Source organism: Balearica regulorum, chromosome 1, assembly GCF_011004875.1.
Source record: "Balearica regulorum gibbericeps isolate bBalReg1 chromosome 1, bBalReg1.pri, whole genome shotgun sequence".
NCBI classification, from domain to species: Eukaryota; Metazoa; Chordata; class Aves; order Gruiformes; family Gruidae; genus Balearica; species Balearica regulorum.
Genome location: NC_046184.1, coordinates 22,323,443 through 22,386,539, shown reverse-complemented (window position 1 = coordinate 22,386,539; position 63,097 = coordinate 22,323,443). Strand labels below are relative to the sequence as shown.

Sequence of the window (63,097 nt, the reverse complement as noted above, 5' to 3'; positions counted from 1 at the left end):
CCCGTGTTTTATGTACTACCCTGGGGGTCAGAGCACTCACCTGGGAGGATGAGCACTTCGAGCCAGTGTTGTTCTCGGCTTGCAGGGGTTTTAAACTTCTCTCTCCTCTATGAACTGTCAGTTTATAGATGAATAGGCTGAAATAAATAGATGAATCATGTAAAAGTGGAAACCACCATGGATTGTATATGTATCCAGTCTCTGCTTTGATATCATTTGTGCATGATTTGGTTTTAATCCAGTCACCATTAATGCAAAATGCCCCATTTTGTTTTTCTTTCCAATGTTTAAGTGCCTTAAGAGAAGATATAATTGCCTTTGAGAGAAGAACTGTGGCATTTGAAAAGTGAACAAAGGTGTATCTTTGCAGTCATGAACTCTTGAGGGAGCCAAGGCTTTAAGCACAGCCTCTTGTTAGCATTTCCCAATAGTCTAGCACTAGGCAGTTCTCTCAGGACGCTTGCGATATTCAACCTCTGCACACTCTCCATGCACTATACAGACAGCCCCAGTATCTAAGTTAGCTTCAAACTCTTTCTGAGGAAAAAGTGCCTAATTTACAGCTTAAGCAGCTACAGCTATTGAAAGTCTAAGAGCACTTGCTTATACTTAGATGATGGCCTATGTATACTGTGCATCCCTATAACAATTATTTTCAAGCTGAATTTCAAGTAGAATCCAACTGAAATGAGGTTTCATGACTTCTTTTTTTCTCTCTGAAGATATATGGAATAATAAGCAGAATAAGTGTATCTGGAAACATTTTCAAGTGGGACAAAATAAGTAAATGCTGCAGCTCATTTTGCTCAGTTATGTTGCAAATACATAGATAAATATAAAAAATATGTATCTATGAATGCCTGCCCCAATTCAGAAAAGATGGACAATGAGGTGACTGGCACAGAGGGTGATAGAGTCAGTAATCTGTGGCACATTTTCTATGTATGGAAAGCTCAGAATACAGGCAGTTGCATTTTTTTGCAAGCTGAAAGAGTTCGGTCATCTCACTGAAGTGTCAGACTAGTGCTGCTGGGAGCTTGCAGGGGAAGAGCAGCACTGCCCCTTCAGCTGCAAGAGTTTCTCAGCTTGTCTTACCCAGCTTATGCGTGAGGCTGTTTCTACAAACAGATCTGGATGGGAAAGAATGGTAATAGCTCATGGAGTCCGTGGGGATGAAAAAAACCCACTAACTGGCAATCCCTTAGTAAGTCAAAAACTTCATGTAGATAATTGTATACATACCAATTCAAACTAGTGATTGTGCTAGATGTCTGTTAAGGGATGTGTTACAAGGGGCCGCCCCTCCAGCAGCTCTGGAGATGGGGATACATCCTGCCTGGCTGCTGGAGCCCAGCCGGGGCTGTCCTGAGGCCCAGAGGTCTCTGTCCCAGGCTGACGTCTGCAGGTTCAAGTAGCAGCAGGGCTGAGCATGTGCCTCAGAGACACACAGAGAGGACACTGACACAGCTGGCTACGCACACTGCCATGAGCACCCATGTTATAGTACCACCAGGACTCATGTAAGTGCAGACAGCCAAGTCCCCTCATCTTCTTCAGCTCATCAGGACTGAAGTTCACTAGTGAGAGCACACTCACCCACCACTCACTCTATTCACAGGGACGTTCGCAGATCTCTCGAGCATCAGCATGGCTTCTTTCTCCACTACCCCTGCCCAAATCCCAAGCCCTCTTCCCTGCTCCACAAGTCTCCTACTCGCCAACTGGTCCAGCTTGATGCGTGCTAGCAAACACACACACGCTCATCTCACAGGCACCCTATCCTTGTGGGTCCTCTCAAATACTGGCATAGACGCCCTGCCTGTCTGATACCTGTGGTAGGTTAACTTTAGCCAAGGGCCAAACTCCAGCTGCTCACTCCCCTCCTCCCTGGGACAGGGGGATAAAATAGGACAAGAAAGCTCTTGGGTCACAATAAAGACAGGGAGGTTGCTTACCAGTTACTGTCACAGGAAAAACAGACTGGACTTTGAGAAAATTAATTTATTGCCAGTTAAAATAGATTCAGGTAGTGAGAAACAATCCCTAAATGAACACCTTTCCTCCCCTCCTGTCCTAAGCTAAACTTCGCTATTTCAGTTCCCATTCCTCTACCCAGCCCTAAGTGGCGCAGGGAGGATGCCGGGGATATGGTTGATACACAGTGGTTCCTCTCTCTTTCTCCTTCCCTCTCCACGAGCTGCAGGGAAATTACTCCACCATGGTCCTCTCCATGGGCTGCAGTGTGGATACTTCTCCATGGGCTGCAGGGGAAGTGCTGCTCTGGTGCCTGGAGCACCTTGTCCCCTCCTTCTCTGACTGTGATGGTCACAAGGGCTGCTGTTTCTTGCACTTTTGTCCTCACTGCCATGCAGCGTTTTGCCCTTTCTTAAATACATTTTCCCAGAGGTGCCACCACTCACTCATGTCTGTCCCCCCAGTAGCTGTGTTTTGGGACACACACCATTCCCATCCCAGTGGCTGTGGGCAAGACGTCTACATGCTCCAGCTGCTGGTGCCACGGGCCAGGGGTGCCCATACCCTGAGGCTGACTCCGGTTCCTGGCGCCGAGCGCAGTCCTGGCTGCTCCTCCAAGTGCTGGCACCTCATCCTCACGGCCCTCCCACACCCGGGGTAGAGTGAGATGATGGAGAGATGGTTAAGAAAGGATTCAATAAGAAGATAGGACAGACGGGGCTCATCAAGCTCAGAGCTCAGTCACATGCATACTGACCAGATGCTGTTCAGATGCAACTGGCTCCTGTCTGTCTATTCCCCCCTTTATTCCTCCCTAATCCCCTTCCCCTGTGCATACTTTACTGAGTTTTGTGTAGTCTGACAGGCTCCTCTCAAATGTCCAAAATCCTCATGTTCCCCTTGTTTTCCCCTTCTTACCAGCTACTAAGTCCAGGTTTGCCCTCTCCAAAGCTATGTCTACCTATCAAGCAGACACTCTCATCTTTGGCATATTCTTCCATTATCCCTTCCTCAAATAGGGAAGATTCAGAAAAAATGTAAAGGAAAAAATGTAAAAGGAAAAACATAAACTAAATGCAGTTTTGATATTAAAACAAGTATCTGAAAAGAAGCAGAACAACTGGGACAGAAGAAACTAATTTGACACAGGAAAAAAAAACCCATGCTGATTAAAGGTTGTCATCTTTGAGAATGATCCCAATTGTACTAAGTAAAAAACTATATTTTCACAGAGTGTATTATTGAATATAATCTTGCTGATATCAGTCCAGAGGAGCAGCAATGAGTCTATTCAGGTCGCACAGGCTCACTCTGGGCAGGAGATGTAGGCACACTCCTGGAAAAGTGTAGCTTCCAAGTAGTTCTGAATCATTGTGAATATTTTGTTGTGATGACAGCAGCACCCCACACGGCTCTGCTCCACAGCTTGCCCAACATGACAAGAAGCTGTTAAGTTATAAACACTCAGCTGTCCTGTGGTTGATGTGAGTGGCCCTGAGGCAAGATGTCTGTTGCCTGGTGCAGGCAGTACAACTGCACACTAAGTTAAAAGAGGAGCCGTGGGACCGTGATGGCCACAGCCCTTCGTCTCGAGACAGCTTGAGTGATAATAATAAGATATTCATGCCTGTGTTGGTGAGACGGGAAAGTATGTAGCACTGTACCACAGCATACTCTTGCAAAATGTAGTGTGAATGTGGCTATTGTGCTCCAAAGAAGGCTGGGAGTTCTCCAGTATGGATGTGACGGGGACACGCCTTCCAGCTTAGGCATTGACATCTTCATCTCAACAAAGTCAGTAAATATGTAGCCAAGGTACTGTGGTGGGTTGACCCTGGCTGGAGGCCAGGTGCCCACCAGAGCTGCTCTATCACTCCCCTCTTTCATTAGACAGGGGAGAAAAGGTACAATGAAAAGCTTATGGGTTGAGATAAGGACAGGGAGAGATCACTCACTCATTATCGTCACGAGCAAAACAGAATGAACTTAGAGGGGAAATTCATCTAATTTATTATCAAGCAAAACAGAGTAGAGGAATGAGAAATAAAATCAACTCTTAAAACACCTCCCCCCACCCCTCCCATCTTCCCGGGCTCAACCTCACTCCCGGCTTCAACCTCCGCCCCCCTCAGCGGCACAGGGGGACGGGGAGTGGGGGTTACGGTCAGTTCATCACACAGCGTTGTCGCGTGAAAGGGTACAAGTCTGATATGTGGCTGAGGGAGGCCCTCCCGTTGAGTCACGAGGTTCAGAAAGGACCCCCTTGCTCTCTAAACTCCTTCTCAGAGAGGAGCCTAGGTGCGGCTAGGTCCAGTCTTAGTCCCAGACTTGGTCAATGGTTTATGTCTAAAGGGTTATGTGTGTAGCCACTTATCAGAGTCAATATTTGCCTGTCAGAGCCCCACTAAGGACTTTCACTGAAACAGTTTCGCAAAGTTGAAAAGAAAAATAGGTAATTTATTGAAGCGACAGATATAAAAGTTCGGAATTGCCGTTGATAAATGCACTAACTGCAACAATTTTGAGCTCAAGTTAATAGTTCAGCGCTTTTGTTAATGATAGTTTTCCCGGGGTAACATCCGACATAATCGGAGGCGCAAGTCTTACCAAAGAGGCGTCCCTGCTTGGGGAGGAGAGAGGTCCAGGCCCGTCGACCCGTCCGGATAGTTGGAGTTCTCGTCCTCAGAAAAGAGGATTCTAAATGCCAGATTTATACTTTTGGGGAGGTGGGACTAAGTCAGGTATTGTGTGTCGATTGGCCCTTAACAAGGCTTGTTGTGCAGTTGATCGGGGCTGGGGGGGGAAGTGGCAGAGAACAAAGGCATTCAGTGCAGAGGTGCGGTGGTCTATTTAGTTTTACCAAAGTAACGTCAAGCTGTGAAGGCTCCCCCTCACCCCAGGCGTCACTTAGTTGATTAAGGAGCAGACCCGTCAGGCGCTGCATCTTGTTAAGATGAACAAATTGCTCATCTCCTGCCCCTGTTCAGGTCCAGTGCTTATCAATCAGCGCAAGATAAGCAAGTTGCTCAATCCCTGCTCTTGCCCAAGCTGGACTCCCCCAGGGCCCCTTCTGCTGGGTCATAATAGCCCTGTATTCGGCACCAACAAGCCTGGATAAGTCCGGCACCCCACAGGTGTCTCTGCTGCTTCTTCATCCTCAGGGGGAGGACTCCTCTCATCGTTCCCCTGCTCCAGCGTGGGGTCCCTCTCACGGGAGACAGTCCTTCACGAACTTCTCCAATGTGAGTCTCTCCCACGGGCTACAGTCCTTCACAAACTGCTCCAGCGTGGTCTCTCCCATGGGGTGCAGACCTTCAGGAGCAAACTGCTCCAGCATGGGTCCCCCACAGGGTCACAAGTCCTGTCAGCAAAGCTGCCCTGGCGTGGGCTCCTCTCTCCACGGGTCCACAGGTCCTGCCAGGAACTTGCTCCAGCCTGGGCTTCCTACGGGCCACAGCCTCCTTTGGGTGCCTCCACCTGCTCCGGCGTGGGGTCCTCCACGGGCTGCAGGTGGAATCTCTACACCCCCTCATCCTTCCTCCATGGGCTGCAGGGGGACAGCCTGCTTCACCATGGTCTTCACCACGGGCTGCAGGGGGATCTCTGCTCTGGTGCCTGGAGCACCTCCTCCCCCTCCTTCTGCACTGACCTTGGTGTCTGCAGAGTTTCTTACATCTTCTCACTCCTCTCTCCGGCTGCAAAAGCTCTCTCTAACTGTTTTTTTTCCTTCTTAAATATGTTATCCCACAGGTGCTGATTGGCTTGGCCTTGGCCAGTGGCGGGTCCGTCTTGGAGCCGGCTGGCATTGGCTCTATCAATCAGACACAGGGGAAGCTTCTAGCAACTTCTCACAGAAGCCACCCCTGTAGCTCCCCCCCACTACCAAAACCTTGCCATGCAAATCCAACACAGACAGAAATTTGTGTGGAGTTCTGTGCCTAAACTCCTACACAACAAGTCACAAAGTCCATGTCTGTCTGCTTAGGTATGTCTGGTAATACACCTGTCCTAACTTTTATTTCCATGTAGCACTCCTTGAACACACTTGGGCAACACTGGAATTACATTAGTGGTCTCTCTTGAAATAGGCCAAGTGTGTAGCCAAGCATGCAAAATTTGTGAAATCAGAGAGCAATTAAGAAGAAGGGACCTGGTCTGATGGTCCAGAGATCAGGCTTGACCCAAGAGAAAATGGAGAATGGAAAATACTGGATTTTGCTCTCTACTCTAGGGTATACCTCTGCATTTTATTAAAAGAACCTGAGCAGCCAGACTACCATCCTGAAATGTGCAAGATTTGGACTCAAGCCTTCTTGGACTGAGAAATGTTTAGATTTTGCCTTTTCTATATCCTTGACCAGTCCTCTAATAAAGCTTTAGGGCATGAAGTGTCTTTGCTACCAAAGTGCAGAAGGAGGCACTTTCTATTAAGGGTTTTTTTAAGAGTCTGTATTCTTAAGATGGAGGGAACATTGGTAGAAGCAGGAGAGTATATATTTTGCTATCATCTGTTCTTCAAGAATGAAGTAATAAAAATGTCAAACACAAGACAAATGTTGATTAAATACAGGTAAGGGGTAGTGAGGAACAAGGAATAAAATAAATCTATTATTAAGAAATTATTTCCAAGAATTATTATCAAGAATTAGAGTCCTATTTGTGCAGGGAGCCTAAGAGCTAGCGGACATACGAATTTCACATGCATAAATGATAGTTTTCAAAAAGCATGGCATGGGACCATTATACTGCCCAGCTCTTAGTGGGAATGTTAGCCTAATGGGGGTTCCATAACCTGACGTAACAAAAACAATGCATGAACACTGTAAAATTCCAGGATATAAATTATGTAGGAAAGGTAGATTGTGCTAGTCTAGACATGATTTTTTAAAAAGCTTACTGTCAAATAAAGTAAATAATAATAAGGTTGTTGCCTGCTGAACTTAATAACAGGTATTACAGAAACTGTCTGTACTGAAACACTGTTCCTACATAGAAAGAGCATACTGTTAGAGCAGTGCTGCTGACCACTTTATTTGGAAGGTGACAGAGGTGTGCTAAGAAATACCAGAAACAGTCAGAGAGAAGAAAACTTAATAAGTGAACGACATCAGTCATTTCTATGGAAACTGGAGGAGTGTTACCTCAGGGCTTGATGCAGAAACTAGATTTGTAAACACTACAAATGCCTGTTGCTTGGAGCAAGTAATCACAGACCCCATAGGAAGAGAAAGAACTCTTGGTCCCTTTCCAAGGAGCCACTCAAAAAGCCGCTCTTCAATAGTGGCACAAATTCAACATCCAAAAAAATGTGCTATGCCAATGTATAAATTAAAAAAGGAACGATATAAAATGAGTAAGTCTCCAAAAGGAAATTAAAAGGAGCAGATGAAGGGGCAGAAGCTCTCCAGGCACAAGGACCTTCTTTACATGTAGGGAAAACTCAGAACAGTACATATATAAGATATCCCCCAAAATGCCACCTGGAGGAAAACATCTTTTTGCATCTCCCAACACAAGATTTTTAAGAAAGGTCAACATCATCCCCCTTTTTTTTTAAACAAAAGATGAGAAGGAAGCCTCCTAAAAAGTCTATGGAGCTGACTAGTAATGGAGATATGAAAAGACACCTTTTGCTCAAGTATCTAATGACACAGTAAAAACCCAAAGTGCTTGCTTGCTTGCAGTGGAGTTCATTACAGGGGAACTTACTGAAGGGTGAGCTGGAGGAATTGTCTCAGATCTAAGTTTAAAACAAATAATCCAAAGCATAAGACTAATACCTGAATCAGTAATCAAACATTATTCTACAGAGTACCATAAATTGCAATTAAAATTGAAGTTGCAAAACTATTAACTGTGGTGTGTGCTGAACTGGCTTGCTTGCAGTAGGCATACTGGTAAATGATACACTAAGGAGAGTCAAAATAGCTTTTTGGTAGAGGGACATCATGCTTCTGATGATTCACTCAACATCACTATGCTATTGTGGAATAACCCTTGATCTGCTCATTCCTGAATATTGTGTGCGAGACCCCCCTATCTTACAAAAGGGTATAGTAAAAATGAAGAGGTATATTCTTAATCTTAGAAAAAATAGGGGATATATGCTGGAAATCAATAAAATTGTGAGTATTTTGGCAAAAGTGAGATGAGAATGGATATTCTCTATTTTTTTCTAAAGTAAGGGGGGAACCCTTTTAAAATCAAAAGAAAGCAAATAAACATAGTCTAATTGTGTAACTCTTTGCCACAAGAAGTTTTGACAACCAAAAAGATAAATAGATGCAAATAGTTGTTGTACAAATTCTTTCAAGAAAGGTCCAGAGACAGTGGGCCTGTATTAAAAACAGTGATGAGCACATGGCTTTCAGTTCAGGAAATCCATAAGATCCAGGTCACTGGAACTTGGCAGCATATAGGTTAAAATAATCCATGTAAGTAGCATATTTAACTTCTTTCTTATTTTTCCTAAGCATCTGCTGCTGATCCTGTTAGGCACAGGAGAGTCTGCTGTCAGGTACTAGGTGCTGCGACTCACTCGTACCCTGCTTTCAGAGCTGGTGGTGGTCAGCTGCTTTGGCAAAGCACGCATACTTCCTGAGTGCGTTGAAAATCCAAAAACTTGAGATAAGCTATAGAACAAGAGGCTTCTGTTGATACAATTAAATAATAAGTGAAATAAGTTCAAGACACAGATTTCTAAGGTAAGAAAATCCGTTTTTCCTGCTGATGAAAAACAAGAAACCAGTCTTCCAAGACTACTCACCTCAGCAAAGCTGTTTTTCTTTTTATTCAATGCATTAGAAAACCAGGAAACTTAGACGACATAAGAATGCATTTGGATTCCAGGTAACCTGCCTGGCACATCACTCTAGAAACAAAATTCCCATTTGTACATAGAATTTACAGAAAATGAATTTGCTAAAACTGATCTAAAGCTGACATTGTTAAATCCAGAAGGAAAAGGGTTTTATTATGATTGTCGGAAATTCATGTTTCCTATTTTTCACTACAGAATGTAAGAAATCAGCTGAACATGCTTTATATTTCCCACAACTAGCAATTTTCTGTCTTTGGAAAGTTTTAGAGGGAGGAGCTCAGAGGTGCTGTGGGAGGGACTAAAATTCATATTAAAGTTTTGGCATGAGAGGGAGAATTGTCAGAGTAGAAGGTTTCTTCTGAGGTTTTGCTTTTTTTTTTTTTTTTTTCCAATTTAGGATGATACGTATTCACGTGCAGATTCTTCTAATAATTCTTTTTTGGAATTCTGATTGTCAGATTATTGCCAGGATTGAAGAATGTGGACTCTCATGTTCTCAGGTAATCTCTTACTTGTTCCTATTTGCTGTCTATTAACATAGTAGTTGTATGCTGCCAAAATAATTGTAAGAAAAGAATAAAAGCAAAAATGGAAAAAATATTTCAGCTGTCTTGAACTCTGACTTTATATTCCTGTCATTCTGAATTAAGTATCCAAAGTGGCAAAGATGACTGTTAAGAAGGGAGTAAGAAAATGCATCTTACGCTATTTCCAACTGCTGTTCTTAGTACCTTTTGAAATCTGTCTTTTGTATTTGAAAAAAATTATTTAGTTCATATTCATTACTTTGGAGAGTCAGTTTTTACAACAGCAGTGATGCCAAAGAGATGAGGGGAGGGAGGAACGGGATGTTTCAGAAATTGCTAATTGTGTTAGGAATATACGAAACACTGACTTTCCTGTGAATAAATGAATTAAGCTTGACAAAGAGTAAAACCTGTTTTTCATTTTGTGGGATGTGGGTAACTGTAGTATTAAACTTAATGGCTTCTGTATGTGCATAAAAGCGGACTGTGAACCGTACCATCTCTTTAATAGCTTCGAATGTTGTATGTTTCCAAATATCCCCACAAAGAGGCAGTATGGAGATATTCTGCTTCTGTTGGCATTCTGAAACGGTAAGAATAGAGTAAATTGAAAGATAAATAAAAAAAAGGATAAAATAATAGGGAATCTGACTTTCAGTCTTAGCAGAGGATGATAACTATGTACTTGCTACAGAGAAGCAGAATTGATGGCAGGAAACTATTTGACTGGTGTACAGACTTCTGCTTGAAGATGTCAGTGTTTAGGACAGGCAATGAGACATACTAAAGATTCTCTAAATGTGACGGTACTACCCAGATATTAAGTTAGTACATGTTACAGCAATTTATTCTATATTTTATACATGTATCCTAAAGAATATTAGGAATTATAGAATCATAGAATGGTTTGGGTTGGAAGGGACCTTAAAGATCATCTAGTTCCAACCCCCCTGCCACAAGCAGGGACACCCTCCACTAGACCACGTTGCCCAAAGCCCCATCCAACCTGGTCTTAAACACTTCCAGGGATGGGGCCAATAAATAAAGATGCTTGTAAAATACTAGACTGAGGGGGAAAAAAAGCCCTCTATACTTCAAGTTGTTTAATATTCCTACATTCAAATTCTGTAATCTCTAGCCACTTAGATAATGTTTTTAGAATAATAAAATGCAATCATAAGAGATTAATCTCTAGGTGTACCTGTGAACTTTTCAAGAATTTTTATGTACTTATGTTTATGAATGCAAACACACCCTTATTGTAAATAATTTATGCTCCTTGCTCTGCTGCAATGACAGTTCAAAATAGAAATGATTTACTGTTCTAATTTATCCCTCCAAAGAGTGTATGGACTATCAGACTCAGCATGTAAAAATCAATAGCAACCTTTTTGGTGGGATTCAGTCAAGGGGCTAGGATTTACCTCTGAGGACCTTAAAGGGCTTCTTCTCTGTCATCTCTTAGGTAGGTATGTTAAGAAGACTGATTCACTAGATGCCTAAGATACAGACAAACACAATCCTGAGGTTTGGTAGACTGGATCCCCTTCTTTACCTTCAAGAGTTTGTCTTAGACCTTTTCCAATACTGAAGGCTGGATAACTGAGAATTGGTTCGGGTTTTTTGGTGGTGGGGGTTTTTTTTTTTGGTTTTTTTTTTTTTTTAGTTTACAGGGGCAATACATTGTTTTCACTATAATGGCATCAATCAATCATTTTTTATGTTAAAGATAGGATTCAGTTCATGTTCTCTATGTAATGTTTTTGCTAGTTGTATTCAGTAGAATCTTGAATGCATTAATGACTTTTTAAGACAAAAATGTTTTCTCACTGGGAACAATAATAAACTCAACAGGACAAATTACTGCCAGCATAGCATTTTCAATCTACTGCAAAGCATTTTAGCTACATGAACTTTAGAGTCTCATGACTAGCTTGTTAGAGAAAACTCCTTCTTCCTTTTCCTTTGGAAATAACTTCAATATCCCTACATAACTAACTGCAATTTGTGGCCTCCATCCCATTCCTACCTGAGTTACTTTAAAAGGGAGCAGTTTATCTTCTCCATAATTTATAACTCAATGGTCTTTATAAAGGCACTAACCAGGGGTTACCATTTGTCTTTGTCTATGTGCAAGATATATGTGCTGCCTTCTGCTATAGCACATCAAATCACAAAGTAGAGAATCAATGCCCTTTTTTCTAGCAATTTGCTTAATGTGATGAGATACTGTAATTTCAAAACTATCAGAGTTTTTCTGTAGCTGCTATTGCTACAAGTGGGTATTACAGAAAATTGGGTTTTTCTTTATGAAATTTTCCCATAAGTTTGTATAGCGGATTTCTCTTCTGCAGAGTCAACGCTGAGGTTGTGTTGTTCTTCATAAGGCAGTACAGGAATGAAAAGCAATTAATTTGCATTTTTCTGCATTTTTCAAACTGTTTAAACCTCTCAGAAGGTTTTGAGCAGGTTTAATAACTGGAACTGTTGAGTTTGACTAGCCAACTAAATTTTAAGGTGGCTATGTTTCTTAAATATTTATGAACACTTTTGACCTCCTTGGGTACTCCTTATCAGAGCAAAGCATTGGTTGTTCTTAAGGGGGAAATAGTGACATAACTGTTTTGAGGTATGTGACTTAGAAACCCTTCACACTGAACTGTTTAGATTTTGGATCTTATTACAACTTTATGAATCGTTCTTAGTTTACCATTAGTATTCAGCAAGACACCCTTGCATTGCCTTATATAAGGCAATATCCAGGTTTCATTACTATACCACAAACTGTATTTTTGTCCAATACAGGAAAGGAAAAAAAAAAAGAACATTGGATGCTTATGCAAGTATTACACTAAAATTTAAACATCATGAAAATATACAATTGTGGGTTGAATGATGGCAAAGGAACAACCAAGCTTTTATTATATATTATTTCTCCTTCCTTATTTTAACAGCTTGGCTTTAGAGTTCGCTTGATATTTTAGTATTCAGAGGTTAAATACAATGGGCTCGGTCTCCATGCCTCACCCAATAGTAAACACAGTTATCAACCAAGTTTCCCTGTACAAGTATAGGGGAATCCCAGCCTGCAATTGAAATTGGGTTTGTGCCGTACTCATTTTACAATCCACATTGTTTGCAGGCTGTACACAAAGAAACAGGCTTACGCCAAATTTGACTCAGCAGCTGGGAAAGATCAAGAGGACTACATTTAAAAGAAAACTCTCCAGAAAACTATGAAATAGTTTTGTATTGTCTGCCATTAAATGTAGTAATGTTTCCAAAGTCCTTGGATAAAGAAGGAAACCCTAAACTGAATCTGGGTTTTCCCTGCAATTAGAAAGGTTATTGGCAGCAAATTCTCAATATAGCTGCTGCCTGTTCATGCTATTCATAGTCGAAGTATGTGGCGTTCCTTTGCTGGATAGTTATGCCATGGATGGGTCCCTTCTTGCTGAATACTACACGTTGCAAAACCAGTGATATAATACAGCCCTTAGGCCACTAACTCAGCTGAGATAAATTGGCATTCTTTGTTCATTATTAAGGTAAGCAATTCGTATTTTAAAAGTGATCTGAAGCCTGTAAAAAATGGACATAATAATCTAGGTGACGTAATGCAGTTCTCTAAAATCTGTTTGAAAAACTAGTTTCAGACATGGAAAATGTCTCAAGAGACTGATTAGAGACCTGGCTTCCTCAGAGTGAGCGAGAGAGCGATACAGTGTGAAGTCCCAACGTAGGAAGATGATTCACCACAGACTTTTTTGTGTAAGGTCATCGATATACCTGATGACTGGAGGATATGCATAAAATTATAAACCATATCCTCTGCTAATATTTGCTGAGATGCAGTACAATCCACGAGAGCATGCCCTAGATAGAAAGCCTGGGGTTTGCATCCCTGCCTGTCATTGACTCACTTGTGTGGCCCTGTTCAAGTAATTTCCTTTCTCCAGTTTTCACAAGTACAAAATAGTGCTGACCTTCCTGTGTGATGTGTCTAAATTATGTGTTTTAATTAAGTACTTTGAATACTGTAATTAAGTATTAAGTACTCATTAGTTAAAGAAGTCATACTTAAGGGGCTCAATCATGTTGAGTCACTACATTAGACTGATATTAACCCATTTGCTTAGATATCCCTGCTTGCCTTCTCTGCTGGTAGTCGGGAGAGCTTGCGGTTTGGGAAGTTTAGGTGACTTACCTCTGGGACTGTGTTTTACATTTGCTCTTAGGGTCAAAACCAGCTTGGCAATGACGTGAAACACTTAGCTTCCATGTTTCCTGCTGTGTCCTATGCTACTGGTTGGGTGCCATCCCAATTTCCTCACCCCCTGAGAAGAAAACAGCCAGTGACAGGTACAAGCAGTGACTTACAGTGTTCCTCATTATTAGAGCATCTACCAACTCTTCTTTCGAGGAGAGGTGGAGGTGGAGAAAGCTCTGCAATTCAGAACTTGCAAAAAATGCAATGGCAGCTCTTGTTTTTTTTCTTTCTCCTCCTTTCCTCAAGAACTCTGGAAAAAGGTTACAAGGTCTGGAAAAAGATAAGTGGCAAGAGCAGAGGCACTACAGATAATCATGAAAGTTGGGGGCACAAAATTAACAGATATTGGAACTGGACCTGGCAAGGTGTCCCAAAACTGAAACACAAGGTAGTGCTAGAAGCTTCACCACCATGAGACATCAACATAAGTATGTGGAATCAGTACCCACAGCAGGAGGTAGATATTAAAAAAAAAAAAAAAAAAAAGGGATATATAAGCAAGCTGTTACTTTGTCATGCTTATTTATATTGTCCCGTTCCTCCTCTCTTGCCAGAATGCCTGTGCATGGAACAGAACCAGGGATGATCAAAAATGAGAAGGACCAAAAAGACGTTTTAAAAGACTTCTTTCTCAGGATAGCTTTGGATACTTCCCTGGCTTTTTGGCTCAGCATTCAGAAAGTAGGCCTTGCTCCCAGATAGGTAGGTAATTTGGACTTAAGAAAGGAGTTTCCTCCTATCTCTGACTGAAAATCATCTGATTTCTGGGAGCCATGAATTCCTGTGCGCTGTGCGGTGGCTTCCAGGCTGTCAAACCTGCATTTGAAGCTCTTTGTATTAAAAGAATACACACTACTGACCAGGGATAGGTGGCACAGATGTTTTTAAAGTAGTTTTTGTACTCTCAGGAAAATAATTTTCCTTGTAAAACTTTTTTTTCTTCTATTTTTGTTAACATAAATTGGCTGTATTTTGAGAAACAGGAAATTATTTTCCATCTTAAAAACACAAACCAGAAAATATGCCTCGAACAGCAGTGTGCTGCTGAGGAAGTTCCAGACCAGCTCTGAACTACTTGGCTAGGAATGATCGCAGAACTGACAAACTCATGTATACTCTGATGTGATATGGACACATCGCAGCCCTGACCCTGCCTTCACAACTGTAGGAATTCACTGGCCCAGAATTTTCTGAGGTCATGGATAAGCTGGAAAGTCACAGTAACTAATGATGCTGAGCACTGGAATAGATTGCCTACGGAGCTTATAGAGATCTCCACACATGCTAAGCAAATATCTCTCAGATGTCTCAGACAAAGGTCATTCTTCCTAAGGCAGAAATGTAGAGTAGATGGCATGTTGAGTTCTTTTCTAATCCTAATATTTCTGCTTTCGTTCATCATTTTATCTTTTGCGGGCTCTAAAGATGGTCTGTCAAGTCATATTTAACTTAGTCCTTTGGAACAGGCAGCAGAGCCAAAGACCTGTCTTGCTGTACTGCGTACCCTGCTCTTTCAGCACGCAAAATATGGGACTCATCGTGAAAACTGTATGGGACATACAATCTCATTCAGGAAGTGTCTATGCAAAAATGAAGAGAGTTTTAGTTTTACTTTGCAAATTATCTGTGGCTCTTTCTCCTGCAAGAAAATGTTTCAACTTATTTGCTTTGAATATGTATGGTAAATTTCAATCATTTCTGGAAAACTGATTGTCTTGGAGTTGCCTCAACTTGCTTGTGTATTTTCAGAAAGTATGAATCATATAAGCAACATTGTACAGTACTAGATGTGCATTCATTGTCTTTTCTTGGAAAAACTTTGAGGAAATAGAATTTATTGCAGTTAATACTTTTCACTGTCTCCAGTTTTATTTTTCCCTTTCATCCCTACATATGCAAACTTCCTTGATCTTTTTCCCACTTCCTCATCTCCCTCACCTGCTGTTCTTCCTTCTGTGACTGCAATGACAGATTTCTCCATTACTTTTCAAATTTTGATATCTTTGTATTATAATTTTTCCCCATTTGTGGGTTGTTTGTTTGTTTTTTTAAATTTATTTTTGCAATTCTCATTATCATATGATGTTTCATCCTTAGTTTTGGTCAGTAGTATGTATTCTTTTATTTTTTCCCCCTAATTTTCAATATATTATATTTATATGTGATATAATAGAATAAACTTTAGAGGATGGTCACATCTGTGTTACCATTCAGTCTGCCTTTATAGCTTATTTTCTCTCCCACTTAGGGGTTAAAAAACACATACACTTCTTAGGCGAATGTGTGGCATAGGTGCTTTTCAGTGAGTAAGGGCTATCATTAAAAATGAGACATAGGGTGAAGCAACACATGAAGGTACTGAACACTGATGTGTTTATTAAGCTGAGGCCATGCCCAGGAATTATTGCTGCCTCTAGGGACAACAGCGTGATCAGGAGAGTCAGGTGAAACAATGCTGCTGTTGTAAAGTTGGTGGAATCCTGCCTCTTTGGAAGCCCTTCTTTTGGACCTCTGCCTCCTTTAATTGGACTGTGCTAACTTTAGCAACTAGAGTATGTGGAAGATACACAAGATAAAACCAAACTATATGATTATTCCATTGTTTGTTTTTTCTTTCTTTTTTTCTTTCTTTTTTTTTCACCCCCTAAAGCCCCCGCAAGATTATGCGTTAACAGTAAAAAGAGAAATAGACTATGCAATGACTTTCTGAGTAATTATTTTTTATTTTGTATTTGATATGACTTCTTCTTACTTAGCATTTCCAAATTTATTCATAGCTAGCTTCTATATCAATTATCTCAAACTGCAAATGTTTCAGCTGCAATGTACAGTATAGATATTTTCAGTAGGGCTTTTCTACATGGCAAATTTTGAATTTTTTAATTTTTCATGTACTCACACTGCTAGCTCTTTCAGGGAAAGGTGTTTTTGGCTTTTGTTGGTCTTGACAGGAGAGGAAAGGCATGTATGCAGGGATTCTGGTATAAGATTTCTGATGAAGAGGTAAGGCTTCCAGATGCCATAATAATGCAAATATGAACAGTTAGGAAATAATCCTCTCTCCCCCAAATTTTCAAGTATACAGCTGCAAAAAAAAGTTTTTCACCTACATGTTCTAAGAAGATTTTCCTCATTTTGCTGTTGCTGGAGTGTTTCTGTAACTCAAGCAAGCACAATTAGAGCTAGTCAGGCATCTTTATCACTAAGGCTTTAATGGAAGCAGCTCCTTAACTGATGCTGTGGCACCAGGAAGGAACGCGGTGGCCTCTCTGGATTGCCACCCCATACTACACCACTGCTTCTAGTGTGACCTGAGGGATCATTTGTACAGCCTTACATCCTTACACAACAACATAACAAGCTAAGGCTAGAATAAAACCAAAGTCAACATTTAAAAATATTTCTCAGCAGGAAGAGCTATGATTAGGGGTAGTTCCAAGTTTAGTTAGGTTTGAGATTTTTCTTTGTTTAAAGAGAAGAGGAAGAAACACCATTTTTATGGGAGCTACAAAACCCAGGAACATGTGCTCCTGCATTCTCTGCATGGATTTGAAGGGTGTCTCAGCCCTGACACATGGCCTCCAAAGTCTTGAAACCGTTATAAGAAATTATTGCCAAGTTGTTTTGTTGTTCTAAATTTTGGTAGGACTTTGTGATCCACGCTGACAAGGCTGGGATTAGTAAGTGCAGTTTTGTTTTTAAGCCCTTCTGCACCCAACATTTCAGGATAGCATCTGTGCAACATTCACCCATTCTATGGCCCTGCTCCTTTCCTATGGTTCCAGGTTATTAAATACAGATTAAATGGATACCATGAGAAAGCATTAGCAACTTGTCAGGGCAGCATGAGAAACCTGCATGCTCAGCACGGTGCTGTCGCAAGTTAGGCAAGGGAAAAAGTTAAGCACCAGGTTAGTCTGAACTCCACTCTTTAGAGCCCAGGCACCTGAGTTATGAGCCAGAGTTTGACGTTCAAAGTTTCAGTTTCTGGTTTTTTTTTTTCTGATGACTGCTTAAAATAAAATGTAAGTAGCCTTTGAAGTAGGAAACAGATCTCCCATTTGAATGGTGAAAGCACTCAGCTTTAAAAACTACACTGCATCTTGCCTGTGCTTCTCCCAGACCGTCATTCTTTCATTTCCTCTATACAATATCACTGCTTTGACAGGAGGCCTGGGAAACCCTCTCATTTACTGGGCAGCATGGCAAACAGACAACTTAGGGTTAGAACTGCTTCAGGTTAAGGAGGATGTTGAACCTGGCTGTCCCTTGAGGTAAGGACTTGAAAGCTAGAGTATTAAAGCTGTAACATGCCCATAGTCTGCTTTCCTCTTCTAATATTTCCAGTTAGAAAGAAGCTTGGCTTGAGCTTTGTTAGTTTTATCTCTGTTGCTATTAAATCTCTTCCAGCCACCTGCTACGCTGGGGCATGTGAGTGTCTCACAAGTGAGTGTATGCTGTCCCAAAGAGCTGTAGATGAGCTAGATGTCATTCCAGCTTCGTTCTAGTCATGGTCTAAACACCAAACTACATGCATACAGGGAGCTCTCAGATCAGAAAGGGAGATGCCTGATAAACTTAGGTGCTTCTAGTGTTAGGTGGGAATTAGTAGGGTATTATGGATCCTGGTGTTCAGCTGAGATATTACCACAGTTTGCTTAAATCATGTTTCAGGTACCTAAATCCTCTTTTAGATTTGGTTGACTTAATCTTATTTTGCAAATTACTGCAAACTTTGGTCTTATTTCACTACCAGTAGTAATGCAAAATCCACAAAGAAAAATTTCCTTACTTGGAAATATGATGTGACCCTTTTCTCATGGGCAAAGCTGAAGTTTGTATAGGTGTATTGGGTTTGCATGGCAAGGTTTTGGTAATGGGGGGGATACAGGGGTGGCTTCTGTGAGAAGCTTCCCCTGTGTCTGACAGAGCCAATGCCAGCCGGCTCCAAGATGGACCCGCTGCTGGCCAAGGCCGAGCCCATCAGTGATGGTTGTAGCACCTCTGGGATATATTATGTATGTCCCCTGGGACATATTTAAGAAGAGGAAGAAGTTGCTGCACAACAGCAATTGCAGCCAGAGAGAGGAGTGAGAGTATGTGAAGAGAAACAACCCCGCAGACACCAAGGTCAGTGCAGAAGGAGGGGGAGGAGGTGATCCAGGTGCCAAAGCAGAGATTCCCCTGCAGCCCGTGGTGAAGGCCATGGTGAGGCAGACTGTCCCCCTGCAGCCCATGGAGGTTGATGGTGGAGCAGATATGCACCTGCAGCCCGTGGAGGACCCCATGCTGGAGCAGGAGGATGCCCAAAGGAGGCTGTGACCCCGTGGGAAGCCCAGGCTGGAGCAAGCTCCTGGCAGGACCTGTGGATCCGTGGAGAGAGGAGCCCACGCCAGAGCAGGTTTGCTGGCAGGACTTGTGACCCCGTGGGGGACCCACGCTGGAGCAGTTTGCTCCTGAAGGTCTGCACCCCATGGGAGAGACCCACACTGGAGCAGTTTGTGAAGGACTGCAGCTCATGGGAAGGACTCACGTTGGAGAAGTTTGTGGAGGACTGTCTCCCGTGGGAGGGACCCCAGGCTGGAGCAGGGGAAGAGTGTGAGGAGTCCTCCCCCTGAGGAGGAATGAGTGTGATGAACCTACCGCAACCCCCATTCCCCGTCCTCCTGCGCTAATCAGGGGGAGAAGGTAGAGAAACATAAGCAAAATGAGCAGTTGCCTAGAGCAAACCAGTGAGGGCTTTGCTGTGTGTGCCAGAGCACTGGAAAGCCAGGTCTGCAATATTTTCCCTCTTTTGCTGAGCAATAGTGTTGGGATGTATGAGAAGACAGTAACTGGAATAGAAAAAGATCTTCAGGCCAAAAGAAAAGTATTTCCAAAAGAAATAACCACTGCCTCCAGCTGCAGCAGGAGGAGCAATTCTGTCCTGGAGGGTCTCTTCTCACAATCTCCAATTCTTGCTTTTTTTTTTGTTTTTTGTTTTTCCTTTTCTGTGGCAATCTCACTGCCCACTGCTTCCAGTTGCCTCTGAGGCTGCAAGTCTCAGTGCCATCAGTGCTGCTGAGGGATCTTGACTAAGTTTTTCTTGTAGCCTCTTCTGTGCTACGGAGATCATTATACCATCCTAATCTCAAAGCATGGGATATCCATGGATGTCTGGAGAGCTTGTGGAATCTCTGTCCTCCAGTTTTTCAAGAAATGGCCAAAGTAATGGCTAACTTGATCTGGGGTTGGTGACAGTACTGCTTCCATCAAGATGCTGCACTTTGTGACCTCCAGCGACCTCCTCCACCCTAAATTTTTTTGATTCCATTTTATCATCCTCTGTATGAGATCTCCAGTCATTCACTGAAATAACCATTAATGCTGTTAGAATGTCCCTGTTTCATTGTTAGACTAGAAGTGCTGATTTGGTACATTAGCTGTCCTTTCAAGTAGCTGAGTGGTCAGAAACTTTTGACACTCTATGTATAGGATGGTGCTGATTTATACCAACTGAGGGTCTGGCATTCAAAGTGCATTTTAATTTTACTTTGTCTATTGTATGCAATTCTGTTTTGTTAACAACTTGTATTAATATTTTAGGAAACATGACATCAAAATGATTGATAATGTTTTTTTTTTTGAGGGGGTATTTCTAAAAAAAAAAAAAAAAAAGAAACTAGAGCATACTGTTGCTTCAAGCAAATTCTGCTTCTTGTCCTGGAGTTGAAGCATACAATAGAACAGGCAGCTTTTATTTCAGACTGTCATAGCTCCCTTTGGTCCAATAAATTTAAAAGCAAGTGTTTTCTATGTAGATCCTTTTAGTATCACAGCATTATTTTTACATACAACTCACTTAAAAAAAAATTCAAGGGGACAATATTCTTCCCAGTTGTGAGACCTCAAAGCAATATTGTTTTGACTGGACATTCACTTATAGGATAAATGCATGTCACTGCAAAGAGTTCCCAGAAATATAATTACTGTGCTGCCAACTCTTTGACTTGCTCTGCTCTGTAAAAGGGATAGAGCCATGCAGCCACACTAACGGTCAGACCATGTTCTACGCCACATGCAGTCCAGCTAAAATATGGGACAGCCCACTTAAAATATGGGAACACGATTCGTCTGCACCACTACTGTGCAGGAGGAAGTACATACTGACTTGAAGACAGAAATCTGTGTTATACCTGATAGTAGCAGGTAAACAGAAGGACAAAAACCTAAGGGGCCTGAAGGTCTTGCGTTAGCATGTGCTGCTGCATCACTGAAGTACTGCTGGACTGTCGTGGAAGTGTTGGCCTTGTGACAAACAGCAGGTCATGGAGGACAGGGTCCGTATGTTTGTATATGCATGTGAAATGGCAAGTGGTGCAGGAGACAAAATTGGTAAAAGGCTATGCTTTAGACCACTGTGAAGCCTTACTGAAGATAGTCCAATAATCTTCAGTAAACCCCATAATCTCTTCCCTGTTTGTTCACTGTTGGTTCGCTGTTTAGCTGAGAGCACATCAACATGGCGTTACCGCAGGCAGAGGTTACCTTGCTCTGTTGGACACAAGCCAGCTCTCATCCAAAAAGTGTGTGGCCTCCTTAGCACTGTACTGAGCCTGAGCTTAATACCCCACTTCTCAGTAGCACTTAACCTCTCAGGTTCAGCACTGCACTAATGTGATGGGATCATTTTTGTTCAGCTTGGAATGCACACAGCAAGACTCAGAGCTGGATAATTCGTAGGCATGACTCAGGTGTTTTGGTTTTAGCATTCTGTAAAAAAACCCCAGCAACATCCAGGCACTCTTGTAGAAGCCATAGTTCAAAGTAGTCCTAAATAATGCTTTACCATAAATTCAAGTGCCTGTTTCTTTTCTGCATGGCTAACAGTCCAAATAATTGCTTAGCTGATCCCATTGCACACTGTTCACGTGTATCTGATTACCACATTGTCAGTAAAAGTTGAGGAACAACCTTGTGGTTTGCCAAAAATTAAAAAGGATCATCAGTAAGATAGTTTTACCTTGGCAATGAAAGTAATTACATATGACATCAAAACAAATACAGATGTTCCTTTTGAGAAAAGATCTTTTGGGGACACTGTATCAGCAGTACTAACTACGGATTTTCATATTATGTGTATTAATCATTATAATTCCTTTGGTTCTCAGTAAATATAACTACGGTTTTATTCAGTTGCCAAGTGTGTTCTGTGGACTCTTATTTTTCCTTTTCACTCATTTCCAATAACATGCTTTTTTTGTATACTTGACTGTGATATAGCTAAGACATTTTTAGTGGGACAGGAATCGTTATATTTCCCTGTGCTTTCTTTTACCGTAATGCTTCTTACATCTGGTGAGATAAATACAGTGGTCACCTTTATAAGAATAGAATGAGAAAAGTCCTGTGAGGTTCCAATCCCCACCAGTATCAAGGTGCAACACCATCATCTTCTTCACCTATGAAAATAGCTCTGGAAAAAGCTAAAGCATACTCAGTTCTTTCCATTTGTGAAGTTCTCCCAAGACAGTTTCCGGGGCTGAAGGTCTCTGTGAAAGAAATTACAGTCATTTGTTGATAGTCTGAGGAGCTTGTGATACAGCTCTGAATTCTTACTGTTTCCATTCAAAGAAGTTCTTAAATTGTATAGATCCATATCACTTTGACTGTGGCTGCCCACCGCTCAAAGACTTTTGTCTCTACAGAGGTGATTGAGATCACATTAGCATTGTCAGGTGTTTCACTAGAGGACATGAGAAATCATTTAGGACTCTTATGGCCCAGCGTCTGTAGGGTCTTCTCTCCATGAACTGAATGAGGTGAGCAGATGGAGAAAAGAAGGCCTCTGCTGGATCGCTTAATAGAAAGGGATAAGTATCTCCCTCTCTGAACTGGAGGATAACTACTCATATGACATGACTGTGATGCTCCCAATTGAGACAAATAATATTACCACTTTTCAAGGCACCAAATAAACCCTAGTGGAAGACTGTCTTCAGAAGTGGACAGATGCATTAAAATAGAAATAGCTGCTGAGAAGGGTATGGTAGGAAGGAGAGCCTGTCTTATTAGAGAAGAATAAAAGAGCTTGGCTTATATAGTCTCACAAAAAACCTGAGAAAAGATGTATTACTTGCTGTAGGTAAATGGAAAGTAAATTCCAGGGTGGAAAGCATCTATTTAAGTGAAAAGATAACGGGCACAATCAGAATACAAGCTAACCAATATTATGTTTATGTTAGAAATGAAAAGATTTAGTGCTGGCAGAGAGCAGGGCTTCTGGAATAGCCTTGGCTATTGGAACAGCGCACACGAAATCCTGACTGATTTTAAAATGAAGCTTCATCAGTTTTTGAAAGGGATTAGATGATGTGACACCTGTGGTTATCAGGGGACTAGACACAGTGATCTGGGAGATTCTTTCTAATTGTGTGCAGAGTAAGATGGATTTATGCAGACCATCTGCTCTTGGCTGGAAATCAAAAAGTACATGATTAGATTCATCATCTTTATCAGCCTTTTGGCTACAATTTGAGCATCGGTTATTGCAAAACCACACCACGTTAAGATAACCCTTTCCCTGTGCTGTAAGACTATGTCCAGTCCCATGCTTGCTTTTAGTGGTGGTCAAAGAGCAGGAATTGCTGGAATAGAGGGAAATGTCAGAATATGGTCATTTTCCTCTTTCTTTGCCCTCTGACAGCTGAACCTAAAGTAGGAATGTAGGTAGTAGCTCTGCCACTGACGATCTCTCAAAAAGGGGAAAAACTGTTCACTCTACATTCACTGACTTTAATGCAGACACCTTAATGAATGAATGTTAAGTGTCTGACAACCTGGTCCCAATTAAAGAACACATTTTAAGGCCTTTTCAGGCATACTCCTTATGGTGTTGTGGAAGAGCTGCCACCAACTCTTCTATGAAGGAGGCACAACAGAGTTAACAGGTAGACTGTGAAAACAAATTTGCCTCAGACTCTTTCCTGCATGACAGAACATTCAGGGAAGAATTTCCACACTTCTGCACTTGATTCAGTGCCTGGAGATATGAGAGGAAACGGGAAGCAGGTCTGATCTTTGTTTCTTTTCCTTGGCAATTTTAATTCATGAAAATACTCTGCCCCCAAATCCAAGTCTTCCTCTGTTGATGTCACTTTCTTCTTTACAGTCTTTAGATGAACCAATGTGATATTACAATTGGCTTAGATTGAGCAGAAGTTGCTGTGCTAGCTAAAAAGTTGGCACCACACCTTCTATTCAGAATGCTGTATGTTGGTGGTGTCTGTTCAGATAACCTCTAGCTACAGTTGAGTAATACCACAAATGGGGAAAACCCTAGAGAAATAGGAAAATCCCTAACTATTTGTGCATTGTGTAAGTATATTTTGCTTAGGCTCTTTGCCAAAGCAGATATGTATCAAAGATGCTCTCTGTACAGGAGTAAAATGTACTATCATGTCCAGGATCTTAATTTTGCGTAAAAGACACCCACGGCATTTGTGGAAGGGGAAGAAAATTTCCATTCTGGTTTTAGTGTGTTGTGTTTTTCTATGGCATTCATCATTGAAAATTCCTGAAAACAAAAGATATAGAAAGTGGGAGAGGAACTTGGTTAGTTTATTTGAGTTCTTATTTGAGACAAATGGTCTCTTTTGACTATTTTGCAAAATGATTATAAAAGAAAATACCACCCCCCTCAGTATTGTACAATAAGAAGAAACACTTTTTTAAAAAAAGGAATTGAGCTGTGACCAAATGCTCGCTGTAACTGGCAAGTGTTTTTGCAAATGTTTGATTATTTATGTAAACCTTCCCAACAACTCCTCACTCAGAACAAAACCAAGTGCCCAAGAATGACAAAACATCTCCCTACCAGAACAAAAATCACTGATGGGTATGTTTCTTTTCTCCCATGGAGAAGATGAGAAAATAAATGCAAGATGGTACTGGAAAGTGGTCAGATTCATCTGAGCAATAGTGAAAACCAATAATTAATTAGGATATGCTAGAAGACATAGGAGGATTTCTGCATCATCCCACAGCTCCACAGAAATGGATTTTTTTTTCCATGTTTGTAACTTAAGATAATTTATTTACATATGACTTGCATATTTCAGGTGTCATAACAGGGGCTCCAAAGCACTGGCCTTCTTTAAGTAAAAGGCTGAATCTTCTAATGTATTTTTGTACCATGATTGTAACCAGAAAGAGTGGTTGGAGAAGTTATTTTAAAGATGACATTCTAAGAAGGTTTGACTGGCAATTGGGAACTCTCTCAAGCCACCTAACCAAAATATTTTCAATAGTCTGGCTGCAAAATGGGAAGTTAAAAATACGGAAGTAATTTGCTAAATTATCAACTTCATGAGAGATTAATTTCTTCCAGTAAGCAGTGGCTCGGCAACTAGTTGTTCCAACAGTTAGGTTTTCTCACCAAGAAAGCTAGCTCCCTAGCTCGCTCACTTGATTTTTTGCAGTCATTTTGTATATTTGTCTATTCCGCTCCCTAAGGCCATGAAGAACCCAAGTAAAGAGACTGAATTCAAATTCTCCTTCGGCATAATGCTGCAGGGTTTGATTAGAAATAATTCAAAATTAGGGCTTTGCAACAGCATTTAAAATTCCAGTAGTTTTATATGAGCTGGCATGTTCCACTTTTCTTGGTTTAGTGTTGCACTGAATTATTCAGAAAGCTATAGTCTTCTTTCTGTTGATGAACATACATTGGGAGAATCAGCGAACTACCAATGAAGCTTTTTTGGGAGGGCAGAAATAATTCACAAATGAGAAATATTTCTATGAACACATTACAGCAGAAATGAGGTCACATCAGTGACATTTTTTAGTACTTCGGGGGGATTTGAGGAATTTTTGAAACCACCGAAATAATAGAAATACCTCAGTTACAGAACAGTTACGCAAAGAAGTTTGATTTCCTTTAGATTTCCTTCTTTGAGTGTTGATGTAGTATTGTGTAGAAGCAGCCAAAGAAAAATATTTAACAATGTCACAAGTAATTTTTACACTCTTCAGTCTATGAAAGTATGTGAACATCTCTGTCTTATTCCAAAAGGTGGTTTAAAATACCACCTTTAATGCATCTGCACTTTTATGAGTCATAGTGACAAAGTGGCGATTGTAAGTTACCTCCAGAAGTGATTACTGAAAATAAAAGTGCCAAAAGGACAAAGGAATGTCCACTGAGAGACTTCTGCTGGCTCTAAAAGTCGCAGATTGTTGGCTTACTGGCAAGATCCTAAAATGTTTTAAAAGGACCGAGACCTGCCAGTCGGTTTGAGAGCAAAGGATGGTGCCTGCTCCTTTTGCAGGTGTGACAAAAGTGTCTCTGTGAATGAGATACTGATTTTAAAGGAAAGCAGAGGGGAACATATATGCCATGTACAAAGAAATACTGGTATAAGTGCTATGTCAGAAACTCGAATGCCAGAACAGCAGAAAACCGTATTTGCTGGCTAAGTAATAGCCTTTCTTTGGAATGTCATGCATAGTATTCAAAATAAGATTTGTTATTTTTATACTCTATGGAATATCAGTGTATGGTTAAGTGTTTATTTTACTGGGAAAATGGATGTAGTCTGTCTGAAAGATAGCTGGAAACTTGTTAAAATCTCAGTGTCGGGTTCACTTTGCCTCTTATAAAAACACTTTCCCACTTGAACGTGGTAAGTACTGTGTCTGAGTAATTTCATTTTCAAGATTCTGAGCCAGATAGTTCTCAGAAATAAAAAGGCAACTCTTATTTCTAATCTTCATTTGCAATTACTCTAATACTTCTTTCCATTGGCCTAGTGTGATCTTCTAAAATGATATAATATTCAGAAGATATCTTCCACTAAAAAAATTGCTTGGTTTCTTTGCCTTGATATGAAGCATTCCATTGTAAAGTTTGACAAAACAATAAATAATCTATTGGTCAGTGTGAATGGCAGTACCTGATAAAATGATGCCTGTATTTGATGGAACTGTTATACTTGTTATAACAATTACACCTCAGTAGAAATAACATGAAAATAAGGATAATGCTGTTCATGTGTCCGTATACATATCAGGCTGTCATATGCAGTAGTGATGTGCATTTTCACTGTATCTGAAAATCTTTTTTTTATCTTCAAAATGATTTCTATTGTGAATATATTTACTTGTTTAAGGTACATTTATATTTGTTTACAATGATTAAGCAATATTTATTTTTATTGTTACATCACCTTTTATAATATTTTTATTTCTGTTTGCAGGGGATTCATTGTAAAAGCAAACCTTCCAGTGAGTATACATCATTCACATTTTTACTGAATTTGTTTTTGAAAGATAAAGATAATTTATTGCAGATAATAAATCTACTTTCCTGGTGACATCAGATCACTGTCATGACAGGGTATGTACCACCAGTTTCCTTGTACAAAACATTGGAAGATGGTAGGCTCTGGTAAATAATGGGTTAATAATGACTATGCATTGTTGCTTTATAATTTTACTTGCCCTTACCATAGATTGGAGAATTTGCTTAGTCATTTCACATGTTTTTATTGCTTCTACTTATTATTATTGCCTACAGTAATAATACAGGGTGTTGAATTACCTGAACTCTGCAGCCTCCACCAGTGACTGCTCCAGTGCATGCAGTCACTTGGCAGGGAAGTAGGAGGCAGCTGCCGTGCCGGCAGTCCCCTCCGAGAGGACAGTCCTAGCTGGAGGCCCAGCTCTGAGCGCCGCTCGTCTCCACAGCGCCTTTCTGGGGTCCCTGTGGCAGAGAGTCCAAGGACAGGGAGAAGCTGCAGCGCTGAGCCGCAAGCGCGTGAGATGCTGATGCTGTGGCACGGGGCGTGAGCCGAATGTCAGCTGTCAGTCTTACTCTGAAAACATGACTTTTGTGGGACGTGTTGAGGTGGAGAGAAAGAACACGGCTGTGGAAGGGATGCAGTTAGAAATCCCACCTGAAAAAGTCTCTAGCCTTCTACTGGCGAGCAGAGCGAAACATCGGTGGCTGGTTCAAGGATTGTGAATGAATCTTTTCAGGATTAGGCAGCTGAGCTGCTAGTTACACAAACTACGATGAAAGAGTTGCAGGAGAAGAAAGAGGGGCGTTGACCTCTGCTCTGCCTAGCTGAAGCATGCCTTCATGCCCTCAGGCAGCACAGGCTGAGGAAACCAAACCCTTCAACCCTGGTCTCAAAGAGAAGGACACCTGCAATACTCTTGGTTACGAGTTTAAATCTGTGCTGGATATTACACAAACGCAGATCAAGATAGTGGAGAATCAGTACAGGTACCACGAGGTGGTGATTCATTCCATCCATCTTAGGACAAGGTGAATTATGTGCTGCGAGGGAGGCAAGAGGGGTTCTCCCTCTGTGTTGATTGCCAGAGGTACTTAGGTGATGCACAAATGCTTAAACTAGATGTTTAACTCTTGGCTGGATATAGACCTTGAGCACTGAAGAGTTTGTAAACTAAAGATCCTTATCTTTCAAGATGATTTACATGAAGCAGAGCTGGTTGTAGGTTTTCAGTGCTGCCTGAAAATGACTTATCAGCTATCTTTAATATAAGTAACGTGTAGGATGACTCAGCCTTATAGAGGTGATGAAAAAACATTTTTTTTAGTCTTCATCCTCATGTACTTGTGCAACAGTGGGTGTACACTCATTTCCATACTTCCTTTTCTATAGTCATTCTTTCTACTATTTATTATTTGCAGTAAAATTACCTTAAAAGACTTTGACTGTATAATGGAGCACCTTTGCAGTAGTCATTGCTTTTAGCCACAACAAAAAGATGACTTTATTTCCTATAATTTGCAGCTATCGGCTCAGTAGTATTTGGCAACCTAGCTTTGACTCTGCCTTCTCCTTCTTGCTCTTCTAGACTATTAGTAGTACATGAGGGCTACTGCAGTGTTTGTAATTCACTGTAATATATCCAGACATTGATATCAATATACCAATGATTTACAAAAGCCTTAGATTCTCAGAAAATATATTTGGCACAGTATATCACCGTGTTGTCCGTTATCCTTGAAAGTTTGAAATACTTTCTGAACTACAGCTGTGAGGCCCTTCTAAGGTACTGTGTACTGAAATCTGTTGTGAAGGAGAGGCTGTCAGCCTGAAATTTAATCAATTTCATAATTGGCATAAGTACTTTTAAGTAGCAAATTTTTGGTATTTATTAACTGAAGTGCACCATGTGGTTATCTTAGGAGAGCATATCTAGTTTGTTTATGAAGATTAATGAATCATCATCATGCACAGATGCAGCAGATACTGTGGTAAATCATATGCAAATAGGTTGGAAATGCTACTGCAATTTATTCTCATGGAATGATGCACCAGTGAAGCAATTTTAGTGTGCTTTAGGTATGCTCACAGATTTAGCAATGTCAGTATCCTAAGTCGTTCAAATTCTTACAATTCTTGTAGGAAAGAAATATCAGACAAAAAGAAAACCAGTTAGGGTTTTCTATTGGGTGTTGGCCTGGGCCTGTTCTTAATGGGGTTTTCTCTGCAATTTTTTTTTTAATGTTCTCCAATTTCATCTTCTTGCCTGAGGCTCCAAATTCTCCATCTAATCATTTCTATTGCGTATTCATTGCTCAGCTCTGGCTTCTATTATCCAAGTGCACATAAGGTGTGTTTTGCTGTCGTGACAGTTCTGAGGTGATTGCTGCATCATCAGATAAAAAACAATAATCTGCTGTGGTTGAGCTGGTGGCAAAAGTACAAGGAAAGTGTCTACATGCTGAATAATACGCTTTGGCTTCTTTATGCCTGGGCTTATATGTGTCCATAATTAAGGAATCTTGTATTACAGCAACAACCTCCTTCTCATGTAGGGCTAATTACAGATATAATTCACAAACATAAAATTTAGGCAAGATTTACTCAGCAGATGGCTTGTGTAGCAAGATGTATCTTTATATGTTCTGGGGTATAGATCAAACTACTCGTGAGAAAAGGAAAGAGGTGTGTGCTCCAGAGGAAACTGTCTAAGGGGGGGATTAAAAGATGATAAGGTAAGACTTTACTGAAGAATTAGTCAGAAATGAGTCTCACACTGTGATGATTTATAGAATGAAAATTATATTCTGTCAGCTCTTCCTTATATCATATACTTATTATGATCCAAAACTAATATTCTTATGCATGATATGATCCATTTAAATTATTATTAATGAGTTTTGCAGCATCTTTTGTGATTCTCAAAATGTATCATAAAACTAATGGAAAAAATCCAAAGTGGAAGAGTCATTTCATTTTATCCAGTGTATTCCTTATTTGTTCTCAGTTTGAAGGTAGAAAGTGTGATCAAGGAAGACAGTGTCCCTGCTTACAGACAGGCAGTAGTCCCTAAAACTGCGTTTGTGCATCTGCCTGATACTGATCCAATGTCAGTAAACGCACCTAGATATGACTTAGGATTCTCCTGAGACAGTTCCAAACCTGTTACATCTGATAATACCATACTTCAGGCAGTAATAACTAAGGGCCTAATTTGATTAAGTCATGGCAATCTCTCCTAAAAATAAGTAGGGTCAAATAATACGGTCAGGTTCGTCCAAACAGAATATATTGTGAAGAACTGTCAGTTTTGACAATGTGTATGTATATACATATATATATATATGTGTGCATATATACACACATATTGCTCTTACCTTAAATGATTTCTACACAGACATGGGAATAGGCAAGATTAGGTCTGGATCAAGAACCAAGGAATTAAGCAGAAACAATTGCTCCTGAATACCATTTGGTATCCACAACGGTATGTCATACAGTGCAGTCAAGAAAACATCTTTTTGAACAGAGACAGAGGTAAAACTAATCATTGCTTATCATGTTATTAGTAATAATTATCAGGCAGTTCTGCAAATGTAATAACCTCCCAATTAACTGTGAGTGGATTGATTGGGTGTTGTACAATAGCTCTCCATCCTGAGATACCTTCAGGATTATTACACCACCCATTCTTGGAACACAGAATATAGTGTTCGCATCTGGCTGCTGTGCTGACTTCTTAAGGCTGTCTCATCTCTGCAGAAACATGTTTACAAATTCTTCAGAAGTCAATGTACTCCACTGCCCTTAAAGCCTAATTTGTACATTTTGAATGATCTGTGTTTTTTCTTTGGTTCATGCAAATTGTCTTCTCTCGTTGCCCATATTACCTTGGATAACTGAGAGTTGGCTCTACTGTCAGTTGAGGTAATGTGTTCTTGTTTTTCCATTCTTTTCCACTAAGTTCATATCAGCATATCCTGTTGCCTCTAAAAGATGCTTAATGGCACAAAACCAGGACAATGGAGTGGAGATTCAGGTGTGAAGTGTTTGTCTTTTCTGACCGTTGCTAGGTATCATGCAGGACTTATTTCTCCTCATACCAAGTGTGAGGGCACCTTAAGGCCTGACAGATTTAAGCCAAGGTACCACATTTACGTCAGCCTATCTTCACATCCTGCAAGGATCAGTATCTGATCCCTGACAATGGGTTTTAGCCACAACTGGACACTGTAAAAGTGAGGCTCTCATAAAATAGAAAGAAGTCCTGTGCAGGTTAATACACCTTCGGTCTTTAAATTTAGAGCACTTTCCTTCATTGGAAGGGTTGGAGGGGTAAGTAAGGATAAGGATGCCCTTCCTCCTCCTCTACATCCTACCTTTTCTCTGAGAGAACTGTGTCTTCCATGTGAGTCCATGGGCATCCACACTTGACAACAATTCTTGGCTAGGCATTGAGGGATGCACCTTTTCCCGACAATTTAGTTAAGAATTTTATCCTGTATTTTATGGCAAGCACAGTATCGTGGCACTGCTGTTTCAAACTATGCTCTTCCCCATACTAGTTGAACTCCTCCTAGGAGGATGTTCAGCAGTATGACTAAGAAGAGTCAAAAGTCTTTTTGTTCTTTCAGCCTCTCCACAGGTGGAGGAGAATGTGCAGTGAAATACTGTGTTTTACTTGGGTGTCTTAATTTTCATGCGATGTACCAAAGTGAGAAGGGTAAATATTTCAAAGGAATTGCTATGATGTAGTTACAGCTAAAATGAGGTGTGCTGCATTGTATACCACAAAGCCAAGGGACAAAATCCAATTCCCTGGCTATTTGTCCTGACAGTCTCTTGAATTCTTAATTTTTGGGACTATAAACAATGCACGTAAGGTAGAGAAGCCCAAGGAATGCATTGGGGATTAAATCCACTGTACCAACATAAATTCGTAAATAAATAATGGATTTCTCTGCAGGGCAGTCTAAGAAGTAGGAAGAGATGAAATATGGCTAACTGATGAGATTTGGGGCTTTAAGATTTTTTTTTTTCTTTTACATTAGCCTACAGGAGTCTACTGTGCAAACCCATATCCTAAGGCTTAGGGATAACTAAATTTGCATAGGAAAATTAGATGAGACATAGTAGTTGTGTTCTGTGCCTACTGTTTACACCTTGAAGAAGGCCTGGATAATATTTATTCTGCTCTTGCTGCTCTGGTCTAAAGGAGAAGGAAATCCTGCAGGTGTGAGGGATTTTTCCATAACTAGGAATGCAATGGTGCCCTCTTGTGTGAAAACGATATTTTAACAGCAGTTGAGACCATCAGCCAATCCTAAAATTAAAATACTACCTATGAGAGTGCTCATACTATACAGGTAATGGTTTTGAAAAAAAGCTTACATAAACTATTAGTCTTGCCACGATCTCGGAGATCTGATTACTTGAACCCATGATTAGTCTAGGTGTGCTCTGGCAGCCTCAACTGTTAGAAGTGTGATACCTTCTTCTTGTGGGTTAACACTTCCCCAATCAGGAAATTTATTATGAGTCCCCATCTGTAATGTAATTCTTTCCCTGCATTGCTAGTGAAGCCAAGTAGCTATGTTGGTCATGTGAAAGCCTTCGGTAAAGTACTGGCTTTGCTGAGGTCATTGGTGATTTTCCTACTGGTTTCAGTAGAGCTGGAGCTTCACCCTTGGTGCTTTCTTTCCTCACAAATATCTTGTGCACAATGAGATTTCTCTATCTTTGTATTTGCATTTGCAGGTGGCATTTTTAACAGCTTCTGCCATGATGCTCCTGCATCTTTATCTTCTATGGTACTGAAAAGCATGAAGATCTCAACAGTGATGAAATGCGTCCAAGGAAGCCCATGCTCTCTTCATTTAAACATTAAAGGAACTCTGAGTCTGGATGGTAAAAAGCAGATCTGCTACTGACTTATTTCTGTTTACTTTTTGTTTATAGCTGTTCAGCCAAATTTTGTTCCATAGTGCAATATTTATGTCCAAGCTATTTTCCTGTAATTATATCAGAAAGATTTTTTTGTGAAACCATTTTACTACAAACCAGGATAAAGCCCTGGCCCTGTTCAAGGGAATGAGAACCGAGACAGTGACTTCAAGACAACTGAATTTTTACTTCCAACGTAATATACTTAACTTGTCCTCTGCCAGTGCCCCAAGCATACTGCTGCCCTTTTCTGTCTTGCTCTGACACGTGTGCATGCACACACACACTAATTCTGTCTGCCCTGGTAACTCAGACATGAATGAACAACCGTCCCAACAGAGGGAGAAACAGTTTATGTGTCTAAAGTTACAATTCTGCACTAAAATAAAATGAAAACATTCAAACTTTTTGGGCATAGTCTATTTTTACTAACACCCTGCCATTCATGTGCTTAGTGTGTTACCATTTAGATATTTCCTGATATGCTTCACTCAGAGTTAATAGGTTTATTTTTTAAATTTTTAAATTTGCATAAGAATTTAATTTATAGCAATTGGTATTAAATCCTTGTGTCTACCCCTCACGTGTGTGTTATACATAACGTCCCTTTCTTTAACAGAGAAAAAATACATATGCCTTTCACTTAGAAGGAAAGCTTAAGATATAGTATATGTTAATTTATTTTTTGTTTTTCTTAAAGATGCTCAAATTATATTTTTGAAATCTATTCCTAACTCATTTCAGAAAATATCCGTGGGCTGGAAATATGTTCTCTTTCACTGGACACACAGCAATCTCAGTGCACAAGTGTGAGATTTGCTAGGAAAAAAAGCAAGATGCTTAATGGAAAGAAGGTAGACTCCTTTTTTTGGGTTGTTTTTCATTACAATGTTTATGAGCCTTTGGAAAAAAAATATATTTTGTATCATTTATTTCTCTTATCGACTTTGTGGAAAACTACAATGAAATGTATGCTTCAGCATTGTCAAATGAAATTCCATAACAAAACGTCCTTTTATAACCTATAAATTCAATTCTCCACCATTTTTGTACTTCTTCCTCTTACCTTTTTGCAAAAGAAGCTGCCTCTGCAAAGTCCCATTTTCATATCAATCTCGCTAGCTTTCTTTTTGTGCCCACCAAATTGTGGGGAAGCTTTTGTAACTCCAGGTAGCACAATGCCACAGGGATTTTAAGTGCATACATATGATTTATTTAAGTCCAACCATGTCAATGGAATTTACACATTTAGAAGACAGCCAACTGCCTAAGCATGTGTGCGCATCTGTCCTAAACTCATGATAATAATTGCAACGACAGAGTACAATTTTTTTACTAAACTAAACCCCGAAGTATTTGTTACTAAAATTTGCAGCTGAGGAAAAAAAAAAAAGAACCATCCTTGACCAACTGTTTAAGAGAGATGAATTTTTGCTTTCAATTACTGGTGGATAACTGTTATTAATACCATTCAAAATGTGTTACTTCTTGTGCTTTGCAAATATTATATTAATTGCACATGTGAAACAAAGTTCTTCTCCCAAAGTGCAATTGCAGTTTATGCTCTGTATTGCTTGATGATCAAACGTCCCTGCGGGGAATGCACGGCCACCAGTGAGTAACTGGTAGCTTTTAGAGTAAAGTAAGCTTTATAGGCAAGACTCAACAAACATATTTAATGAAATTTTCTCAGTTTCAGTTCGGTGGCTAGAATGGTGACACAAGATGTCTTTTATCCTCCAAATGCCTTGTACCAAATAGGGCTATATCCAACGTGAAAACCTGTATGGAATTTAATAGTTACTGCTATCAGTGAGGGAATGACCTGCCTTAATTGGACCTCAACTTTTGTCTCCAAAATTACGTTCTCTCTCACAAACTGGAATGAATAAATTTTCTGAAGTTGCCATTAAATATTTAAATAGCCATTTTTTCCTATTCTGCAAGTGTTTGTGTTTGTAAAATGCCTTCAAACTGTGACTCTTTGAAGTTCAATAAGCTTTGGGTACCTTTATTTCTATGCTTTTAGGATTATTTGATAGCTTGTAGATATTTGGGTTTCTGGAAGTGAAGAAGATAGCAACATCCTGGATTAGAAGTAATGATACTCTTTTAAATCCTTTCATTAAGTGGTATCTACTTTACATTCTTTATGCTACAATATCTAAGACTGCTTAATGCTCCTTGTAAATATAAACAAATATAAACAAAGAAAATTACTTGCTTAATTGTGATAACCAGTGGTTTTCATGTATTCTGGAAATCACGCACAAACTTGATTTTATAAATGTTTTAAACAGGTACAGGTACAATTCAATTGCATTGAAGTCAATGTAGCACAACACATCTATGTGACGATGAAAACAGTACCAAATTACTGTGAAGTCAAGCTGAGTCAGGAATACTATGTTGAAGGTAGGAAAACATCTTAAACCAGATGTTTTTCAAGAAACCTCTTTTCAAAGAAAAAACCCAACCCAACCCAAAAACCCCACAAATGCAAAGCCAAATCACAATCTGGGATACACTGATCTAACTGATGGTAGATCATGTATGCCAGGACCAGTCTTATTATCTACATTTTTGATGATTTATTTTGTGCATATAAATGTCTGACTTGCTATAAAAAACAGAGACCAGAGTTTATATCTAAAAGTACATGGAAAACGGAACTACATTATGCATTTGTCCTAACTGGCCTTCTTGTGGTTGGCGTGTGCTCTTTCTCTGCCTGCAGGTTCAGTCCTGTGTGTTCTCTGGGCATAAGATGGAGCCTCTGCTTCTCTTCACAGTTAGGCTGCAGATGGTTTAGAGATTGAGGAAAGCTTAATAAGAAAGTGTAAAGAAATTTCTTTTTACTTTCATTAGCCATTCTATCACCTGTATTTATGTAACTGGATAAGGTGACATTTTTCCGTGCTTTGGGGGTAAAGTGCCTACTGCATGCATATAAAAATAGATTCAGCACTGTGGTCCAACCAATATACAGTGTGGCTAATGAAGACAAGTGCACCAAAAGGTGGTGCAAAAAACCAAAATGAGACCCCTTGTTCGATCCAGTGCCCGGGATCGTCCTGCCTTCCCATCTCCAGAGTGGGTGGGCAGCTCTCGCCCTTGCCCCTTGGTACAGTATCATGCCTTGCACACAGTATCTGTTTCACGCCTTTGTAGAAGTAAAGCCTTTTTGTATTTAAAAAGCCTTTCATTTTCTTGATAAGTCCTGATTCACTATTGAAGTAGATATGTACTTTGTGAATAAAGAGGGGGGAAATAAGGTTTTATAAAGACCAGTTTTAAGACGCTTTATAAGGGTGAATAAACAAATGAAAATAAGAAGTATTTCTCTAGAGAAAAGAACTGTGTGGGGAAATGAGAGCAAAGTGCTGATCTAATACCGAGTTAAGCAAGGAGAGACGAAAACACTAGGTAGCAGATTATGAGCTGATTTAGTGTTCTTAAATTGAGATTTAAGTTTTGGAGTTACAAATATTAGATGTTAGTTCTGAAAGTGCTGCTTGGCCCACATTGTGGTGAGCTCCCTGGGAGCTAAATAGGGTGTTTCTTTGTAAGCTTAGAGTCAGAATAGCGAAAATACACAATTGTTTCTAACAGAGGAATAAGCCTGGTAAACAACAGGAGTAGCTTTCAAGGAAAGAAAAATTAAATTATTATCATTTTTATTATTATTACTTAAATTTTAACTAGATGACAGTTAAACTTGACGGTTGGACTTGATGATCTTAGAGGTCTTTTCCAACTTTAAAGTTTCTATGATTCTATGATCTTTGAGGTCCCTTTCAACCCAAACCATTCCATAATTCTACGATTTTATGAAATTCTTGTTAGGTGAGGAAGTGCAGTGTTATATCCTAGATTGCCACCTTCAATTGCTGATGAGGTTTTCCAGTAGAAACCCCAAACTGCTGAGATAGCTCCTTACGGCAAGTTGTGATATAATCTCTGTGTGTGGTAAGGGTACTTTTCTTTTTGGCTGTTTATCTAGAAGTAGATGTAAAGCTGCCTTTAAAAAGGGATATAAGAGAGAGGTTTCCTGTTGGGAAGCTATTGGTTAATTTGGCAATTTATTTACACAGTTACATAAATAAAAGAGCCCTAAGAAAACTCTGGCTTCTGTTTTGCAGATTGCAGGAACAGTGATGTGGGAAAATATATTCCAGCTTGTTTGGGTGAGCTGATCTTCTATATAACTTAAAGCTGCAAGATATTTCTGGTGACCTATACAATGATATGTTTTCATAGCTGAATAAGCAGAGAGAGAAAAAAAGATGATTTACAACTACCACTACTTATAATTACCATGTAGTTGATAGATAATGTCCTGGAAAATGTGTTTCTTTGTATTGACTAGGAATGCTAGATAGCAGATAAAGATATCGACAACCTATTTAATACTTAAACTTTCAGAAATAGGTTTGTGTCCTTTTCATGCACTTTGAATTGCTGGTTTTATATTTTGTCTACAGACAGACTTCATAAATAGGTTGAAATTAATTTGCCAAACTGCTATCCTGATTTTGGCATACCCGTGAATATTAAAAAAATAAAACATCCCCCCCACATATTGTATTTGTCTAACATAGTTGCACATATTGTCTGTGTAATGAAATTGCAACCTTGGGATAATCAGCTTTTGTAGTAGTATTAGTGTGTGCATTTCAAGTATTTGCACATGAACTACAGAAGATTTCAAGTACTAAGGTTGAGGTACAATCAGCAGGTGTCCTGGCCTCTCAGTATTGCCAGTGATAATTTAAAACTGAATACTATTGAAATTTATTCTTATGAAAGTTATTAGATCTCATAAAATAAGAATACACTTAGGAATATCAGGATATAAAAATAATTAATTCAAACATCCTAGATAAGAACCTATAGATGTTGAATTTCATTTCTATCAAGTTAAGAAATACATTCTGTACCTTTTATAAAGAAATAACAAAATCAGAAATAACAAAGTAGCAAAGAAAGATGTAATAATTTCATGCTTGAATTTTCTTTTTCAGCTGGAAAGTTTGATTATAATGTAGACAGGGCAAGAAAAATTATATCAGTGAATGTATCCAACTTTGTTCGAGATCAAGATTATTACGTTCGCCTGTGCCACAAATGGTTTACCTGTGAAGATGTAGGGGCATTTGCTGTGGTGAGTTAAAGCTCAAAGCAGTTTGTTGAACTGGTCAGAGTTGGCTTGTAGATGGAAATGCTCACTGAGGTCATAGTTATAGGAAATGCCCTGCTATATCTTTATTTAGCTTTATTAAAAGAAATTTACTCTCCTGGATTCATGACCATCTTTTTCATTTCAGATAAAAGGGAAGGAATCTTTAAAATCGGTTTCTCTGAAATATTCTCAACTACTTCCTTGTCTTTGCATTGAGGTAATACAGTCTGGAATTTGGTATATACTTGTGTTTCTAATTAAAGAAATTTTATCTGGGATTTGTGCAAAGAAAGGAGGAAAAATCTGTAGAAAAAGACTTTAGACCGAAGTTTTTGACTAAGGCTTGTCTGACCTTATGATCATGTAAATGTAGAAGAGATTTTTTAGGAAACACTGATTAAAACATGGAGATAAGAAGAAAATGGGATACAATTTACATTAATTTATGGGAAGTATTGTGTAAGATTAATTTGACTGATTTTTTTATAAGCAATGAAAAAACAGAAAATTTAATCTGACTGAATTTCAGCATAGCACATAGTATTGTCTGAGAAGCTAAAAGAGGAATTGAGGAAGCTGGGGGTGAGAACAAGATTTGTATAGTAGATAATACCTAGCTGGAGGGCTAACTAACTCTACTACTCCTGTTGAATGGGGTTGTGCTAGTAGGAAGGTTATTTAAGGACCACACTTAGAACAGTTCTTATATAAATGTTTTCATTGATGACATGGGCACAAAAGGTGGGAACATGTTAATGAGATTTGCTGATAATACAGTTGAGAGATGTAATCAAAATGGAAGAGGGTCGGGATAATTGGAAGAGACTAGAGAACTTCATACATGAAATAACTAAAGGAGGATTAAGTGTAATGTATGAAGTGCAAGTTCATGCAGTTGGTCTAATAAAAAGAATTCTTGCTGTAAGATGTGAGTCCTCATTTAGAAACAACAGTGGAGGAAAAAAGATCTGAATGTAATAGTTCATTGCAGGATGATTAAACTAACATACTTACATGATGTAAATGTGAACAAAGGTCTAGTGGTTTAGTTTATTCCATGTTAACAGGAAAGTATATGGGCAAGGCCTTCTTTGAAATACTGTAGGCAATTCTTGTATCCATATTCAAGAAAGATTAATTCAAATGGAAGATGTAAATAAAAAATCTGTAATGGTTGGGGAACGGAGAGACTTTCTTATAAAGGAGATTCAAAGAACAAGTTATCATTAACCTGGTAAAACACATGCAAAAAGAAAATATGTTTGTTGTCTAAATGCACATCAGAAGGGTCACTTAGAAGGAAAAAGAAGAGATTTTTTAAGCTAAGGCCATTCTTGCCACAAGAATGAAGGGGGATAAACTTAATTGCATGAATATATTCAGGGTAGCTACAGATTTTTTTCTTATAATCTGAGAAGTGAGATTTTGGAATATCTTTCATAAAAAGGAATAAAAAGTCACCAAACCAACTTAAAATGATCTTGCTAAGATATAAAGATACTATGTGACCTAATTTCTCAGTGAATTTTGGGGTATGATTTACATTGCGGATTAAGATACCTAAATGTAGATGTCCACATGTAGATATCTACATTTGAATTAGATGTCCAAACTCTTATAGTTAATGGAGATCTAGTTAATGCAGTCAGTTACTCAACTGACCAAATGTAGATGGCTATTTTGGGATGTGCTGGATCTCATTGTAGAGTCCACTGGCTGCATTGGATAGATCTTCATATGGCTACTGTAATAGTAATTTGGCACTTTAGTCACACAGATGTGTACGTTGTGGGCACCTAAAATCACATACTTTAACATGTGGCACGTTGAGCCACAAGGTCTTTTCCAAGCCTAGAGTTTTTTTATTCCACTCTGAAGGATATGAGGTCACTGGAAAGATATGATTCCTCTCAGCATATAGACAGAGAATCCCACAATACAATTGCTGAGCAAACAGATGGGAACTATGAGTAACAGAAACATATGCACATGAACCTAAATAATTAGGGTATAGAAACAGCCATGTACATATACTTGCAGATTGGATTAAGAGTTAGCCCTCAGATTTTAAGGATACATGCTTTACCATAACAAAGGCCAGGAGATCTGCTATTATGATTCCTGAACGTCTTTTGATACTCCTAGAAAGTAATGACACTGTAAGAAACTTAATGAAAATCAAACTGGAAGATTTTCTAAATGAAATTGGGCTAAATATATGACTCAGAAACAGTGGGGATATAGTGCTAGAAGGGATCACCTTAGTTCATCAGCTCCAGTTCCCCTAATGATGAACAATAAAATAGATTTCTAGTGCAAAACATCCTTAAAAAACCTACTTCCAGAGCTTTCTAATAAACATAGCATCTTTATATTTGGCAGAAAGGTTTTCTGTCACATTCAGTCTCAAATGTTAAAAACTGGTGTATCTGAGAATCTCTAGCTAATGGCCACTTTTTGGGTTGTAGGGTTGGCTGGCAATTCCAGATGCAAGGAGGATACAACTTTGCCCGTTTGAAAATGGCAAGTATTGTGTGGTTATTCTCATATGAGTGATTTTCAGCAGCTCCAGTAGTATGTCACAATTTGAAATTCATCATGGGTGAAAACGATACATTGCAAAACTTCAAGGAAATCGTCATATTGGTTTGTTATACTGTGGGTAGATGAAATAACAAATTGTTCACAACGTTTATGCCAATGTAAACACGAAGTAACTTTCTAGTCATTTCCCACATTTTCTTAAGTCACACGCAAACTGGCCAGAAGGAAGAAAAACCACTGAGGTCAGCATTGAAATGCTGATAGGAGAAGAGGGTCTCAAGGAGAGATTTGAAGAAGGTGTCCGACACCCAACTTAACTTAAAGGAGGGAGCAGGGAGTTGAAAAAGAAGACAGTTAACCGCATATAGGATTTCCCATACTAAATGGAAAATTATTTACACGAAGTGTTCCAGCAAAGTCAGATTTTGGTCTGAGATGGCAGCTGAAAAAGAAATTGTCATATAATATAGGTCTTTAGTGAAATTTTTACCAGGCAGATAGAAAAAAGTGTAGCCTGAAAAATGTTTTATTGTGCTAAGTCCAAGATAAGTACAACAATATTTTTCCCCAGACTATGCTAAGAAGGGACTTCAGTATTTGATTTAAAAAAAACAAAGGAAAATCATGAGACAGAATAAAAACATCAACCCATAACAGGACATCCAAACTCCATTACACTGTGTAGACATTCACTGCAATCGTTTTACATTCTTGCAGGGCTGACACATTTGTGTCAAAATGGAAGCAATTTCCTCTTTAGTTAGCCCAGCCTTAATTTCTGATTTACTTTATTATGGCAGAATATAGAATATAAAATACATCTCAAGAAATTTTTCAGACACTAAGACCCAGCTATTTAAGTGTAGAAGGAGTTCCAGCTTTTAAGCCAAATTGTTTTCTTTTTAAATCTTTTTTTTTTCCTAACTGATAGCTCTGTTTGCTGTCATATCTAAAGTAAAATGGTTCTGGTTTTGGGCTCATTTATCACTGCTGTAATAAAGTTGGGATTATAGAGTTGGTTCTGTGGTAGGAGGTTATTAACAGTCGTGTATCAGAAAGAAGCTCCTCTCTGTTATAACTCTTTTGGGTTAATGTAAGTAAGAGAAGAAAAAAAGAATGTCTATTGGTTACTGAACAATGTAATTATATGAGACTGAAGATGAATGAGTATTATGGCATAAGTAAGTAGATGCCACAAAGGAGTAAAACAGAAGGAAACTCAGGCAATAAGTCAATGAGCAGTCCTGGAAACAAACCTGAGAAGTCTTAATTGTGGTGCTATTCTCTTAATTATTAGGATTACACTTACATTACACCTACATTATTGCAGACTCCTGTAACATTCGAAGTGTAGCTGTGAAAACTGTCAGAACTGTTGGAATCAAGGACTTTGCAATCGGGTTAAATATTTTCTAAATATTAGCTTTATAGTACATGTCCATTTATTACAAACAGTATATTTTTAAAAGAATCAAATTTTTAAGCAGTTTTTTGAAAACAGAATAAAAATTTCCACTTCATAGAAAGTTTCACTATTTTGATGTATACGCATTGGGACGTGAAGTTAAGACAGCAAGAGGCTTTGCAGAATTAAAGGGTGTGGAAGATTTCTATTAGAAAATATCAAAAGGTTTTATTTCAGGACATTTCTGAGAGAAGCAATACCAATTGGAATTGTTGTTATACTTTAAAGGAGTTGAACCTGGACAGCTAGTGTTTCCGCTCTTTGATGTAGATTGTGCTTCTTCACTTTGCTACATTTTCTAGTCATGGGTGTTGTTTGTTCCCTCCTCTTGAACATCTAAGTGGCCATGTTTTCAAGATTTTCTTCACAAATAGTTGCAGAAATAAATGTAAAACTTTCCAAATTACTTCTTGAAGTATGCGCTGAAATATCAGTTTGAATTTCATGCTGGAAATTCTCTCATCCATGTGCAGCTAAATGGAAAAGAAAGTCCGTATGAAGTGACTAATTTGACCAATCAAATAAGACATCTTTTATTTTATAATAGTGCCTATTCAAGATATCTCTAAATATATGTTGACTAGCTCTGAAATTACAGTGTGCCCAGTATACATAGAAAGATTTATCTAAATCCTGTAGAAAAATCATTTATTGTGAATTATTCACACAGCTTTCTTTACTATTGGAGTTCTTGATATTCAGCTAAAGGCTTGAATTCATCTTCTTACATACATGTTGAGTGTATGTAAGTCCTACACAAAACACACGGAGTTTGAGTCTCCAATACCATGACCTCTAGTCACGAATGTATGGATTCATTCCAATTTACCATACATTGTTAACTGAAGGTCCTCGGTTAGGAATTTACTTGTGTTGCAGAGAATGCACTTCCAGTGCAGCCTACGTAAAGAGCCGAGACGTCATTCCCTGGTGATGCTGATCTATTACCTTAGCAGGAGACTGGTTAAGACTGAGCTCTCAGTTTGAGTACCTCTGGTAAATGCCAACACTTTGGTGGGATGAATTCAGGTTTTACACTGTCACAGTGTGAAAGACTACAGTTCTGATGATTGGTGAAAATGGCAAGGAGATGGAAAAGCAATGCTTTTGGTTTTAAGCAGATGTATAGATACCAGATTTATGAACAATTTTGATTCATTTTCATCTTGAATAATGTTTCCACTCTTTGTGCACAGATACGAAGGCGCTATGGGATAATATTGTTTACAACCCAGCGACACAAACCCTAGCTTGGGAGCCAGCCTGTCCTGTGCTTGTCATGGTTAACCTGTGCAGGTTAATGAAGTCTAACGACCACTGTGAAGATATACAAAACACTTCCAAAAATTCACCTGAGAAAGTAAGAGCTATGCAGATTTATTGAGACTGTGAGATTGAAGGCCGTGACCAAAGGCATGATGAAGAGCTAGACTTTGGAATAAGAGCAGTTGCAGATTCCTCTCTTCTCTGATACTTAAAAGTATTCATAATCACAGTCTGTTCTTGAACACTAACCACATGATTTATTTAAATAGTGACTGACTCACTATTAAGAAATAAAAAGGGGAGATGACTGTGAAGCTAGTAATGTTTGCTAAATTCTTTGATGTAAATAGGGTCTGCTTTTCATTTATAGTAAAGGCATGATTCATCTGCCCTAACTTTGCTGTCTAAAATATAGGTGCTCAAGTCTGTGCTGTTTGTCTCAGATTCCCTTTTAAGTATGTAGATGAAACAGACATATTGAGAGGACAACCCTTCTCATCTGAAGATAGGCATATAAGAAAGGTTGGAGGGATTTCTCACTGATTATGACAAGAGCTATTGTGATTAGATCACATTTGGATATTTAACATTTAGACACCAAAAATGTAAATGAGATGAAGCTAAATCTCTTTAAATCTTACTGGACACATAACGGTACCTTGGTAGGACATGATCTCAAGATCTCTTTGAAGCGCCTTCTTCAAACTAGTCCAATGTCGTGAAATTGTGGGTATTGAAATATTGGGTTCCTTAGTTCGTCCAACACTTATGTTCTAAAGTGGAAAAAGGTTTACATTGCATGTATCCTGAACTGCTCAATAATTCAATCTTGAAGTCTCATGATGCTGAATGCACTGGATTTATGAGATTAGTTAGATTTCTGGCTTTCATCTTGAAAAGTAGGTTTCAAACTTTCCTGATTGTGGAGTAAACTTGAGGTAACAACTGAAAAAGCAAATAAAATCAAATACAAATCATTAATTTTTGAAAATTTATGAATATTATTCTGATGGCATGATTTGGAGGGGGGCTGACTCCAGACTGTTGAATAGTTTTTTTATTGGGAACTCCTGGCCAAGTGTTTAGTGATTGTTCAGATTCACCATTTTATGGGTTTCAACACAGCTTTGATCTTGCAAAAACAAATATATTTAATTTTATACATATGTGAGTGGTCCCCATGGGATTCATCATCTGCTGACAACAAGCACAACTCACTGCTTGCAGGAAAGAAAAAGAAAAGAAAAGAAAAAAAAAACCAGAAAAAAAGAAAGATGACTGAAATGAGGTTTGGCTGGTAATGGTCCTATCTATTACCCAGAACACAATCCAAGATTAGTTTATTACAGATGATGAATGTTTTCCTGTATTTATTAATATTGATGGACAGGATGCCTTTTGCCTTTTTTTCTAATTAATTCTAAAAAGTTTGATATTGAATTTGATCCATTTCTTGTACTGTAACCCTGAAGAACATCTCTATAGTGTGCTGGAGACTACTGTAGAGATTCCTCACACAGTGCCAGCTCCCCCAGTAAATCCACACAATGCTGCACGCTCTAATAGCATGCACATGTACCGACCGAGGCCCAAAAGCTACATAACTCTTCTCTCTGATTAGGGTGAGGCTTCCTGTGTTGATGGCAATGCTGTCTCCATATCTGAGTGAACTCTTACAGAACTATCTTCTGTGACCCTATTGTAGACATACCCGAGGACATCCATTATGTTCTTCTCAAAGAAGTTACAGGAAAGAGGTGTTATTTTGGTCACGATACCATGTGTTGTGTGGAGGGTCCTTTGTGTTCAGTCACTTGAGCAACAGTGTTTATTTAAATAAGATCACTTACATGGGTAGTAATTATTTATATGAGGCAAGGCTTTTTATAGTGAAGCCCTTGGTGGGTAAACAGCTGTTAATCAAGAAAGCAACATTTTTTAGGCCACTTAAGTGGGTGTCTAAAATTCAGTCTACCTTTAAGTCTCTTCTGGAATAGGGATACGGAAAATTGAAAAATTTCTGAACTGAAGGTGGAACAACAATTTTGGGTATATGTTTAAATGTTCTGCTGAGTTGATGAATGGTAAATAAGGGACTGAAACAAGATGACTGTGTAATCAGAATTTTGCACACGAGCCACCATAGAATCTATTAATGTAGCTCTAATGGGTCAGACTGACTGTAAGGAATGCTACATGTTACAGATAAAAAGCAGCAAACTATTCAGTAATCCAAAGTAGCAGTTGTTCCTATTCTTACTATTTTATGTGTTTAACTTCCTAGGATGTTAACAATGTAAACAAACTGGTTCCTTTCTCAGTAATAAAACCATGAAAATTTTGGGTAATTGATGTGGAACTAGTTAATGAAACTAGCTAATGCTGAGTGGTCTCTTTTCAAGCAGGTTAAATATTCTCGTGTGGACACTCACCCGAGACTTTGCATGAAGGTAAAGGAATTTCATTGTAAAACACCTATTAACTGCCCTCTTTCTGTCAGCTCCAAAAGAATGAGTTGCTAATACTCTTTAGGATCAATACTTTGTTTCATAGCTATGATGAATGGGAAGTAAGAATGAAGGAAATGCGAAAGATTAAAGCAGGTTCTTCGCAAGTGCAGCAGCAATGATAGATAAGACACAGGTCAGATTGTGCCCTCTATTCTCTGCTTGAGAAAAGCAGTGAAAAAAAATGTTTTTAGGTCAATGCAAACTCTGAAGCATGCACTAAACTTAACATATAAAGTTTTCCATATTAAATATTTGGTAATAAAATGATCGATGCACTCCATGTACTGGAGTACCTTTTATTATTTTAATTGAGAAAAGAATGCCACATAAGGTTAATATAGGCATATTATTGTTTTCTTTTAGATTACTTTTAAGTCAGTGGGACTACATGTTTCTGTAAAATAAGCATGTGCATAAATATCTGAAGAATTGGGGGATCTAATTTAAATCAAGAGTTGGAAGATGCCATAGACCAGGAAAGCTGTGAATTCACCTTCTGCAACTTTCTGCAATGTACTGAACTTCATCTCTAGTTGAAGTTGTAGCCACAGATTGAAATAGAAAAATCAGTTTTCCTAACAGATTTCTCTGCTTTCAGTTTACAACCAAGCAAGGCTCTTGGGTTAAATGTCCATTTGCTCATGGAGAATTTCCAGGTAAATATATATTTTTAATTAGATAATATTAAATTGTGAAAAATATTTAAATTACTAGTTACGAGATATGAGCCTTCTCCAGTAAGCAAGATGTGTTCACATCACTGTAGCCTGTAAATTGTGGCAAAGAGATTTGTCAGCTTGCTACTTCTATGTATCCCCAGTAGATCATCAGTTTATCAGTATAAAAAGTGACTTCTAGGAATCAAAATAATTGCTTGCATATCATTTGATGGCACTTAATTAATTAAAAAGGCATTTATTTTAAATATAACAATTTAGAATATAACATATGGTCTTTGTACATCTAAAAGTAAGTCTTTTCCCCTAATATTAGCTTGGAAAATGAGAACTGCTGCAGTTGCAGAACAAATACAAGTTTTCTTCACATCCCAAACCAAGGCACAGTTCTCAGTGCTTGTGTGTAACAGGACGCAGCTGGCCTCATGTGAATCTGTTGGGATGCACCATTCAGCCTCTGTGGTTTGTATATATTATTTCTTAAACATTGTAAGACTTTTAAACATATCTTACTGCATTCATTTATTATTCCATTTATCGCTCTGCAGCTTGAAAGCATTAATAAACCCATGTATGTACATATTGGAACAATTACTGGAACATTTTTAAAGCATGTAGTTCTAATTCTGATCTCACATTGATGCAAGAAGTAAATAAGGATCTTGAAGTCAAATGAGTCACATCAAAGGAAGTGACTATTGAGTGAAACCTTAATATTCTTTTAACATCATTTTTGTGGTGTAGTATTTGTATTATGTATATAGCAAATGTTAGCGTTAGTACTTCATATATGGGTCACTGATACAGCTAACTTGGCAAATCTCACATCGTGAAATGTAAGACTTGAGGCATAAATTCATGATGACCTTGAGCCGCTCTATATCTCACAGCTGCCAAAACAAGTTCCACACACAAAAAAAAGTTGTTTTTAGTCACATTAGTTTTTTGTGCTGGCTGACTGTGGACTACACAACTGCTTCTTCCATCAAAGTGCGGGAGAGAGGGAAAAGGCTATGGGAGGGTGAAATTTCTGCTTCAGGTAGCAGCTAGTCATGCAAAGGAGAGACTCTCTGTTGTAACTGGGTCTGTATCTCATACGTTTTCAGTGCAGCTCTGTGGCTTGCTCTTGCCCTTCGACCCTGTCTACCAGAGTTACTTTGTTGGCCTGACCTGTGCACTACTGAGAGGTCCATCTGGAAAGTGGAATCAAAGAGCAGAAGAGTGGCCATAGCATTATTTTTCAAATAGGAGAATATTAGCAGGATAGGTCCTAGGAGCTGCTAGGACCACCACACTGAAAGGCATCCTGCTGGTTCAGCAGCCAGCTCCTCAGTAGTACTATGTCCACCCCCAATTGTGTGCTTCTGCTGTCTGCTCCACCGACCAGGTATATGAGATGTCATATGATGAATTTTGAGAAAATTGAGAAATCCGGATGTTGTTATTTCTATGGTTATTCCTGACTGTGCCCATTGACTTCACTCCACTTGTAGGGGTATGTGCTTTAGAAGACAAAAGCATGCTGTAGCTCCTACACCTGTCCTCTTTTTAGGATATATTCCATCTGTACTTCTTTCTTTGCCACTGTATTCAGGTACATGCTGCAACTGTGATTTTTTTTCAAGTATCTCAGTGTGCGGGGTGGACGTACTAGGAGGTAGTTGACAAGCCAGTAGCTATGAATAAGGACTTCTTAAACTCAAAGGGTGGACACTGAAAGATGATTTTATTTTCTAATGAATCAGTTTAGAACTTTATTATGTTTCTGGTGCTGAGTGTAACAGATCAGCTGTTAAGAGTAGAGTTTCCCAGCTCTGGGCTTTGCTGCTTAAGCTGTGGACATGCTTAAGTGGAACATGACAACTGGTCCTGCAGGAGACCCCACAGCTGAATAATCATGGGGAAAGGCCTGGGAGAAAACAGCTATCCTAGTCAACACAGACCACAGATGTCATTGGTGGCGCTATCAAGAGTCTGTCCTAATGGGACAAGATATCTGGGGAAATGCTGTATTACTGGCAGAGACGGACTCCTGTAGAAGAGTTGTCAAACACTATGTTCAGTGAACACTTACAGTGGCGATTCCCTTCAACCAGCTTATTTCACATGAAATCTGTGGAGTTCAGACTTTCTGGTTTTAAAGGTTCCCTGTGTGAATTGCTAAGTTAGAAGGGTAATGGTGGAGCACCAACAAATCACAGCTAGTTATTGAACTGTGTGTTTCATGAAGGGCACTGATGCATTTGAAAATGCTGTTTTCTTCCCTTCAGTACAAAGCTGTTACATCCTCTGTTACTGTGACAGAATGGGAGCCCATGTAAATTACATACAGTCCCTGTCTCAACACCATGAGCAATATACGCTAAGTTTTCATCATGACTTAGCTCTGTGTTCCCAGAAACCAAAGTTCATTCTCTACCTAGTAATCCCTGTTCACCCTGCTCGAAACAGAACATATTCACCTAATTTACCCCAAGCTATTTTAGGAGTTTGACACAATAAAGCAAGCACTGTAGGATTCATAGCTATTAGTAGAGTAACTAACATAATTTTGAGGACAAACCAAAAACAATCAAACATTGTCAGAACAGTCATTTAGGACAATTTTACCCTAAGGCTGAACATGTTCTCAGCATACAATGTGATGGGAAATCCAGAAGAACTGTAAAGAAAGGGTCATTCCTTCAACTCTTGTACGCCAGAGAAAAGAAGTGAAGACACTCAGTGGCTAACGTGGTGTGAGCAGCCACGGTGGGGAAGGCGTCCTGCCTTACAATGCTTCATAAAATGCAGGAACATTAGCCCTCTTCTTGTGCTGCCCAAATTGTGCTTGGCAAAACTACACTAGCTGCTTATGGTCATTGAGATCTGGGGATATCTCTGAAAATAAATAGCCTTCCACATATACTTCATGAATTTTCTGACGCAGTACAACATGTAGCATTATTGGCAAATGAACCAAAGAGCTGGAGAGACACAAACACAGCACATTTTCATTATCCCAGGGTATGGAAAATAACAGTTTTCAATTTTTTTCGTTTCACTAGGGAGGTTCTGTATCAATCGCTATGTCACGGGAAATGTGTGGGTCAACAATTTGCATTCAGGTATGTGTCTTGACTTTGCCAGGTAGTCTATACAAAATAAAAAAATAATTAAAAAAAAAAAAAAAAGAAAACCAGCAGGCACTCTCGCAGCTTCCTCCTCCCAGCCAGATCTGATTACTGTGTGAATGGAGTTGGCAAAGAGCATTATTTATAGCTTGATGTGTGCCACCACCTCTTGTTGAGATGACATTAATTAACAAAGAAGTTGCTCTCCATGATCTTGCTCCTTTGTCAGTGGCAGATAAAGGGATATCATCAGGAAATTGTTAATCCTGTCTTTATAGGTTCCTTTGTAATAAAAAGTTCCAAGGTATCAAAAGATCCAAGTAAATCATAGATGAAGTTTTCAAAAATTGGCATTAGCTGGAAGAGGTTAGGCAATAACAAACAGCACAGAATTAGCACTCCTGAAAGTAGAGCTGAGCAAATTATTTCTGACATTTTTGCACACTATTTCCGTAGCTGAACTTAATTAAGACAACATTAGGAGAAAATGAGCATGAAGCTCATAAGTTTATTCCCCTCTGGAGTTAATGTTCTCAGCAGACACTGGGACAAGGGAGACTGACAGCCGGAGCTGTGGGGCTCCAGCAGCTGCCCTGGAAGGTCCTTGTCAGCTTCACTTTCTGCTGCTGGGAAGAAACGGGCAAGATGAAAGTGAGATTGGCAAGAACCTTCTGGGTAATGAGAATTGTTCTTCTTTCCCTTGTGAAAAATCAGATTTGGTGGTAAAATGGATGTTTTCCTGCATAAATAATTTCTTTTGTAAATAAGACTTTATCTGTCAGAATACAGTTTCCCCCCCCCCAAAAAAAAAAATAATTAAGAAATCTGATTAGCTTTATTATTTAGAAACCTGAAAGTCATTGCAACTCACTAAATATACACTAGACCAGCAGTCTCCATATGCATTTATTTACTCAGAGATTAAAAAATGCAGTCACTTGAGTAAACTAATAAAGCAATCTCATTTTGTCAACACAAGTGTTTAGTAACAGTTCTGCAGAAAGAGGAATAAGCCTCAATTCTTTCTTTTAAAAGGGCTGGAGGACAGATGTAGATTATTCAGTTCCACTTGAGATCTGTGATATCCACTGTGGTAAGTATGAATGATAACAAAAGAAGAATTAGGTGTTGACTGTGTGGAAGACAGCATCTCACATGAAGTGTGTTTTCATTGGGAAACTGAGGTGGGATTCACCTGACTGAATGTAGACGTCTGCATGTGAGCTAGATATGCTCAGCTTCCTTTATAGGCAATGGACTCATATACCTCAACTAGCTTTTAATTAGCTACTGCAAGGGCAACTTGTGTGGCTGTTTTCTCTGCTTCCTGGGAGAATTTTGCATCCAGTGCCAAGTTCTGCATGCCACACCTATATTTACCTTGCTGTTGGTACGTGAGGTAACTAGTTAAAAACAGTGCTTGGCAAGTAGGCATGCAGTGCTGTCATTGTAGTGATTGATTGCAGCACAGCCCTGCTGTTAACTCCCCACCTCTGCAAATGGGACAGTAATACTTCCCTCCACCGCAGAAGTACAGTGAGGTTATTATTATGATTTGAGGTCAACTCAGATACACTGACAGAGTCAGAATATTCGGAAATCTCCAAGCCCTGAAAGTAAGGCCTTGTAGAAGTTAGTGAGTTCAGAGTGAACAAGGGCTGTGGGGTTTAAGGTGAACAACGCAGGAGTGGATTGACTAGTTTAGAACTAAAAAGTCTAAAAGGAGTCAAGCTAAGAGAAGGCTCAATCTAAGCATTGCCAAAAAACCCTACCCAACCACCCAACCTCTCCCCCCGGTTCATAGTGATTCCTCTGGCAGATTTTCCCTGTTGTCTAAAAATACCTGTCAATCAACTGCAGCTTCAGACTTGGAAGCCTGATACTAAAAAGGATGGGGGCTTGAATCTGTAGTCTAAATGTAGCACTCTGTGCAAGCCCTTGCATAATGCTAGTTTAGGTTTCTTCTCCACTTAAAAACTCACAGCAAGCCCACTCAAGGTGAATCAATTAAATAATCAGTGTGTGGTGATTCATGCAGTCTGGATGCATTTTACTTATTCATATTTTCCTTTTAACAACTGTGAAGGGTATGATGAAAGCATATAAAATAATGAAAGGCTCCAGAGATGGCAGTCTGGGAATTCCCCTCTACTTTATAGTCAGAGAGAATGGGTCTACATATTACATGAAAACGATGGAACACTGAAAACTGACTAAAGATCTTTTTGGGCACAGTATTTGATTTAAATGTGGAACTTTTTGTCACAAGTTTTTGTTTTGATGAAGAATTTGTGGATATTTAGAAAAAAAATATGAGAAACTGTGCACATATCAAGAATATCAGAACTGTAATACATGATCACTATGTTGTATAGAGGATATTAACCTCATGCTTCATGCATTCTGCCATACTTTATATTTTTTGGATAATGTGGTCCACATTAGCAGGTGGGTAATTCCATCTGTGTCAGCTGAACAGGAGAAGGTTCCCAAAACTTCCCTCTGAGGCAGATGGTACAAGTCAGTGTCAGAGATGGGACACTGAACTAGGTGGGTCCAACTCATCGCTGTAATTCCTGTGTTCTTAATGACTCATCAGGAGCCATGAACTGCTTGTCATGTGTAAGATTTTTAATGTAACAGTAATAGCATTACTACTAAGGACTTTCGTATTCTTAAATGCTTATTTTCTATAACAGAGATATTTTCTCAAGCACTAGCTTTTTAAAATCAGGAGATGATTAAAGTTTCTTAAAGATGATGTCACCAAGGGTGATAATTCTTACACGGGAATGCTATTGTGTTTGAACCCAAGATGTTAAGAAAAAACAATCCACACAAAGGTGGAGGGAACCTAAGATGTGTCCATAATTTGTGTAAATTTCATTTATACAAAATGTCAAAGTAAATGAGAAATAATCATTATAATGGCATAGTGAAAATAGTGAAAATATTTACTGCATACATCTTTGTAAAATAGAAATTTACATTGTGAAGTATCACTGTTAAAAATACTAAGCAGTGTCAGTGTGTTCAAAAGAGCTGTGATGTTATTAACCTGTATTTTGTTACTCAAAACCAAGATTCCAGTGATGACTGTATCTATTATGAAAAAAAAAATAGTGTAGCTAGCCATCATGAAGGCTACTCTCTGTCCAGCTGCAAGAGGAGTTTTCTGGTGTGTAGAATGCATTATACTGCAATGCATTGCATTTTTCTATCAGTAGCTGTACTTTGGAATTAGAATGGTTTAGCCTTATTTGCTCTACAGAGGATGGAAATGGATTTTTTTTTTTTTTTCATTTAATAGCATTGACTTAGAGGCAAAATTTTGTGTTCTTTTACATTTTTTTTTCTTTGGCCACTTTTCTGGATTTTGTTTAATGTGGCCAAACATTTCAAGATATTATTTCACCTATTAAAAAAGAAACTTATCTATTCTGAATTAAACAATAACCCAAATCAGTTAATGTGAGAATAGATATGTGAATCATAATGAAAACAAAATGGCAACTCACATTTGAACTTGTTCCTTCAGGTTTTCGTGGTCAGACATACGGTGATGGAAACCCAGCAAAGGCCATGGCACACAGGTATCCATCCGATGTATAGTTTAAAACATCTGCAAGAGTTGATAGAGTTGTCAATCCTGAAAACATATCATTGGTCTCTCTAAAGAACAGAAGCAATGTCTGAGTGAACTCTGTACTAACCAGCAGGAATATCAGGTTCCTATCTCTCCCCTTCCTCGTCCCACTGAGGACATCTCTTGCTCCGGTGCTCTGTCTCCTCTTGCTCTCTCTCTGTTGCACCACAGTGCAGTCTGGCATCAGAGGTAGCTGCCTTGCTGCCAAAGAGAGAGGATAAAGGGAGACAAATAACCAGTGGAATTGAGAAGTTTGTAAAGTAACAAGACAACCTTCAAGAGCCCTGGAACAATTTCAGATTTGCTGAGTATGACATTCACATTATTAGCACCTGCCCCCTGCTTTCTCCCTCACATTTGCAAGCAGATCAGTCCCCTCTCTGCTCTCACTTAAACGTGTCTGCTCAGCTCTTCCAGTGCTTTTTTTCATTCCTGCAGTCCTTTGCAAAACACTCATTCCTGGGTTGTAATCGAATCGGTAATTAATGCAGCCCATGGAGGTGTGATTTGTACACCCTAAGCTCTTAAAAACGCTCTTCCTTTAAGGATACCTTTTCAGAGGCAACCCAGAGTAGTGGGAGCAACCTAGAACTGCAGAGAGAGTAGAGATGCTCTGAAAAGCCCTTGTTCAAAGATGGGGAAAAGATGCAGCCTTGCAGAAGTTATGCAAGTCATGTGGGTGAGAAGGGGCTACCACTTTTGCTTTGAGGCAGTCTTTGGCTTTTCACTTGCCAGAAGATACCATTCAGGATAAAGTATCTTGGGTTTGTTAATTTGTTCATATGAGTGCTGTTTGGACTGTGACAGTCAAGTCCACTAGCTGTAGACAAATGGTTACATTTGTTATTGAACTATTTGTTATCCAACTATATATGAATGCAATAAACTCTTGCATGCTTTGGAGAAAAAAAGCCAATCTTCTTTGCTCTTCTCTTTTTCCCCTAGAATGAAGAGTGTGCATTCCTTGCACTGAATTTAACAACACATTTTCAAGGTCCTTAGTATCTTCTCAACATGAAGTTGTATTTTGGTGTAACTTGCAAATCTTGTCTAACTGGTCATCTCTCATGTCAGTAGTTTCTGCTAATTACTGTGAGATTATTCTCATGAGTCAAGAATTTAGCAAGTTAAGCCTACTCTAACATGTCCAAAAGAAGCTGGATTATGATTCCTCATTTCCTAGTATTTCAAAACAAAACACATCTTAGATCACTTAGTTAGAAAATCAGGTTCACATTTTCCTTCTAAATTAATATTTTTATAAACAATATGCTATGAATGAGTACTTTCATAGTACCTTGTGTACCTATAGAAGAAGTATTTAAGATTTTCTTATTTGTAACCTTTGTTTTTAAACCATAAGCAAAAGTTTTTGAGAAATGAAGAATGAAGACATTTTCTCAGCTTTGTTACCGTATCCTTCTTTGTCATTTCCTTTGTTTTCTGATGCCATTCTGATGATCTCACCATGACAGACCATATTCCTTAAATATATCTAACAACTGCTTTCTGTGTTTGCATTTGTATTTGACTTGGAGATAACTTTCCTATTTGTCTGAGGAAGTACTTATCTTTGGTTTGATAGCTATTTAAAACTGTCATGTGGAAATCCAGCCTAGAAGGAAACAGTTTAGTGGAAAAAAAATGAGGGTTTTTTTTTTCCATTATATCAGTATTTATACTCAATTGTTGTGAATAATATTACACATTGTACTGATTATCAAACATTGGCCTTTATTTCACGGAATACTCCTATCAAACATCCTTACTTCCTGTTGTGTAACAAGGAAACAAAGTCAACTAAAAGATGATTAATAGCAAATCCTGAAACCATGTGGAATTGCTCATGTGAGATCAGGAATATGGGTGGGGAGCAAGGGTCTGGAACAAGAAGTTGATCAATAAAAAAATAGTTGCCATCTGATTGTGTTTTTTTGTTTCAAGACTTTCAAAGAACAATTTACAGGAGACAAATACGGTGTAAGAGACATATCTGCTGTGTTGAAACACAAGTGTTTTGAGGTGCCCTGAAGAGACCAAATTCTTCTTGGCTCCTTTGATATAAAAGCTTCATTGTGTAGGCTGCACATCTATTAGATACATTCTTATTCCAAGCAGTGCTATAGCTCCAAAAGCAGAGGTGACAAGGCAGCTTTCCTAAAGCATTTAGTTACTTGCTTTGGCTATGAAATAGAAGTACTGATCTATTCAGACATTTGCTTTTCCTTTAATACCCTCCAGACCGCAGCCAGAACCAAGACATTCAGCCATTCAACTCAGAGAGCATCATACCATTACTCTCTTCACTTCCCTCCAGTGGAAAAGTATGTTCTGTAGGAAAGGTTGATTTGTACAGTGTGCTTTTTATTGAAGAGAAGTCTTAAGATCAACTTTTTTAATATGTCCTCAGACTGAAAATGAATTAAAATCATACAGGTGTGGCAGGAGCTGAAAACTTAAGTGTAGCTAAGACAAAACACCACCTCCAATGATAAGCTCATATGAGTTCCTGAAGCAATAAGAGCTGTACTGAAGCTGGATGCTTTCAATGATAACATCCTGTTTCAGCTGCACAGACATTAAATCTCTTGCAGTATATCTTCTCCTCTTGGCTACAGCAACGGAAATACCAAAGACACTGTGGCCAGCCATGGTCCTGATCACTTTGGTGCTGTTTTACAGGAAAGCTTGAATGGTGAACATAGCGGACATGTCAGACTGTCTGAAGTAAAGTGTTCATTCAAAGACAGCAGCCTAGGCTCCCATGATGGCCACTGCAGAGAGACAGGTGCTTCCCAAGTGTAAGTTATTCTGCTTGGATACTTGTTTTAGAGGGAGCCTAGACAACTTAGCCTAAATGCTTACCATTAAGACATTCCTGCTTATGGCAATGTTTGCAAATAATCCCTAATAGTATTTCCATACTTTGGCTCAGGTCTGCCTGTTTGTGTTTGTGTAGTGAGAAAATTGCTGGTAGCTTTTCTGATTGACTCCCAAGCTGATCTTTAAGAGCCATATTTCTAATACACCACTTCACGTAAATATTGTCTCTTCTGATTAGAAAATTCCTGCTCCACCTGAGACCAGCTCTTACCACTCTCTCAAACAGTGACTGGACCACCCTAAACATGTAATGCACTGGCAGGAGTTCCACTCAGGTGGTGCCTTTTCTAGAGAAATTAGAGTTCTGCACTACTAAGCTACCAGACACTACTGTCCTCGTGACATTACAGCTTCAAAAATAGTTTTTTTTTTCTTTTTCACAAGGCATTTTAAACATTAGTAGGCCAATTCTGAAAAAGAAAGTATGTGAGCCTTTCCCAACTCTAAAAGTATTCATTTCACTCTGCTGACCACTGAAATGTTTTCTTTTTCTCACCCAAACTATGCAATAGTTTTGCAATATTGACCAACGCACAAGTAAATGTGCTGTAATAACAATCAAATGCAAAAATCCCATATGTGATTGCCTATAGACTTGGGTAATTCTGTAGACCCTCCATTCTTTAGTTGAAGGAAATTCCCTTCTTGCTTATTGTGGGCCCAGTCCAATCACCCTATTTTGAGACAACCTGCAGTTATTTGGCTTTCATTTCATATGTACATTCTTACTATTATTATAGAGCATCAATGTCCCAGTTCTTTTGAGATATTAGCATTATCAGAATATCACTGGCGTATAGCAAAAGCACTGATAGATGCTTTGTAGTAATATCTTCAAAAAACTCAGTTTTGTCTAGTGCACTGCACAAACCTGAAACCAACATTTAAAGTTACCACATAAATTAAAGCAGTTTTCCTCCACTTATTTAGAGACTTATTTTCACTTGCTACACCCACACTGGGTCTGGTGTGGGAAACAGACTGCTGCTGCTGCAGTATTTTGGATGTCTTTATTTGAAGTAGTGGATACATTTCCTTGATAGCAAGTTACAGTTGAGTGGCATGCTTGAATTGCCACATGCTAATGAGTAGCCTTGTCCTAACAACAGCCACAGCAGATCTAGTCAAGTGCTCTGCAGGCTGTGTTCCTGACTCCTCTCTTTTCTGGATTTCTGATAAATTACTTCATGGAAATAAGTGGGAAGAGAAATAATGACTACTTTTGTAAGGTTAGTTTACTGCAGATTTCACTCCTTCACAGAGTCAGGCATATGTGAGCCAGCAGAAGGGAAGCACCCAGCCATAGAGGAGTGGAAAGTGCTGCTCCTGTTAGTTCCTTAGATAGCAGATTGAACTGTAACGTAACACTGCAACCTGATCATGTACCTCTGCTTAGCAAACAGAAAAAAATGGTTTTGCTTCAATTTACTGTGAAAAGTTTCAATGAAAAAATTCTCCTTGCTCATATCCTATTAACAGCTGGCCTTAAAAAATAGTGACTCCATCTTATATCTCATATCCTCTGTAATCTTTTTTTGTTTTACACAGAAATATCTTTCCTTGATTAAGAAAACAATTTCTGTCTCTTATCCAGAAATACCTTTATTGCAAACATGTAAAGCTGCTGTGTTTAATGCAGTACTGGAACAAGTCCAGTAGCAGCGATGGGAGCTACTACTCCCATCTTTCTTTTGGTTTTCTACTGCTCCAAGCCATTGTCAGTATCACTAGCTCACATTTTGAAGGAAAAGGCCCTTTTATGTGGCACTAAGTGCCATTTTTAAAGAACTTTAACTCAATGAGTAAGGGTCAGTTCCTGTTTTGGATTCACAAGAACTCTAGAAATTATAATTTCCAAGGAATGATCAGTGTCAAGATACATCTCATCCACTCTCCATCTTCCATTGGACTAAATGACTCCTTAATATATATTGCTTATACAATAAAAACAGGACAGCTTATCTCCTGAAAAGCATATCATCATTTATCTAGACCACATCTTTCAACAGATGGAATTTGTAAGACATACTTCCTGCCATCAACTACATGCTAACTAATGAAACCTAAACAATCCTCTTTTGAAACCGTGTTAAGTTCCTATCTAACTTCTAAAGGTCCAGTTTTCAAAATCAGCTTGCGATGGGATCACGTTGCACATTGCTATCTCCACTTGAGTGCTGTAAGGTTTGGACTTTTTCATACTTTAGCCAATATAATAAAAAACCTCCTTGCCTTTGAGCCAATGCCCACTGTTCTCCTGTATTTCACAGCTGCTAATACCTGCTCAGTGGCTGAACACCCACTGCAGAGGATTCCAAGTTTCGCTCTCATAGTTTATATGCATTTGGAAACTGGGTTTGTGCTTGGCCAGCAGTTTTTGCATGAGAGGTTCTCGGATGGGATGTGTCTGGAAGAAGAATGGATGAAAAGCAAAAGAAGACCCAGACATATGTTGACTAGATAAAAGATGGGGACAATGTACTTTGAGGCATGTATAGGCACAGGTAGGGAGAAGCACTCAACAGGAAATCGAATACATGAAGCCTGCAGAAGGAAGCTCCTAAAGGGTGAAGTGGACATGCAGAAGTGGAGGCAGGGATGACTTGTGGTGGGGCAGGGGAGGTGGACTGGAGGGGACAAAGAGTGTGAGGCAGGAGAGGGAAGGAAGAGATGAAGCCAGTCAGCCCAGGTGTGATTCACATTGCTGGCTCAGATCTACTCCTCAGAACCTCCGGGTAAAAGGGGTACGCGAGTGAAGATGAACCAGGCATGTACTGCTCTGCATCCAGTACATACATTTGCCCTTGCTGGTTGCTTCTCACCTTCATCCTTGTCCTATGCTATCTTGTCTCCTCCTTCATGGAGCAAAATGTCATGGTGAGTGGGAGGCAAACAGATCCAGAACCTCCTTGTATGACAGGGAGTCCTCTTCAGTGTACCTGTAGGCTTCTTACTGACAGGACTCCCCAGTTTGTTGGGTCCTCAGCAAGTCATCTTACATCTCAGCTTCTAAGTGCAGAGCATGGGTTAGAAGGGGGGTGGAAACAGCCTGTCATTTTTTGTTCTTCAATAATAATAGTCCCAACAGTGGGGAAAGAAAGCAAAGGTGTGATTCAAATGAGCAGAGAAACACCGTTACAAAATAGCCACGTATCTTTAGTAGTCCTTTCATGACCATTTTCACCTTTAAAAGTACTGGCACCTGACAGAGCTGTTTCTTTCACTTTTTTGCATTGCTGTCAGTTTCCCTTTATAAAAATTAGTATAAAAAGAAGTAGAACTTTCACTTTCTTTAATTACTTAATATTATCATGAATCTCGTCCTTTCTTGCAGTGTTCAACTTCCATGGCGGTCATCTTCCTTTCTGGTGGCTCTTCCTCTTCTGTTCTCAATTCACGTTCTTTGTCAAATCCAGAATCTATTCCTACCTCTGTAGTTTCTACTCATTGATTTTTTATCTGCACAACTCTGGCCAGCTGACTGCTTTCAAATTGCGCTGTTGCCAGCTCACCCTGGAAGATATGGTTCTCTGTATCTCTGCAGATACTAATACCATGTTAACTATTAAACGTTCTGCTTGTTCCATTGATGTATCCTTTTATCCACCTAGTTTCTTATCCGGGCCCTACTCAAGTCACACCGATGAACCTTACAACCATGAGTGTCTGAATATCTCAGAATATTTCTAGATCATGCAAGCTTTTTCTCTGTGCTTGAAGATGGCTGTGTATCTGAGTCCTGGGAGTCACTTAACTGCAGTTATGTGAGAGTATGTCTAAACTAATGATTTACTGAAAGGCAGGATAGATCATTTTGACCACAGCACTAATGTAGTTTCCAGATTGAGGATAACTTACTCTGGCCAAGTCAGAGCACAGACAGCAATCTGGTATCTCTCCTCACCTTGCTATATAAACAAATCTTCAGCCTTTTTTTCTGGATATATGTTCTGTAGTGTTATTTGAGCTGTGTTTCCCAAATTCCCTCTTTCAGTCTTGGCTTATTTAAGGTACGAGACTGACCTGAGCCAAATGATCTACCTTCTTTGGGGTCCCTTCCTTCAGAGACTGTGGGGTTATTTTATGATTCAAGCTGAGGCATCCTTCCCACGTTCCTTTAAGTTTCTGTGAGTTAATGAGGAGCAGAAAACTGTCACAAATATCTAGCCTGACTAAACTCCTTTGGCCTGTTTTCAAGCTGCTGACTTCCGTGATGTTTTTTGACCCCCCTTTCTAGTGGCACATTTCTAGCTCTTTAAGGATGTGTTACAGATCACCTTTATTTGTAAGCTCCAAGGTGATCAGACTTCATCTGCTTCTACTGCCAGGACAATATTCACCAAATATCTAGTTGTTGCTGGCCAGCTCACCAGACTTCCAAAAAGAAGTGCTGCAACAGGGCTTTCCAGTCTGTCAGTAAAAACTCCACTCAAATCCAACCAACATTTTTCTTCTGCTTGACTTTATGTCCTTCAACTGTTGTTGCAAAACCTTCAGATGCCATCTTATTGCACTGGGTTTTTTTAATTTTGTTTGCTAATTTTCATTCCTGGGAGCTGCTCTACTGCAGCTCCATCTGGCCTCCACATGAAAATGAGCTCACAAGTTCTTGAACTGGACATCTTGGGGGAGATTTAGGCCTTTGTGGCATGCCCAAAGTCCAACAAAGGCCAGGGGCAAATCAAGAACCTATGCCTTCACAGCTGAAGCATGTGTTAGTTCCTTGCTGACAAGCAATCTTCTGACTTTTCTTCTATGAGCAGAGCTCCTGAAGTTCAGAGTGAGAGCTTTGTTCCTCTGCCTTTCTCTAGTCCAGAAATGGTTTTGGAGATCTGTTTTTGCATGAATGAAATTATTAACGGGTTTATTTCTTTCTCTCTTGTCCTCCTATTTTTCCTTTTGTCCCATGAGGTGGAATGCCTTTGAGGAGGCAGCCCTTTCTATCACAGCCAGCTGGAACTAACTTAAAGGAATACTTTGGAGAGACAAACACCAACAGGATGCTGAGGTAAATGTGTTCCAGTTGCTACAAAGGTCTTATCAGGCACTTAAAAGTGATACAGGGCCAACTTTCTGGAAACTGGGTCTGAAGAGGCATTGTGAAATGACCCTTGGTCTTTGGGGAATACAAAACTCTGATATTTTCTTATTTTCTTTGTCTAATAAATATTTTGTAGTCCCTAGGGCGAAAATTTATTGTTCCAGTTTACTTCAGAGTTCTGATCATCCACATTACATACATATTAATTCACTCCAGGGCTTTCATTTGGAGCAAATCAACTTTTCCCATCTGAGACAAAGCTTGGGCACAGCTTAGGCTCCAGGGTATTTTCCCGCCCTTCGGGGGATGTGGATATAGCCAGTCTGCTCTTGAAAGAGCCCTGGAACAGCATATATACAACCTAGTCTGCACAAGTTGATATTGCAGATTAAGATTTACTCCACAGAAAAGATCACAAAGATAATGTAAATGTACTTGTGAGGGCTGTTTATCACTTGTCATTATCTGCTTGGTGCAGAGACATTGGGTATCATGGGAAACAGCTGTACAAAAATTGCTGCTCTTGTGTCCTCAGATGAAAGAGGACTCTGTGATTCCTGAATGGATGCTGTACTGTACTCCAGCTTAGCAATGCTCTGTCATCATTACAAGAGAAAAGTACTGACTGTGTTTAAAGAACGTAAGCCATCATCTGTGTTTCCAGTATTTCATAAGACTCAAAGACTACAGGCTAATTTGGGTTAAATTCTCACCAGGTTTTGTTCTCTTTCTCCATTAAACACTCCAATATTTTGGTTCAAACTCACAGAAATGAAGAACCATTGCATCAGGTCTTTCCTGGAGATAGGTTTGTGTAAGACTCAGCATACAGGGTAGCAGCATTCCTTTATCTGTATCTTAAGGTCCGTAAAGAAACTGCTTTTAAATGTGATAGGCGATTTTATGGAATACTGAAAAATTCCAGCCAAGTGGGAGGTTCACTTAAAGAATGTTCATTGTAATATAGTTCACAACCACAAATCCCATCCCATGTCTAATCTGACGGTTGTGAATTTTTGTGAAGGGGGTGTGTGTGTGCATGTGTGTGTGAAGTGTGAGACAAAGGGAGAGGAAGAATGAACTTCATCACGAGGAACTTTCTCTGAGTATTATCTGCCCTGTGAACAACTGCTTGACAGCAACAATTGCTGTGCCTGCCAGAAAAAACATCGTTCACTGCCCACTTAGTATTGTCACGAAGAAAACAGACTTTGTCCTGCCCAAGGAAAGTACGCCTCTGTTCTGTAAGTCATCTGTAGTAATTAATAGTCAAATATGGATTCCATTTGTCTTTTGTGCTATTTTTTGCACACTACTGAGTTTCATTTCCCACAAGCACAAAAGCTCTTAATTCTCCTGTGAAGTCCAGTGATTCATTTCCAGGTAAGCAGAAAGCAAGTTTTTAGACTATGAGACATGCAGAACAGCTTTTGAAATGTGGGTAATTATATGTTTTGTTCAGAGAGTACAAATGATATACAGTATAGAAGCATGAGAAATCAAAGTCTGCTCCTCATTAGGCAAATTTTGATGAGCTCTGGATCAGGACATTACGAGCTTCCATGCTTTTGCTGTCATCCTTGATAGATCCCCTAAAGACTTTAGGTCCCCATCAAAATAAGTCAGGGCAGGATGCAGTCCTGACTATTTTGTGTGGGTAGCTACTTTTTCACAGTTGCCAGCACTGTGTCCTGTGACAAAGGCGTTCCTCCTTCAACCATGTTGTATCACATGGTTGTGAGACAAGTCACACATGTTGTGAGACGTGGTTATGAGACAAGAGACAAGTCACTTCCCTTTATGCCATCTCCAAATCAAGTCCATCCTGGGGGAGGACTGTGGGGCTGGAGCTAGAGGCACACATTCTTTTTTTGCCACACAACACTGCATTTTCTCTCCTGTTCTTGGAGCCCACCTGGTTGGGATCTGGGAAACTGGGGCTAAGGAGCCAGAAGA

At 39.3% G+C, this 63,097-nt stretch overlaps 1 protein-coding gene across 3 annotated transcripts; it reads left to right on the top strand.

Moving 5' to 3' along the window:
* The first annotated feature begins 9,132 nt into the window (after positions 1-9,132).
* On the top strand, positions 9,133-55,141 carry IL17REL (interleukin 17 receptor E like). Of its 3 annotated transcripts, none has more exons than XM_075742664.1 (17): positions 9,133-9,294; positions 26,830-26,857; positions 32,629-32,778; positions 33,559-33,668; positions 35,115-35,229; positions 36,957-37,001; positions 37,839-37,978; positions 38,142-38,213; positions 40,465-40,519; positions 43,202-43,365; positions 45,674-45,721; positions 46,380-46,437; positions 46,775-46,920; positions 49,506-49,565; positions 50,607-50,664; positions 53,110-53,164; positions 54,163-55,141. In XM_075742664.1, exons 1-17 carry the CDS (start codon positions 9,193-9,195, stop codon positions 54,188-54,190), a joined length of 1,434 nt encoding a protein of 477 aa, XP_075598779.1. In that variant the 5' UTR covers positions 9,133-9,192; the 3' UTR covers positions 54,191-55,141. The 3 variants fall into 3 exon arrangements, with proteins under 3 accessions (XP_075598779.1, XP_075598787.1, XP_075598795.1); XM_075742672.1 differs by having other exon boundaries at positions 9,152-9,294; positions 45,677-45,721; positions 54,163-54,323; XM_075742680.1 differs by lacking the exon at positions 50,607-50,664 and having other exon boundaries at positions 9,152-9,294; positions 54,163-54,293.
* The last annotated feature ends 7,956 nt before the right edge of the window (positions 55,142-63,097 follow it).

Coding starts and splice junctions, on each gene's coding strand:
- IL17REL (XM_075742664.1), top strand. CDS start 9,193: ATGATACGTATTCACGTGCAGATTCTTCTAATAATTCTTTTTTGGAAT. Junction 38,214..40,464: donor TTCCTTGTCTTTGCATTGAG/GTAATACAGTCT, acceptor TTTGGGTTGTAG/GGTTGGCTGGCAATTCCAGA. Junction 46,921..49,505: donor TGCACCATTCAGCCTCTGTG/GTTTGTATATAT, acceptor TCGTTTCACTAG/GGAGGTTCTGTATCAATCGC.